Source organism: Giraffa tippelskirchi, chromosome 3, assembly GCF_054371585.1.
Source record: "Giraffa tippelskirchi isolate mGirTip1 chromosome 3, T2T-mGirTip1v1.2.pri, whole genome shotgun sequence".
NCBI lineage: Eukaryota > Metazoa > Chordata > Mammalia > Artiodactyla > Giraffidae > Giraffa > Giraffa tippelskirchi.
Genome location: NC_137277.1, coordinates 164474619 through 164544428, shown reverse-complemented (window position 1 = coordinate 164544428; position 69810 = coordinate 164474619). Strand labels below are relative to the sequence as shown.

Sequence of the window (69810 nt, the reverse complement as noted above, 5' to 3'; positions counted from 1 at the left end):
CCTCATCTCTTTGGTGCTGACATCCTGAGGGTTCACTCCCTGCCATCTCCTTGGCCCATCTTGCAGTCTCCCTACCTCAGAACAGATTGCTTGAGAAGGACAAACACAGGGTCTGGTAGCCCTTGCCTGCTGGGGGTCCCAGGCCCAGAAGCTGATTGCCTCTCCCAGACTTCATAATCCCAAGGTCTCTTGTTTTAGTCAGCTGGGGGTGGGGTGGCTCTAAGTGGCCCTCAGATTAGGTGGGAGTTCATGGATCATTAGCTACAACCCAAACCTAAGACAGGCCGCCCCCTTTGCAGTGACTCAGAGTGTTAAGATCTGACAGGAGGGAGAAAGATGAAGATTACGCTAGACCTGCACCCCCTGCTTGGAGAACCTAGAACTCAGGCCTGGGGTCAGTTGAGTCCCTGTCCTTGATTCCCGGTGTTCTCCATTCCATCCCCCCAGAACTGATGGCGATGCTAAGTCATCCCCAGAGAGAGGGGCTAGCTGTAGGTCAGGGGTGAACAGAAGGCTCCTTGGACAGCAGTAAGGAGCTCCGCAATTTCTCCTAAGGGTGAGGAGGCATCATGAGGAGGGACTGTACCCCTACACATCTAGGCCAAGGCAGCCCCAGCCCCTAGGGAGATGGGAATGAGGGTCAGGAATCGCTGGTCCCTTCCCACTCCAATCTGGAGGTTCCTGGGGGTGCTGGCTTTCCTCCTCTACCTTCCCTCCACTTCACTGCCACCCCTCACCCAACTACCCGCAGGTTCCACAGGATCTGCTGAGTCTTGGCACAGAGAAAGGGAGGGGGAGGGGATGAGATGGCTCTGACAGATCCCAGGCAGGGCTGGGGAGAAGGCAGACTGCAGGCTGGATCTACGTGCAGCAACTCTGGGGCAAGACGGTGGGGGGAGGCCCATGTATGGGTCCCGGGCTGAGTGTGTGCGGCTCCAGTCCCGGCCTCCCTGATCAGGCTTCTCTCCTGGGCCCAGCCCTCTGCTCCTTGCCTGGCACTGATTGATCTGCCTGTCAGGGGCCTGGTCTGGCCCTGGCACATCTTCCCTCTGTCTTTGTGGGCATCCTCTCCCCTCCCCCAATCATGGAAGTGGCTCAGAGCACTGCCCCTCTCCCTGGGATTCCAGGCCCTAGGGCTGCACAACAGAAAGGTCTCCCCTTGGAATGAACCCCCCCCCCCACAACATACAGTGTTTCACCAGTAGACTGGGGTCTGCCCCTGTGACAGAGAGCCACTGACTCTTTCCCTGCTTCCAGGGAGGGGGGACGGTGTCCGTAGACCTCTACCTCCCCATCCCCCCAAGACCCGCATTTCCTGGATGTGGCCGGAATCTGGCCTCTCCTCCCGGTCCCTCCTCCCGTCCACCCAGGGGTGGAGTCTCCAGGCGCCAGGCAGGCCTGCAGGTGCTGGGCTTGGGGAGGGGGGTGCTTAGCAGCTGGTGTTCGAAGCGCAGGGCGGGGGGCACCCCCTCCCCTTCCTGCTCAAAGCCGGAGCCTGCTTCCTGTCATCCCTGTCAGCACCCTGGACGGGGGAGGGGACAGGTAATGGAGGAAGCGGAAAAAAGGAAAGAGCACTTGGAGTGCGGCCGTAGGGGGAACTGGGAAACCGCTGATGGGAAAGGGAGAGGAGAGAAGGATGCACAAGAGATGGGGGAATCCAAGCAGGAGCACCGAGGGACAGACCGTGGGTGCAGCCCAGCGGGTGTGGAAGATTTCAGAGTCCAGAGAGGCTGTATCCACTGCCCCCCACAACCCTAGACTTGTGAAAGTGAGAGCTGGAGAGAGGCCAGAGACACAAAGAGGCAATGTGAGATAACAAGGGATGTACACTCCAGAGAGATGGAGGCATTTGAAGATGTTGGGTCAGAGGTCAGGGTAACCAGGGATGGAAGCTACTGTGTGTGTGGAGGAAGAAGAGCTATATGAAAACAGCCTCCATTCCAAGCCGCGTCATCGGGATGGGGAGATGCTACCCACAGCAAAAGAGAAAGAGTATGGCTTCTCCCTGAGCTACAACTGTGATCCAGGGCTGGGAGGGGAGGTGACACTCCTATCTCGGGGACATTGTATTGCCCCAATAAAGGGCAGAAGATGAAGAAAGGCAAAGCTCAGGCCACAGTGAGGAGTGAGGGGTGTTGTTCTGACTTCATCTCTCCCCCTTTCTCTCTTGGCCACCGCTGGACGACAGCTGCAGCAGCTGCCCCGGCCTCACTGCTCACGTGTGGATTCTGCCCAGCTTTGGAACTTCTGGGAGGTGTGGAGGCCGCTCAGGGTCTGTGTGAAGTGTGGGGACCCAGGAGTGGAAGCACTGGGTGTGTGGGGGGGGGTCTTGTACACAAGCGCTAATCCCCATGATCGGCCAAGGTAGAACCAGAGCCTCACTGACCTTCTCAGAGATTAGTCCCCATGACAACAGTGGCAACTCGCCCCCTCATTCTGGCTAGGCCAGGTGTGTGTGTAAAGGGTGGGGAATGGGGGCAGGCAGAGGCTGGGGGAGGAGGGAAGGGAGTCTTCCTGAGGTATCACAGGATCACAGGAGTAAGGGTTGGGCAGCCCCTCCAGGATCAGCAGTTAACTTAGTTTTCAGGTACAAAACTGTGGCCCCAAAAGGGGGCGTGGCCTGCCCAAGACCACATATAGAGCCAGGAAAAGCGCCTGGGACCACAAGTCAGGTCTCCGGTTCCATCTGGAGAGCAGAGGACTGAGCAAAACAAACGAAATAGGGACACCCTCCCGCCCTCCCCACACTGAGCTCATCATTAGAGTGGCTCTAACGGGGTGAAGCAAGAAGTCTCCCCATTCTGAGAGACAGGCTGCCTTCCACAGGGCATGTATGGGATGGGGGGACATATATGGGATGGGGAGGGGGGATGCAGCTAGGCTTGCTGCCCTGACTCCTCCCCACAGCCCAGCCCACCCCCAGGTGCAGGGGGCATGGAAGGGGAGTAACAGGACAGCAAAGCCGGTTATAACCACAGCCACCACAACAGTAACAGTGAACATTTATTTGATACGAGTCAGTGCTGGGTTTTACATGTATTTAAGTCTTCACAACAGTTTTAAAGGGAAAATTTGAGAAGTACAAGTTCATCCAGCTTATTAGCAGGGGAGCTTGGATTTGAACCCAGGACACAGGCCACACTCTAAACCCTTCAGTGTCTGTATGATCGTGACTGGGTGACTCTGATGACCATGGAGTGGGTGGCGTGCACAATGAAGGTCCACGAGGCAGCCAGCACAGTAGCTGAAACACAGTACATTTGACTAAATATTTAAAGAATAAAGGAGAGAACAAATGTCTGCCCGTAAATGAGCATGACTGTTGAAGTGTTTGTTGAGCCTAGGAGACCGTTCACATAGGACGCATGTGGGATCTGTCTGTGTGAATGTGTGCACGTGTGTGCCCTCTCCCTGCAAGGTTCTGCTTCTGGGTGAGTGGGTGGTGGTGAAAGCTGCTTCCCACCTCTCTGGATGGGGCCAGTTCTTCCATCCCTCTGAGGGGCAGAGAAGAGGTGCTCTGCTGATAGAGGGACAGGATGAGGAGTCTGTGTGGGCGGGGCTCTCACCCCTTCCGGACCCACCTCTCTCAGGCCCAGCTGTCAGACCCAGCCTGAGCTGTGCTAGTCTCTCACCCGTGTTATCTCTGTCTCCCAGGAGACTAGCCCTCACAGCCCCGGGGAAGGTGCTCACTGCCTGTTCCCTGCTCCCTCCCGATCTTGGGTGGGGGTGGAGAGTGGAGGAGCAGGGCTGCAAAGGAGGGGCTGGCTACAGGACAGGGTGGGGGAAGACACCATTCACAGTATTTGCATCTGCAGTCACCAAAGCCCTGGCTGATTTGCCAGTGAAATGAAGGAAAGGGGTGGGAGCAAGCCGACTCCAGGAAGCTGGCCACCGGGCAGGGGCCCTCTAAGCTGCCCAGCAGTATTGTGAAGTCAGACTGTTCAAGGGATGGGGCCCTACATGAGGAGGGTGTCACTTCTCCGGGGATTCTCAGCTCCTTTACCTGGGATGGAGACCTCAGTGAGAGTCCAGGGTTGCATTTGAGGGTTTCTTTGTCAGATCTACATTTCCCCGTATGGGATGGGCATCTGAGTGGGATCCAGGGCCTCACTGATGATACAGGACTGAGTCTTAGGGCTTCTCTGTGGGCTCTTAGGGTGCTTCTGAGATGAGTGCTTTAGTAGAATCATGGAGAGGAGGAATCCTGAGGATTTCTCTGTGGGGCCAAAAGTCCCTATATGAGATGAAGGACTGGATAGGGTGGCAAGTTCTCTTTGGGTAACGATATTGCGATGAGATCTTGAGGTCTCTTGGATGTGTAGACCTGAGGACACTTTTATTCTTTCTTTCTTTTTTTGGTCTACCTAACTCCCTCCCCCACCCCTTCCCCTTGAGAGGCTGTGGATGTGGAGGAGGTAGGGGTGACAGTGCTGAGCTGGCAAACAAAGCCACCTGTGCATCCATCCTTCAGGAAGCCCTGAGCACAACTGATCTGGGAAAACAAACAGGACCAGCTGCTGGGGGGGCAGAAGGGGGCTAGGAGGGGAGTGGGTGGGGGAGGCTTGGAAGGCTGGAGGTGGATCAGCTGGTGGAGAAAGGAAGCAGGAAGGGGGTCCCCAGTACTGGAAAGGGACAGGGATCCCAGAGCCCCATTCTAGCACACTGGGCAGGGCTGCCTGACAACCCCTTTTCCTCAGGGGCTCATTCTTCCCTTTCTTGATGACTATGAGGACCAGAACCAGAGAGGGGTCTGGAGGGACGTGAGGAGCCTGAGAGAGGTCTAGAGATCCAGGCAAATGGCTATGGGTGATGTTGGTAGCTGTTCCCATTTCTGAGAAAACTGGTAAGACAGGTAGAACTAAAAGCCATTGACTATAGTGTATCGGTGGTGGGACCTACACATCATTTTCCTGATGAGAGAACTGAGGCAGAGGAGGGAAGAGGCCAGCTAGTGCCTCACAGCCACGTAGTGCAGAGCCAAGGTTAGATTTTAGGACTAGGAGAGAAGCCGTGACTATTTTCACACACGGGTCTCCATCTCAAATTCCAGCTAGAATTCTAACTTGGATCTCAATTGTGTTATCGCCCCCCAAGCCTTTGAAAAAACACACACATACACACATTTGAAAACACACACGCACACACACCTATCTCCTGTGGAATATGGTGATCCCAACTTGGATCTCAACTGTGTTATCTCCCCCCAAGCCTTTGAAAACACACAGACACACACACACCACACACACCCATCTCCTGTGGAATATGGTGATCCCACCAACACCTGGATGGACTGGAAATTGCTTGGATCTCAACGGTGTTATCTTCCCCCAAGCCTTTGAAAGCACACACACACACACCACCCATCTCCTCTGGAATATGGCGATCCCATCAACACCTGGACTGGAAATTGCCCTCCCAACCCCAGCTCCTGAACACACAGTGACTGGCCTCGGACAAACACCCCCGCACCCTCGGAACTATCACTCACCCTCCGCGTCACTGACCAGCGCAGACGCGCAGCCTGACGCACTCGCCTCCCGCGCTTGCTGCGCCTCCAGACCTCAGCCTCCCATCAACTCCCACTTCCATTGCCCGCGCTGCTCCCGCCTTTGCGCGGGCGTTCCACCCAGCGCGGCCCGCGCGCCCCCCCTGGTGGCCGAGTCCAGACTTGCTGGATAGAGACCGGGGAGGAACAGAGAATGTAGAAGAGAGATTCTTTCGATCCCTCAAGTGTCACCGCTGCGACAGCCCCACTTGTGAAACAGAGACCAAGTGCTTGGACACAAAGAGTCTAGGACTGTTTCTTGCTTCCTTCGATATTTTGCGTTTCCCCTTTTCTTGGCTTGGGAAAATATACCCTATTTGACCACACCCCCTCTAGCACAGGGAGTCAGGGGACTGGGCGTGGTTCTGACCCCACCTGCAATCAAATTGGGGCTGTCCCTGCTCTGATTCCAAAATTTCCAAACTGGACTTTACTCCCTGTGTTTTAGGGCCTCGTACTTTTGGCCTTCACCTTCACACACATCAGGATCCTGGACAGCAATTTCTCAACAGTGAAAAGAGAGACTCAAGGGAGACCTAATACCCCCGGCCCTACTGTCAGCATGCCAGAATTTCAAGGCTGGGGAGGTTGGCAGGATGGGCCAACCGTCACCCCGTATTCACGAGAGCATTTCCTCTACACAGCTTTCCCCAGGGACCTTTGGCCCAACCTGACTACCCTGTCCACTCACTCATTTGAGAAGTTTTATTGAGCAACTTCTATGTGTCCTGCACTGTGCTAGGATGGAAGATAACAACTGAAAACAAGACTGACACAGCCCCTGCCCCTTTAAATGGAGCTTACACTCTAGTACAAAAGGAAACATTCCATATAGCCATACACAAAAGATGAAAAAGACAACTTTACAGAATAATAAATGCTATAAAGAAAATAGGGTGATGTGAAGGACAGTAAATGTCAGGAACAGCATCACCCAGGTGATGAAAAAGGAGCCAGCATGACAAGACCTTGTGACTAAGACACTCCAGGTAACAGGAACCCCCAATACAGAGGCTCTGAGGCTAGAGTGAGGTTGGCAGTTTTGAGAAAGCATGGAAGACAGCATGGTTAGACTTCTGGATCTGTAGCATCGGCATCTGGCCTGAGAGCCCCTTTAGTCACCAGAAGTTGGGTGGCAAAGCACTCTAGTCTAATCATGCTCTGACACTGGCTAGCTGTGTAGATTTGGAAAAGGCCCTGTACCTCTGGGAGCCTCTTCCACACTTCCACATGGTAAGTTCATCCAAACTTACCATTTTGGACTGTTGAGCCTATAAGGGAAGCACTTGGTTCATGAGGAAAACGAAGTATTAATTCCCTTCTTTCTCACCCCTACACTTCTTCTGGCATACCCCCTTCATTAAGGAAAGCACAATTTTGCCAGAAACTTTTGTGGCTCATCAATAGCCATGATGGTTAGGAAATTCTGCTGCAAGTTGCAAGGAAATTTCTTTCCTGGAACTTGCCTTGGGGCTCCAAGCCTTTCCCCTTAAATTTCTCCCTCCCCAGACCCTACCTTTCCCCTTCCTCCCCGCCACAATGCAGTGGGTTTGGGGTTAAGAGCCTAGGAGGCAAAGGCGTGCCTACTCCCTCGAGGCGGACTCTGTGACCCCTCAGACTATAGCCCGTCAGTTTCCTCTGTCCATGGGATTCTCCAGGCAAGAATACTGGAGCGAGTTGCTATTTCCTACTCCAGGCGATCTTCCCCTCTTAGGGATCCTACCGCCTCTCTTGTGTCTCCTGCACTGGCGGGTGGATTCTTTACCACTGTGCCACATGGGAAACCAAGAGCTTAGGATCTATAGTCAAAACATAAACCCCAGGTTCACACCTCAGCTGGGCCACTTCTCAGTTGTGACAGCTCCTGGACTGCGTCCCGGTGTTACCCTCTGGGCCGCAGGATCTTCTGTGAAACGCCAGGCAACAGCAGCGTCTGCCTCAACAGATCGGTGCGAGAATTAGTTGAGATCACGCAGGTAAAAGCTCTGAGCGGAGGGTGTGACCCGACCTAGGCGCTCAATAATCAGCTGCTAGCTCTCAGGCTGAAGTTGGGACCGGGGGTCCCAGACCCAGGAGCTCTGCTTGGTGGCCGGCCACGTCGCAGTTCCAGCCGCGCATCAGCCGAAAGCGTTTTTACCTACCTACTGCAGCGCATCACTAAGCAGGAAGCATCACTAGGAACAAAGCTAGTGGGGGTGATGGAATTCCAGCTGAGCTATTTCAAATCCTAAAAGATGATGCTGTTAAAGTGCTGCACTCAATATGCCAGCAAATTTGGAAAACCCAACAGTGGCCACAGGACTGGAAAATGTCATTTTGCATTCCAATCCCAAAGAAAGGTAATACCAAAGAATGTTCAAACGACCGCCACTCCCTAAACGCTTTGTAAATCCGTGCCTTCCCCCCGCGCCCTACATTCCCTGCGCTCAGCGCCGTCTTGCGGCGAGTCTTGGTCATCGCCTCTCCTTGGTCATCGCATCTTCCCGCAAGAAAACTCTGGGAGCTCTGGTGCGGAATCTGGGAACTCGAGCTTGGGAGGAGCCGGGCCGCGATGGCCCACCTTCCAGGGAAAAGGGGGCTGAGCGTCGTAGGAAGGTCGCTTGTGGGGAGCCTTGTCTATTTCCTCCCTAGCGTCGCCCCAAAGAGAAGCCTCGACCTAGGGCTGAAGAAAAGGTGGAGTTTAGACGCTGGGAAGAGCTTCAGCATCTCGAGTCGGGATAGTGCGGTTTTAGCGGCCTGGCACCTCTATCCCTGAGGGTCTGGGCCAGTGAGGGTGCGCCTTGCCTGGCTCAGGCCCCCCAGAAAGAAAAAGCGGAGTCAGCCTCGGCTGTGGCGGGCGCCGGACGTGTGTCTCAGCACTTTCTATTGTCATCCCCGAGGGCTGGGGCCAGGTCAGCGGCTGCGGGAAAGGCCTCGGCCCCACCCCCACCCCGGGGACACCAGAGCTGACCGCAGCCTGCCCGCTGACTCAGCTCCCCCCACCCAGGCGAGACACGGTACGGGGAGGGGGCGAGGCCTGGTATAAAGCCCCGCACGCCCAGCCCGCGCGCAGCCTCTCCATTTCCGTCGGTACCGCGCTCACCCACCCACCTGGTGAATATTCGGAGCTGGGGCGTGGTCTCTTCGGGCGGGGAGGGCGAGACGGGAAAGAGCTGTTAACAGCCCGGGTCTAACCCGCGGGTCCTTCACCTCCCACCAGGATCGGGCGGGTCTGGGCCGGGAAGGGGCTCTGGGGATGCTGAGCGCCTGGTCCTGTCCTTGTCCACAGCGCCATGAGCAGCGCCCCCGCGCAGGGTCCCGCGCCCGCCAGCCTCACGCTCTGGGATGAAGAGGACTTTCAGGGCCGCCGCTGCCGGCTGCTCAGTGACTGCGCCAACATCGGCGAGCGCGGAGGCCTGCGCCGGGTGCGCTCGGTCAAGGTGGAAAATGGCGTGTGAGTGATGCCCCCGGCATGACTGGGCTGGGTTGAGAGGCGCCAGGCTCCCCTGGCCCAAGCTCCGAAACTGGGACCTTGGCTCCCAGTTGCTCCCCAGACTGTAGAGAAACCCTGCGTGAGAGAGACCTACCAAGATGGAAAAACCCTAGGTGTCCTCAAAACTCCCCACCAGCCCCAAGACAAATTATGAGAGAGATTGTATCCTCGTGCGAGCCAAAGGGATAAAGGCAAGAAGAGACCCTTGGCAGGACTCCTTGAGGCCAGCTTGAGTCCTGAAGGGGTTAGTTCACAGCATAGTTTTGTCCTCTCCAAAGTTAGATGGCTCTAAGCTTCTTTTAACAACAAACAAAAAGCCAAGTCCCTTCCACTCCCCCAACCCTGGCCTTCTAGAGACTGGGGCTCTCGGGAAAGCTGAGGCCCCAGAGCTATTGCTGCTTGTCGCTATCACAGGTTGCTACCGCAGGTTAGGGAGTTTCATACACCTACCTTTGCAGGGACCTATCCTTGAGGTAGAAGTGCTTGTTCGGGTGATTCTCATAGACTGGAAAATTCTTTCCAGCCTGGGAGCCCTGAGCTGGGAGCCTGGACCCCTCAAACCCCAGATAGCAGCCGGCTTTGGGTTTCTAGCCTCTAGAGGGACTGGGTTGCCTGGGGATGAGAGTGTCAGGAGAAGGGCCTGGGGTGGAGGAAAAGATCGGTTTTCCTAGCAAGCAAGGGGGATGTGAGGCTGCGGGGGGTGGGGTGGGGGGAGAGGAATGAATGAGGCTGGGGCAGAGGCCTCCCAGCTTCCCTTATCTTGCCCCAGTTGGGTGGCCTTCGAGTACCCTGACTTCCAAGGACAGCAGTTCATTCTGGAGAAGGGTGACTATCCTCGCTGGAGTGCCTGGAGCGGCAGTGCTGGCCACCACAGCGACCAGCTGCTCTCCTTCCGGCCAGTGCTCTGTGCGGTAAGCACAGCCCTCCCCCTCTTCCCCTGCAGTCTAGCTCCTAGCTCCAGGCCCTGGCCCCACCACGGCACCTGGGAAAGACTGTCCACTCACTGTACGGGGGTGTGTAAACACAACTCCTAGGTGGGTAGTAGTGGCATTACTTCTCAGAACCAGAGAATTCTCCAAAAGTTTAGCCTGTGGGCCTAAACCAGGCGCCAGAAATCAGCACCACGGACAGCGCCACAACCATGCCAGTCTTGAGCTCCATTTCTCACTTCCAGTCGTCCACACCTGTCAGCGAGCGCTTTTGTTTTCACACAGCCCTGTGAGGTCAGGGTAACTGTTGTTAACCTTATACATAGGTGTGGGAATGGGGCTCGAAGGGCAAAGTGGTTTGCCTCTGCTCACAAAACTTAACATGAAGATGAGACTAGAACTCATTCAGGGATCAAGGTTGAGAAAGGGATGGTCTGGGTGTGTATGTTTCGGGGAGGGGGGAAAGGGTTATTAATGAACCAAATATACTGGAGGGGAGGATCTGGAGCTGTGGGGTGGAGGACAGAGAGCAGGTGCTCACTCAGGCCAGGTTCTCCATTCCAGGAGGCCAAGGAGTCCTGCAGGGAGAAGGTCCTGGGACAAGGAGAGCCCAGACTCAACAAACACTGATTATTCTGCCATCACCCTTCGCTGGGTCCTACCCTATGAGTGGCTATGCCCAGGGTCCTGGGCAGGGGAGTGGATAGTCAATGAGACCCTTGGGGAAACTGTCTTGCATAGTGGACCAGATTTCTCTTAGGACCTCTAATTTTCCTCTTGCAAAACAGGTCCATGTCACAAGATTCTTTATTTTTGACCTGGGAGGGTCTCTGGAAATCCCCCTTCTAGTCTCACCACCCCAATCCAAAGCCATAGAAGGCACCAGGCTGGGGACCTCTGAGCACCACAGCTTCCTAGACTGATATGGAGCTGAAGGAGTGAACTCTGGGTGTGCTTATAGACCCTGTCTTCACTGTTTGTGCTGGGCAGGAGGATTGGGGGAGTGGGGCTGAGAATGTATCCATTAGCACCTCTTTGGAGGGTCTGACCTGTCCACTTCCCCTTCTCATTCCTCAGAACCACAGTGACAGCCGTGTGACACTCTTTGAGGGGGAAAACTTCCAGGGCTGCAAGTTTGAACTCAATGATGACTACCCATCCCTGCCTTCCATGGGCTGGGCCAGCAAGGATGTGGGTTCCCTCAAAGTCAGCTCTGGAGCGTGAGTCCCGGGACTGGAACAGAGGAGTAGAGCAGGGAGGCAATGGGGACCAGGGAGGAGGGTGGGGAAAGATGACAGTGCTAAGAGACACAATGAACACACATGTTGGGGGGTGGGGATTGGAGGAGTGAGGTCGTGGGAGACTTAAGAGAAAAGGGGAAGTGAGAAGATGGAGACGATGGGGAGGGAGGGGGACAGGTAATAAGAGAATAGGAGTCAGGGGAGCAACGTGGGGTAGAGGAAGGAATTGAAAACCTGAGTGAGGAGGCAATGGAGGGTGGGAATAGGAGACAAGATGAGGAAGGTGTTAGGAAGACCTGGTGCAGTGGACAGGGCAGGGAGAGACCATGTAGGGAAAACTGAAGCCATGATTTTGGAGCTAGGAATTGGGAGCTGAGAAAGGAGGACCGGCAATGGAGACATCACTGGGGGTGGGGGCAGAGCCTACTTACCACCCTTGGGCCTTCACTTGCCTAGGTGGGTGGCCTACCAGTATCCGGGCTACCGGGGCTACCAGTATGTGTTGGAGCGGGACCGCCACAGCGGGGAGTTCCGTAACTACAGTGAATTCGGCACGCAGGCCCACACCGGGCAGCTGCAGTCCATCCGGAGAGTCCAGCACTAAGTTTCACAGCCCCAGCGCCTCCCCTGAGGACCCTCAATAAAGGCTCCTGAACCTGCCTGCCCCTTTTGCCTCCTTCTCGGTGTCTTGCTCTGTGACCTCCACCCTCATCTTTCTGAGAGTCCTTCTCTGCCAACGTGACCCTTCCCTTGGGCTCCAGGATCCTTGCCTACGGAGCATACACTGGCTTAGGATGTAAGTAGCTGAGATGGGGCTGAGATGAAACTACTGCTAACCATCTTGAGGAACTTGTTAAATGCAGCCAGCCCCACACCTCTCCACGATAGAGGCCTATCAGCTTGGACCAGGGGGTCCTGCTAGCCCAGAGAGCGCCTTTGCCATCCTCTGGTTTGAGTGTACACAATGCCATGGCAGGGCTCATAGCTGAATTTCAACCTTCACACAGCCCCCCTGGGCCAGGCACCATCATACAGGGCAGGATGTCCTTAACTCTGTGCGGGAGCTCCATTGGGCTCCTCTCTAACCCCCACCCATCACAGGCATTTCCAGCCTTTTTCTTCATCCTGGCTCCCTATCCAGCCTGATGGAAACTTTTACCCATTTCCCAGTTATGTAGAATCTCCGCCTGGCAGAGGAGCAGTGGTGTGAGAGGGGTAATTGGTGGGAGGTCCCACTGCTTTCTAGGGGAGACATCCTGTCTCTAAGCTGAGCCCCAGACCCTTTGAATAGTAATCCTTCATGTGGTAGTGAGCTCCAGCATTTTATAAAACATCTTCATACCTTGCCCCTCGGCTATCTCAAACAACTCCCTCCTCATTCTTCCTTCCCACTCTTCAGAAGACCAGTGAGCTGGAGAGACCACCCCTGAGTCACTGACCACAGTGGGCCTGCATTCTGGGGTAGGTGGTAGAAGCCCATAGCCATGGTGGTAGCAGCCATTAGAGTCCATGGCACCAGTATAGCTTCTTCCTAGTTCCCTCTTTGACCCAGTTTATGATCATCTCAGCCCCACATAGGCAGGACATTCAAGACCCTTGGGATGCCCCTCATCCTGTCCCTCAGGCATGTTTGAGTTTTCAAGCCCCTAGTGGATCCAGCCACAGGGAGGGTTGGCCCAGATCATTGCCTCTGTCTGGGGGAGTCAAGGTGATGTTGAAGAAAACTCAGACTTGGACCTGGGCAGTTCCAGGGGCCCAGTTGGGCAAAATTAGGCATCTGCTCCCTTGGGAAGACCCCCAGACCAGAAGTCAGAACACCTGGGACCCAGCCACATAACTTCCCCAAGCCTCAATTCCCTCATTTGGAAACTGGAGCTACAGATTCCTGCCTTGTCTCTCTCACAGGACAAGGATTGTGAGGATTCAAGGAGAACCCCCTGAAAGTGCTTGTGATTCAGAAAAGCACTAGGACAGTTACCATAGGCCCTGCCTTCCCCCATGGATCTCAAGGTTGGGTCAGAGGATCAAGGACAGAGTTCTAGATGGAGTATGAATTCTGCTTTATCCCTGGATAGGTTCGAGAGACCATGGCCCCTGTTGCATTTAATCCTCCTAACAGCTTCCATTCTTCACCAATTTCACCAATGAAGAAACTGGCCTCAGAGAGGGAGAAGCCTTAAATGGATGAGGTTATCCATTTAATTGGTGACAAAGCCAGGACCTGAACACAGGGCTTCTGACACCAAATCCAGGCTGTTAAGTGGAGGCTGATCTGAGCTGTGGTCAAAATCCTCGGGCCTCAGTAGAGCCCCAAACCTCTGTGGCCTCCAGAGGAGTCTGGGGTTCCTGCATGGTCACAGGCTCCTAACTGTCCCCTTGGGGGTTGTTAATAGTAATAGCTACATATATGCAGCTTTATCTCAGCACTCAGCATGTTATATAAGCCTAATAATTCTGTATAGTTGGTATTCTAATCCCTATCTAACAGATGAAGAGACTAAGGTACAGAGGTGATGTAACTTTCTCCAAAACCACACAAATTAGAAAATGGGGGAGTTGAGCCCAGACTCAGGCAAACTGGCCTCAGAACCCAGCAAGTCATCTCCCTACCACCTGCTTTGGGGCAGGAAATAGGCAAAGGGAGATCTGATGTCCTGCATCAGCTGAGCTGCCCTCCTTCCAGGAAGGTCCATGGCTACCAAAAACACCCAGCAAGATGCCTTCGGGAACTTGCAGTGTGATGCTGATCAGGGCACACCCTGTCTCTAGGTCTCAGTGTCCCCACCTGTACAATGAAGGAGCTAATATTTGTTGCAGCCTTTGCCAGCATGGATGGACCTTCTAAGTTTTCTTAGGCCCTGGGGTCCAACTCTGCTCTCCATAGCAGCAACTAAAGAGAAGGAGCCACAGATGCCAGGCTGGGCCTCGGTGTTTTCACCTTGCGTGCTTAGTCACTCAGTCATGTCCAACTCTTGGAGACCCTTTGGACCGCAGCCTGCCAGGCTCCTCTGTCCATGAAATTTTCCAGGCAAGAAGAGTGGAGTGGATTGCCATTTCATTCTCTAGGGATCTTCCTGATCCAAGGATTGAACTTGCATCTCCCAGGGATCCATGTCTCCCGTGTCTCTTGCATTGCAGGCGATTCTTTACGCACAGAGCCATCAGGGAAGCACCTTCCCATCCTCCTATTCTGGGCAGGCTGATGGGGTGTGCAGAACCCTGTGGGACACACACCCAGTCAGATGGGAGGCGATGGTGAAAGCTGCCTGGACCTGCTCATTTGTTGCACTCAGCCAAAGGCCAAAGGGGATGGAGGAAGTCATCTCATTTCTAGGGACACAGCGGAGATCCACATGAGGTCGGAGATCCACATGAGGTCGGGGCTCACCCTCACTCCCTCACAAACTCTTCCGAGAGCCCACCCACGCCTTCAGCCCCTCAGTCCTCAGGGAGGTGAGGCAGAGCCTGAGCTGTTGGTCCTTCACCAGCTCAGAGCTGGGATATCTGGACAGACCCCCACTCTAAGTGCTTCTCCCTTCTGTCAGCCTTCCACTGAGACCATTAAGTGAGTGAAACTTTCTGCCTCCCCACTCTTGCACTGCTGGTCTCCTGCTTCACATTTTCTATCTGGGGAAGTGACAGAAGGCTTGAAGGAGAGGGAGTAGGACCTTGGCTCCACCCTCAAGATGCTCTGCTCCTTCGAAGCCCTGAATTTTGTCCCCAGCCAGCATCCCAACCGCTCATCTTTTCCCCACCGGATTCCACCTCCACATCCTGAAGTCTCCATCCATATCCCTTGAGGATCCTCTAGGGTCCTGGGATCCCCCCATTTCCTCCCACACTCCTCCTTGGCTCCTTCTGATTTTTGTACCCTCCTCCAGGAAGGAGGAACAACCCAGCAGTCACAGCAAGTGAAGAATGCACAGGGTCCCCAACTAGAGCTGGACTTCCCAGTCATTCTCAGTCAGGCATCCCAGGACCAGGGATCTTACAGGTAATCTGCTCACTCCAATTCAAGTGCCCTGAAGTCCAGGCTGCCTGGCTCCTCCAGTTAAGCAGTGGGAAAGAAAGGCTATGAGTTTACCAGTTCTGCCTGGAGTCACCAGGTGCTGTATGGCTGCAGGTGATGCTCTGGGCCCAGAGCCTCATTTTCAGCCAACATCCCTCCAGATGCACTTCTCCAGAGCCAGGAAGCCTCACCTGTACCCAGAGACTCCAGGCCACCACCTGGGAACCACATGCCCACCTTTGTCCCTTTCCCAGAGTGGATTTACCTCCACTTTCCCTGGGTTGGAGGCCTTGTACAGTACACCTGTTTTCACTCCTCTTCTGGTAGAACAAGGTGCTAATTGTAGCCTAGTTCAGGGATAATCAGGAGTAGTTGTTAGGGTAGATGGTTAAGCTGGGATGACAAGAGATGGGGAGAGATAGGAAAGAAGTGTTTGTGGTGGGTGGGAATGGAAGGAAGATCATGAGTCTACCATATACCACAAATTAGTGGGAACAAATCAATGAGAAAAGGAAGGGAAAGAGAAAGACAGGTTGGAGAGGTAGAGAGGAGACAGAAGGGGAGATAGGGGGAGGAGGAGGAGGGACTGGATGAAAGAAGGAGAGACCTAGAAAGGGAGAGGAAGGGCAACCCACTAAAAGTTGTAAGGGAGACACCCCAGTGTGGCCCAGAGGCCTGGGAGCCCTGGAAAGACAGGAAACCCGGGGAAACAAAGGGAGACAGTGAAGGAGATCGGGTCTCTAGGGAAGAGCTGAGAGTGGAGGAGGAGGAGGAGGGAGAAGTAGTGAGGATGGAGGGGGGCAGATAAAGAGAGCAACGGCTGCCGACCCGGAGCGCAGCGACAGGCGAGAGGGAGGGAAGCGGAAATTTAAAAGTGAAGATGCAGATAACGCAGCCTGGAGACGGGAACCCGGGTAGGGGTGGGGGGAGGAAGGGGAGGAGAGTGGAGCAGTGAGGTGGGGGGAATGGATGAGAAGGAGTGAGCCTCCCGCTCCCCGCGTTGTGGCCCCGGGGGTCCGAGGTGGGGCCGGGGTAGTCCACCAGGTTGCTGTTTGCTCAGAGTCAGGGAGGCGGAAAAGAAATGGGCTCCCGACCCCTATCAGAGCGCCAGGCCCAGGCCCATCCCCCGCGCGTCTCCCGGGTTGCGGGGTGCGGGGGGCTGCCTGGTGCGCTTGGCTGCCGAGCGGCACGTTGGAGACTTTATTGCGATGGGGCGATAAGAGGGGCGGGGGCGGGGTCCGGGGGGCCGAGTCGGCAGCTCTTTAATTAAAACGGAAATTGCGGCCCCTGCCCGCGCTGGGGGCCAGAGGGTTCCGAACTGCCTGGTAGCTGGGAGCGTCGCTCCAGGACCCCCCCACCCCCACCCCACATCACCCGCCACACTCGGGCAGCCGCCTCCCGCCAGGCCCTGCTGGACCCAGCGCCGCCTTCTTCTCCCTGTCACCTCGGTCGCCTCGGGCGGGGATCTGTGCCCCGGAGCTCAAAGCCTGACGCGATCCCCCCCTCTCCCATTACCCCCCCACACCTCCCACCACCCAGTCCCTGGCGGCGATGAGACAGAGCGGCGCCTCCCAGCCCCTGCTGATCAACATGTACCTGCCAGGTACCAGGGACCAGCTGGGGGCTGGAGGCACCGGGACCCGGGGCGGGAAATCTGGGTTAGGGCTTGGGACGGGGATGCTGGGGTCCAAGGGAAGGGGGCGCGGTCCAGAGACTCGGATCGCTGGCAGAACTGAGCCAGCTAGGGCATCAGGAAACCTTAAAAGCAGATGGAGCGCTTTGAGGTTTAAGTGTGAGGTCTAGAGCACTTGAAGTGAGCACACTGAGAGCCTGGGAAGCCAGGAGCGCAGGCTCGGGGGCTGAAAGAGCCTGGTAGGGGAGCAGGGCTCTTCAGTGTAGCGAGGGACTGAGTGCGCGTGCAGTGTTGGGAGGCTGTGGTCAGCCGGGCGTGGCCCGAGCGCCCTCGTGGCTCCTCACCTCCGTGCTCCGAGCGTTCCCACCAGCCCAGCCTTCCAGGCGTCCTCTCCTCTCCGGTGGGCTCTGCGCGCTCCAGCTCGGCTGGCGCAAACCCCGCTCGGCTTTATAAGGCTCCCGCCGGCCCGTTCGGAAAGCGGATTTCCTTTTTCCTGGACGCGTTTCCTGACTTGGGTGTTATGGAGGGGCTCCGCGCGGCGCGCGCCGGGGCCAAGCTCCGGGAGGAGGAGCCGGACGAATAGGGCCCCCAGCCTCTCACCCGGGAACCATGGCACCCCCCTCTTCCCCCTTGAGCCTTGGCCTGGGGGCCTTTCGGTCAAGTCGGCAACCTCCGCCTGGATCCGCTTGACTCTTTTCTCTTGCTGCCACAGATCCCGTCGGAGACGGTCTCTTCAAGGAAGGAAAGAGCCCGGGCTGGGGACCGCTGAGCCCCGCGGTACAGAAAGGTGAGCTGGCCGCCGGAGTGGACTGGCAGAATCGAGAATGGGGTCCCGGGGCACCCACCGCATACCGACAGGCGCCACTGTCACCCCAACGGCGGGTGGGAGCGATGTGGAACGTGGGCTTTGGGAAACGGCGGGTCCGGGCCTGATTGTGGGGAGGCTGGGGGGAGTGGTGGGGAACATTCATTTGGCCTTTGGCTCTGGTACCTTCTGAGACCCACTGTTGACCTTGCAGGCCAGGGCAGATTGAGAAGATCCTGCCGCCCCCACCCCACCCCGCCCCGCCCCGCCCCTTTTCAGCTGGGAATGTTTTTCTCCTGCTCTGGTGCTTGGTGTCCTTTCCCTACTGGCAGTAGGAGCACAAGGCTTGGACACCACCCAGCAAGGTGACCCAGGAGAAGTACTCCAGGCTGAGTCACCATTAGCACCAGGGCCAGCGCCCACCTGCCTCACTGGCCTGGCCAGCCGGGCTCTGTGAGCCAAGTCCTTGAGGCCATTTCAGTTGATTTCCAGGTTCCGCCACCCGCCCTTGGCTGGTCACTAAATTACCCTTGGCTTTGCCATGTTGGCAGCAGGACCTGGCTGACCTATCAGGTAAAACCTCCCCACTGGTCCCTGCCCAGTTGGTACCCTGTGCATAGTCACTCAGTCATGTCCGACTCTTTGTGACCCTTTGGACTGTAGCCCGCCAGGCTCATCTGTCCATGGGATTTTCCAGGCAAGAATTAGTGGAGTGGGTTGCCATTTTCTTCTCCAGGGAATCTTCCCGAACCAGAGATTGAACGTGAATCTCCCATGTCTCCGGCATTGCAGGCAGATTCTTTACCAGGGGAAGCCCCACAGTTGGTACCCTAGATCTCATCAAGTGACTGATAATTACCATGACCAAAAAAACAAGGCCAGCGACTGCTTTATCTAAAAGGGAACACAACACCCAACAGGAATGAGTTTCCAAGCCTCTACATCTCTCAGTACCAGATGCACATTTCCCTCACCCCTTGCTGTGCTTCTGACCCTAAAATTCAGTGCTCCTGACCTGGAGCCAGGGAGCCCCTCCCAGAGTTGGTGTGGAAGGATTGGGGTCGAAATTATGGTGGAGGGCAGCATCTGGGTTCTGAGGAAGTCACTGAAAAAAGAAGAGAGGTTCACCAGGCTCAATTTAAAACAATAATCAGACAACTTCGAGGAAAATCCATTTAATTCTAAAAGAGTGTGTGAGGACTGGGGTGGGGGTGGGGTGGGATGGGAATGGGCAGGGGTAGGGGTGGGGGCGTTAATTCTATCAAGATTTTTCTCCATTTGTCTGACTGAGGCTCCAAGACAGAGAAACAGGAGTTCTCACTAACCACTTATCTGGGAAAACCTCCTGGCCCTTTCTAGCAACCCTGAAAATCTGGACAGGGCAGGAGGGCCTGGAGATTGGCCAAAGATGGGTGGAGGCAGGGGGCGAAGCACAGAAGCGTCTGGGTCTCCTCTCCTCAGAGCTGTATATCATGTCCTCAGGAAACTATGACACCTTGGTACCCTGGGAATCCCGCTTGTTCCGGGGGGGGGGGGGAAGGCTGAACTGGAGTAGCCCCAGCACCAGACGCTGGCAAGGGTGGGAGACTTCAGAGGCTGCCGTTCCTCTCACACTTAGGGAGCCACTGTCCCCATCCCAGTTCTGACATGGTATCGCAAGGAGGCCAGACATCACCTCTTCTCCACCTCAGGCAGAGGGTTTAAGTGTATGCCTTGTCCCGTGGGCCGAGTGATTCTGCTGCAGGCCAACTTCTTCCCTCTGGATCCCTGGACGTGGTCCAGCTGGGATGTGGCCAGCTAACCACCTATGTAGGCTACCTGGAGCGGTTGTGCAGGCTCTGCACGGAGTAAGGGCTCTCAGGCCGAGGGGCTGATATCCCGTCTTTGCTTACCTCCAAGAGCCCTGTGCCTTGGAGTACCGCTGCCGCCACATGGAGGAAGAAGTGATGCTCTCCCTTCGCTCCCTAATTCTTACAAAGCTGTGTGCCCGTGGTGTTACGTTTCCATTGTGCGAAAGCGCGGTACTGCCTAGGGACGGCTTTACTGATCATCTCCTCCCTGGCCAGCCGCCCCAGCTGCGCCCAGTTACTCAGCTGAACGTGCCCTTTTCCTCCCTGACATCGGTCCCCACATCCGACTGGGGGTGGGGGGTGGGTTCTCGCACCCCACCTCTTCCCCGCCGCTCGCCTCCAGCATCCCGCCTGTGGCTGACCACCCCCTTTCCCACAGGCAGCGGCCAGATCCAGCTGTGGCAGTTTCTGCTGGAGCTGCTGGCTGACCGCGCCAACGCCGGCTGCATCGCCTGGGAGGGCGGCCACGGCGAGTTCAAACTCACCGACCCAGATGAGGTGGCGCGGCGCTGGGGCGAGCGCAAGAGCAAGCCCAACATGAACTACGACAAGCTGAGCCGCGCGCTGCGCTATTACTACGACAAGAACATCATGAGCAAGGTGCACGGCAAGCGCTACGCCTACCGCTTCGACTTCCAGGGCCTGGCGCAGGCCTGCCAACCGCCCCCCGCGCACGCCCACGCCGCGGCCGCCGCCGCCGCCGCTGCCGCCGCCGCCCAGGACGGCGCGCTCTACAAGCTGCCGGCCGGCCTGGCCCCGCTGCCCTTCCCCGGCCTCTCCAAACTCAACCTCATGGCCGCCTCGGCCGGCGTCGCGCCCGCCGGCTTCTCCTACTGGCCGGGCCCGGGCCCCGCCGCCACGGCCGCTGCCACCGCTGCGCTCTACCCCAGCCCAGGCTTGCAGCCCCCGCCTGGGCCTTTCGGCGCGGTGGCCGCGGCCTCGCATCTGGGGGGCCATTACCACTAGACGGGGCGCCCCGGGGGCCTCTCCCAGCCCCCGGGAGCCTCGTTCAATCCCTCCCACACACGGGAGAGGGGACCGGGGCCTCCCCCTCTGTTCTTTCCAGCTCAGATTTGATTCCACCCTCTGCACCCAGCCCCGGGGGAGGTGGGGGGGAAGGGGCTGACGTCGCCTCAATCTTCCTTTACCACTGGATTTGCCCCCGCCTCGTCCCGCAGCCCCCGAGGGAGGGTGACTGTGCCCCCACTTCTAATCTTCTAGACCCCAGGTCCCTGCGTCTCTCCTGATTTTCCTTCCCTTCCATCTGTGTTTCCCTCTGGATCCTGGAAGCCCCTCCGATATGACCCCTCTCTCAAATTCCAAATCTTTTCTCATTCCCCCCCCCCCCATGCCCGGCTCAGTCCACCTTCTCCTCTCCCGGCACCTCCGGGGGCTTGATAAGGGCTGCTGCCCTCTGTGGTCCCCTCCTCTCCCCTCCCTCCACACACACACACACACACACACACACACACACACTTCTAGGTAGCTTCCAGACCCCCTTTCTCCCCACCCCGAACCCTCCCGCAGGACTGCAGTGTGTTTCTATTCCTTTCTAGACCTATTAAAGCTCCCAAGCTCCCCGCTGCCTCCTCTCTCTGTTCTTAGCTGCCCCAGAAACTTGGGGGGGGGGGTCGGGGGGGGGGCAGGAAGGCAACCAGACGCCCAGCTCAGGCGTGCTCAGAAAGGCCTGTCAAGGAAAAGCTCCAGAGAATGAGGGCAGGCAGGCTTGGGTGCTACTGGAGGGGAGTGCAGAGCTCCTACTGAGTGGGTTCCAGCTGCAGCCCCCGCCTACCTCGCAACTGATCCCTCCTCTGCCTGCCTTGCGCTTGCCCCTTCTCACCGTACCCCATCCTGACTTCTCCCAACGCGTCCTGGCATCCCACCTACCCTCATCGCACCCATCCTTCCACAAGTTCCTTCCCTCATCTCAACCTCCACCCCATCTTATCTTCTCATCTTCATCTTCACATCATCTCAACCATCCCTCAGTCACCATTTCATCCCCTTCCCCACCTCCCCTCTCCTCCCTATCCTACCCTCTCTCAGACTTGTTTTCTCACTCCCACTCACCACCTCCCGCCCCCCCACCCCCCACCCCCCACCCCCCATCTCCAGCGTTCTCTTTTCTCTGGATCTGCGTTCTCCTTTTCAGAGGGGAGCCTCCCCTTCTGCGCCTGCCTCTCCTCTCCGGGCTTGAGGCTGCAACCTCCTTCTCGCGGGTAGCGCGCGCCCTCTGCTGGTCTGAGGAAGATAAGCCAGGGCCGGGTTTTGCCGCTAAGCTGAGGATCCGACGTGCGTGCGTGCTCAGCAGCTTCAGTCGTGTCCGACTCTTTGCGATCCTATGGGCTGTAGACCGCCAGGCTCCTCTGTCCAGGGGATTCTCCAGGCAACAATACTGGAGTGGGTTGCCATGCCCTCCTCCAGGGGACCTTCCCGACCCAGGGATCGAACCCTCGTCCTTTATACCACTGGCGCCACCTGGGAAGCCCTGAGAGCCCGATACTTTAGGCCAAATTTGGCTTTCAGAGAGGAGGGCAAAGGGAGGAACCCTAGCCCTGCATCCCAGGTCCCACCTCGGGAAACCTGAGAAGTGGATCAAGTGGATGGTCCTCCTGGCTGGGCCATTTTCTTTCCTACCTGAGGCTTTTCTGAGTACTGTGCCCACCGGGGGCCACAGCTCTTATGCTTTCTTCAGGCTTTTTACAAAACCTGTTAGCAGGAAAACAGGAGCGCCCTCGCGTTAAACGCCTTAAACGCGTTCCCTTAGACGGAAACAACACAGAGGGCAAGCCCTTCTCCGTGGTCCTAGTGTTTCTTTCCCAGGGGCCATATCCCTCCTGGACCAAAGGTTCCTCACTTGTTGCCTGGAGACTGCCTGGGCTCCCACAAGGCAGTTGAGGAGATTTCCCTGTGCCCTGTGGGCAGGAAATGCAGGGAGAAGGCAGGTCAATTATTAATAAGTGCAGGGAGAGCCTGAATGCCCCTTCCCAAAGGGAATGAAATCATCGAAGTCCATTTAGGGAAAGAGTATTTCTTTTCATCTTCACTTTATTTTTTTCTGGTTTTCTAAAAAACACACTCAGCATAGAAAATTTGAAAAATCGACAACAAGGCCTCCATTAAATACTAGTTGAATGAAATATGTAATGAAACATGGGGAAAAGTCACTTACAGTCTCATTACACAGAGGTCACTGTTTATAACCCTTTGTCATAATCACCTTCCTTTTCTCTACACCCTTTGGAATTAAATGGTGCCTGTTTTAGTCCCTTTCTGGAGAAGGAAATGGCAACTCACTCCAGTATTCTTGCCTGGAGAGTTCCATGGACAGAGGAGCCTAGCAGGCTACAATCCATGGGGTTGCAGAGTCAGACACGACTGAGCAACTAACGACACACTTAGTCCCTTAACATTCTGGCATCAGCATGTTCCATGTTGCTATGCTCTGTAGACCTCAGGAGGTGGATGGGTGGGATCATGTATTTCAGGCAGCAGATGGCCAGGGGAGGAGTCTAGCCTGGTGAGAAACTCAGTGACTCCGAGGGAGAGGCAGAGGGCCTCTCTGCAGAGGGTAGAAGCTGGGGGGAGAAAAGAATACGCAGGGGAGACAGAACCAGGTTCCAGAAAGATCTGGGCTGCTAAGAATTGTGGGTTGAAGGTAAAAAGGTGAAATTTCCTGGCAAGGAGTGCGAGGTCCTCTACTTAGATCTCTAAAGGCCAGAGTGTGATATGAAAGGGTGGGGCTCGGTAGAGCCTATGTGTAAATGAGCGGTGTCTTAGTTACAATGTTACATGGGAGACTGTAAGCTAAATACAGAAAAACCATTGTGATCTGAGGATGCATTGATGCAGCTATGGACACCCTAGGATGAAGGAAATGATCCACTTCCTGTAATGATTGTGCTCCCAGGACTTCCCTGATGTTCCAGTGGTTAAGAATCCACCTGCCAATGCAAGGGACATGGGTTCCATCCCTGGTCCAGGAAGATTCCACATGCCGAGGAGCAACTAAGACCCTGCATCACAACTACTGAACCTGTGCTCTAGAGCTCACAAGCCACAACTAGTGAAGCCCACATGCTACAGAGCCTGTGCTCCACAACAAGAGAAACCACTGCAACGAGCAGCTCATACACCACAACTAGAGAGTAGCCCTTGCGCGCTGCAACTAGAAAAGCCCACACGCAGCAACTAAGATTCAGCGCAGTCAAAAAATAAATTAAAAAAATGATTGTGCCCCCAGCATGTTGTACATGATGTTATTAATAGATAACACTTTCAGGAGAAGACCAAATGGAGAACAGACAGAGTAGAGGACCCACCAAGTGAAGAAGGAAGAATGCTGGAAAACCAATCATGGGAAACATGGTCTGGGAAGTCACAGTAGGGAATGAAGCACAGAAGATGTCCTCAATTATTCAGAGAGCTTTCTTGTGGCATATCACCCGGATGCGTGTACTGGGACACGTGGTAGAAAGTTACAGTGAGGCAGATTTGTCAAGTTGATCTAAGGAAGAACCTTCTGCCATGGACCTTGACAAGGAGTGCTTTGTCACTGGTCTACTAACCTTCCTTGGAAGGCTGAGAGGGGAAGTGGGTTAGCTGACTTTGAGATTCAAAGTCCTGTGAGTGAGTTGGTAAAGAAGGGATTTGGGCATCATTGGGAAGCCAGGGGAAGTGTTAGATTAGATGGTTTTCTTACCTATGGGCTTCCCTGGTGGCTCTGATGGTAAAGAATCCGCCTGCAGCGTGAGAGACCTGGGTTTGATGCCTGGATGGGAAGATCCCCTGGAGAAGGAATGGCAACCCACTCCAGTGTTCTGGCCTGGAGAATCCCATGGACAGAGGAGCCTGGTGGGCTACAGTCCTTGAGGTCGCAAAGAGTTTGACACAACTGAGTGCCTTTCACTTTCACTTTTTCTTACCTATAACATCACGTCCTTAGAGCTCACCCTGCCCCTCTCTTCTTTCCTTCACACAAGCCAATCTGGGAAGCTTATAGGATCGGGCATTAGAAAACCTGGGTTCTGGTCCTAGATTGGCAACTGAATTACTATTTAACCCTCAGATAATTCTTCTGGGATTCCATTTACTGTGGTCTTGGATTGACTCCATTCCGCCCAAGCCCTGATGGAGCCACACTCTTACCACACTCAGCTTCCTGATGACCCAGGCCTGTCCTTACTGACCCTTAACCCCTTGGTCTTTGGCTCTCCAAGGTATTGATCCCACCATTGCTTCTCTCTTTCAGTCCAGGGTGCAGCCCCTCTTTCATTCCCTGAAGGTCCAAGCCTTTTCTCTCTCTTCACTTATGTCACTGGTGAAAATATGGCTCACTCACCACCCCACCCCCTGCCATGTGCTTGAACAACAGAGTTTACAAAGCACCTTCACATCCATTGATTTATTGATCCTGTCCAGGGTCAGGGAGGAAGACAGGGGGGCAGGGATGGCTTTATCCGCTCAGAGGATAAGTAAACCGAAGCCCAAGATGTTACGAAACTTGGCCAAAGTTTCAGGGCTTGTCCCAGGACCTGGTTCCTCACCAGGCCTTCTCCCAGTGCTCTGAGTGGTTTCTTCATTGTCCCAGGTGGCCTTGGTCACCGTGTTTATAGGCTTACTCCCCCATCCTCCCAGGATTACACAGACCCGTGTCTTCTCCACTAACATGTGCTCCTTGTGACCAAGCTCCACTTGCCTTCACTTGCAGATGGAATCAGAAGTCCAACTTGCATGCCAACTAGCATGTGTGAGGACATCCATAGCCACATGCTCTAGACCTGCACAGCACAGAGAAGTGATGCCACCCAGGGCTCTGAGGCTTACAGAGCACCTTCTCACACCTCAGCCCATGGGACCACAGGCAGACACCAAAATGGTTTGCTGTTATGTACTTTTCTGGCCTTCATTCCTTCATATTCCCTTTAAAGTATCTTTTAAATGCACTTCACTTCAGCCTGTTCCTTAACCTTTTCTATAATTCACAGCAAGTAGAACTGCTGATAATAAAATATGGGCCTGCCATTCATTGAACCTGACTCTGTGCCGTGCTCTGCCCCATGCTAATACTTTACCTGCAGTCTTTCCTTTGCCCTGGCCACACCTTGCCAGGAGGGGATGGTTATTTCCACTTTCAGGTGAGGAAACTGAGGCTTTGAGAAGTTGAGTGACTGGCTCAACCTGTGACACCGTAGCTCAAGTCCTCACCCATCACACCAGCTCCCCTCCCACTGGGCCTTCCTGGAAAGCCTCTTCCTTGTGTGGAGGTGACCTGCAGCCTGCCCAGATCAGGTGTACTCCATCCAATTATCAATTCATAGCAGGTGACTTCCCAGGAGGCTTCCCAGTGGGCACTAATGGTAAAGAACCCGCCTGCCAATGCAGGAGACACAAGAGATGAGGGTTCGATCCCTGGGTCAGGAAGATCCCCTGGAGAAGGGCATGGCAACCCACTCCAGTATTCTTGCCTGGAAAACCTCATGGACAGAGGAACCTGGCAGGCTACAGTCCATAGGATCACAAAGAGTCGGACACGACTGAAGCAATCAGAAGATGATTGGTTATAATGGACAAGTTGATGACTTGTCTTATGAATGTCTTTGGTTAGTGAGGGCCTCGGTCTGATTAAAAAAACAAATCAGACTGCTTGGTTGCCCCACTGTCTTTTGTAAGCCTTCACTTTCTTGTGTTTCTACAACCTTTGAATAGATCACTGTACTGTGGGGTGGGGCTAGGGTCTGACTACAACTTGACTTTGGTGGCAATTCCTACATCCGTTTGTCAGTTAAATTTCCCCTGACACTCCTCTGTCCTGGGATGGCAGATTGAGAGGCCAATGGCCCAATGTCCCACTGACTGAGATTTTTCTCTATTTCTAAGACTTCTCTCCCACTGCATTTTCTTTGCTATCTCCTCTTTTCCTTTCTTTGTAAACAAAAGGCGACATAGCACAATAGTTAAGTGGCAAGGGCTCTGAGGCTGGGCTTCCTAGGTTCAAGTGCCGGCTCTGTCACTTACCAGCTGTGTTACTTACTTCTTTGTGCCTCAACTACTCTATCTGCAAAATGAATATGAAAATAACAGGCCCTCCCTCATAGGGTTGAAAGAATAAATGATCATGTAAGAAACCTCGTACACATATCAGTGTCTTCAAACAAAACAATTCCAAACAAAGAAAGCACTGCCTCTTCCTCTCCAGTCCCCATCAGATGCCCTCCACATACCCTGGGAAGGAACTTGAGTGGCTTACACCTACTTCTGTAGGCCAGTCACCCACCTGGTGAGCTTCACCAAGAACCCATCTCTTGAATGGTTATGTGGCCATAACCATCACAGGGGTCAGCCTTCTACACTCAGTGCCTCCTCCATTTCTTTGTGGGGCAACTGGACAATGTACTGAACTTAAGATGACAGGGTCTCAGCTAGTTCCCAGGTGTGTGACTTTGGGAATAGATCCACACCATTCAGAGACTTAGCTTTCTCCTTTAAAATGTGGATAATAGTAATGCTTATTTCCCATGGTTAGTATGTGGATGAAATAAAAATAATATTAACAATAGCACTTAACATATTTCTTGCACTTAATAACACATTTGATAATATCCTAATAGTTCTCTCAATGTGGCAGACACAGGTAGCTCTACCCCTCCCTGCAACCTAAGTTGCATGCTCCTCACTTCCGGTAGTGGAGCTGTCACTGAAAAGTGATTGCCCAACCAGGGACTAATTTTCCAGCCCTCCTTGCATCTTGGTGGGAGCTACATGCATTGTTTTTGCCAACAGAATATGAATGAAAATGACAGTGTATCTCGTGCCCAGGCCAAGGCATTTAGAAGTGGGTGTGCCTTCTCCATGTTCTCTTACTCCCTTTGTACCACCTGGATCTAGAGGACCACTAGTTCCTCAGAGATGGCAGAACTCCATTATGAAGGGATCCTGGCCCCTTAAACATCACATGGAGAGAAATCACTCATATATTGGACTGTTACATTTAATTTGGAGGTTTTCTTGTTACAGCAACTAACATTACCATAACTAATATTTAAATCACATTTAATCCTTACAACAATCCTCTGAAAGAGATATGATGATTTCCCCCATTTTATGATATGAAAACTGAGGCACAGAGTATGTGTGTGTTAGTCACTCAGTCATGTCCAACTCTTTGCCACTGCATAGACTGTGGCCCGCCAGGCTCCTCTGTCCATGGAATTCTCCAGGCAAGAATACCGGAGTGGGTAGCCATTTCCTTCTCCAGGGGATCTTCCTGACCCAGGGATTGAACTCGAGTCTCTTGCAATGCAGGCAGATTCTTTGCTGTCTGAGCCACCAGGGAAGCCCACTGAGGGGTTAAGTCTGAAGTCACATGGTGAGAAAGGGCAGAGCAGAATCTGAACCCAGTCGGATTTCAGAGGCTGTGAGTTCTCTTAACCACTAGGGATGTGAAAGAGGTTTATATGCTAAGGTGTCCTAGAAGTAATAATAATAAAGGCTAATACTTATTGAATGTTTATGTGTCAGGCATTATTTAAAGAGCTTTACATTCATTCAGTCCTCACAACCCTTTGGGGCTGGGTTTAGTATTATTCCCATTCTATAGATGAGGAAAACTCAAGACACAAAAATATCAGATAAATTGCTTGCAGTCACAGTGCTGCTAAAATGGTAGCAAGATGATTCAAACCCAAGCAGCCCAGTTTTCACTTCCTTCCCCATCCCTTATTCCCCTGATCCTCTCTCATGGAAAAATGAGCAGATTCTGAGATTCTGAGAAGCTCAGGAAGTGGCAGGACAATTTCCCCAAATCTCAGCCCAATCCTAGGCTAGGTTCCCAATTTCAGTACTCCAGACAAATTACAGAGTGAGAAATACATTTTATTTTTGTTTTATTTTTTAACACCAAAAACATTTTGTATTGGGGTATAGTCGAATAACAATGTTGTGATAGTTTCAGGTGAACAGTGAAGGGACTCAGCCATACATATACCCGTATCCATTCTCCCCTAAATCCCCCCCTCATTCAGGCTGGCACAGAACATTGAGCAGGGTTCCATGTGCTATTAAGTTCCATGTGCTAGTAAGTTTTTGTTGGTAACCCATTTTAAAAATAGTCGTGTATACGTGACCTTGCCAAAGTCCTTAACTATCCCTTCCCCCCAGGAACCATGAGTTCATTTTCTAAGTCTGTGGGTCTCTGGGGAATACATTTTAGAAATCTGTGGCCAATGTGACCCTTGCATTTATCTCAAATGACATGATGGAGTAGAGGGAGTCCAGAAGGACATGGATTCAGATGCAACCTTTGCCTATCCCCTGTGGGAAAGAGAGGGCTACTTACTCTCTCTGAGCCTCAGTGTCCTCATCTGTAAAATGGAAACACTGGTTATATCCACCTTGTTGGTTTGCTGCCATGGGCAGAGCATATGCCTAATCCCAGCACTGAGGACCATTCGATAACTGTCATCCCCCAGCGCAGACCAGCTCAGAACAGCCCCCTGTTCTGGGGACTCACACCACCTCCCCCAGTCTAATCCCCCCAACACTGCACCTAACTTCTTCCATGAGTCAGAAAAGCTTCTTCTGTGAGGTTGGGGGAGGAGGAATTAGCTAAGGGAGGCTGTAAGGCCAGATTCTAGGTTCCTTTTTCTGGAAGAGGAGGCCAGGTTGCTTAGCAACACAGCAGGAAGTTGTCAGGGAGGCTCCAGGCAGGGCTATCTTTTTCTATTCTGCAACATACAGAATCTGGGGCGACATTAAACGGGGAGATGAATGGGGAAAGCAGGGAAGGGTCCCAGGCTCTGATAACCCCTGGGCTTCATTCTCCTTTTCTATGATCACCTTTCCAGTTCTTCAGTTCATCCCCCTTGGTTTTCTACCATTGACAAGTAGAGACAGAGAGGCAAGTTCTAGGGTCCATCCTGTATACATGTCTGTCCACTGGCCATGTCTGTAACCATGTGCCAGAAGGGCTAGATTCAGGACCACTTTATGTGTGTACTATGCTTTACAGTTAACAAAGCACATCCATATATATGATTTTACCAGATACAATAGCCTCTTCAATTCCCATATGACAGATGAGGAGAAAAAGTCTGAAGGTCCCCCCGTGAGGAATCAGCATGGCCCAGATTTGCTGCAAATCTCAGCACATTTCCACTACACATCGCAGCACGGATGTTAGTACAGACATTGGCACACTGTTGTGCCTGCTATTCCGTGTCCTCACAGTTTGAGGATTCTTCATGCCAAGTGTCCCGAGGTGCCCCCAGTGAGCATCTTTCCCCACCCTTCATCACAAAGCAGGTGAGAGGAGGAGGCAGGCCCAGCTGTTCTTCCCTACTGGGGCAGGGAGCATCCTTGGAGTGTAGAGTCCTGCGAGAGGCCTGGTTTCCTGGCCCAAATGCCTAGACTCAGGAATGCTGCTGGGCTGGGCCAGGCTGGCACAGGCATCTACACACCAGCAGCTGTAGCAAGTTCCCTGGCTGGCATTTTGGAGAGAGGCACGTGGGTCACACTGGGGCCGAGGCCTGGCAGCAAGGAGTAAACACATATCACCCAGGTCACAGATTGCTCATGGGAGGCCCAGGCCTCTACGGCTCCCTACTGCCTCGGGGGCCAGCAGAGCTGGTCAGAGCAGCCCAGGGTCCCCTTCTGGACCCTGTCTTGGCCCCTTGATCCCTCTGTCAAAATGTATTAATAGTGCTGACTACCATAGCAATGGTTGTTACTCCAAAACCAGTAATATTGTCATTCTTATTATAGCCATTTGATAAGACATCACAAATCTGAGTTTCTTGTTTCCATCTGATAGATGAGAAAACTGACATTCAGAGAGGTTGAATAACTGTCTTAGATCAACTTTTAGTAAATGTAGGGTAGGCACTCAAACCTCTGGCTCCTAGTCTTTTGTTCTGTGCATCATATAACACTGCTTTCAAATGTCAGGAGGGAAAAAGGAGTCCCAGAAGAGCATTCAGCCACTTTATCTCTGTTTCCAACTTGTATCGGCCCAGGATCATGGCTCAGTTGGTGTTCCACAAGTAACAGGCAATTTGAAAAATTATTTTAATTAAAGCTTTATCAACTTCCAAAAAATTATTTGAGTAGACTTACTAGATAGTAGTATACACAAAACTAGAATATTAAGTTTTAAAAGACAAAAAAGCAATTGGTGAGATATGAGAAACATTCCCATAAGTCAGGGACAAGGCAGTGGTGTCTTTTTCACCCCTTCAAACCTTATCATCGTTGCTACTACTGAACATTCTACTGGAAGTCTTAGGCAACACAATAAGACAAGAAAAGTTATCTGCTATATGCAAATCTTAGATAGGAAGATTTCAAAATGTCCTAGTTTGCAGACAGTATGATTGCTTCCCTAGAAAATCTAAGAGACTCAACTGGAAATCAATTAGAACCAATGAAAATAGTATATCCAGTAAGATACAAGGTTAGTACACAAAAACTTCTGCTTTTTCCATACTGTGTAGAAATAAGGAAAAGAATTGGGAATGATAGATTTACAAGAGCAATAAAAATACATTTGCAGGTGAACCTAGTGAAATACATGGGAAATATCTAAATGGAAAAATAAAACTATAAATCTTCACTGAGGAATATAAAAGAAGACCTGAATACATAGAATACTTAGCATGTTCATGGGTGGAATGACTCATTATTGCAAAATGTCAGATCTGTCCAAATTCATCTCTAAACTGTTAAGTCTCAATCGAAGTCCCAAGATATTTTTTCCAAAGGGATTTTATGGAAACTGACAGGCTTGGCTCTAAAGTTCTTCTGGATGATGTGTTTGGGGGACTATCCTGCTGGTCCAGTAGTTAAGAATCTGCCTTCAAATGCAGGGAATGTGGGTTCAACCCCTGGTTGGGGAACTATGATCCCACATTCTTCAGGTTAAGTAGGCCTGCATGCTGTAGCTACTGAGCCCAGTGCTTCAACTAGAAAGCCCACGAGACACAGTTAGAAAGAAACCTGCATGATGCAATGAGGACCTGACACAGCCAAAAATAAATAAATATTTAAAAAAAAGAAGAGCCAAGACAGTTTTAGCAAAAGAACAAGGAGAATACCACAAAACTACTATTTTATTAGAGGTGTGGTTTGGCACAGCAGTAGTCATATAGATGAGTGGAATCCAGGAGAGCCTTGAAAACAAACCCATGGACATGTGAAAATTTCATAAAAGATAGAGATGGAATACACTGGAGGAAAAGGAAGACTGTTCAAAAGTTGGTGAAACCTGTTATTCATTTGGGGAAAACAGTTCTCTCTCTCCTTCTCACTACATACAAAAATAAATTCTGAAATAAATTAATGAAATAAAGACACTATAAAACATACTATAAAAATACCAGGATAAAATTCAAAAACAGAACAAATCCTAATCTCCAAATCCAGCATAAAACAAGAACATTCAAAAAGAGAAGAGGAATATTAAACATCTGGGAGGAGTTAGCTACCACAGTTGTGTCCTAAAGATATATATTTAATTGTATACTTGTTGACAACCAAAGCAAAACATGGAAACTGTCACTATTTTGGTTCGTTTACCCATTTCCCATTTATTGAGATCTACTGTCAGTTCATTTCAGTTCAGTCGCTCAGTTGTGTCTGACTCTGCAACTCCATGGACTGCAGCCCACCAGTCTTCCCTGCCTATCACCAACTCCCGCAGCTTCTCAGACTCATATCCATCGAATCGGTGGTGCCATCCAACCACTGCATCCTCTGTCATCCCCTTCTCCTCCCGCCTTCGATCTTTCTCAGCATCAGGGTCTTTTCCAATGAGTCAGTTCTTCTCATGAGGTGGCCAAAGCACTGGAGCTTCAGCTTCAGCATCAGTCCTTCCAATGAATATTCAGGACTGATTTCCTTTAGGATTGACTGGTTTGATCTCCTTGCTGTCCAAGGGACTCTCAAGAGTCTTCTCCAACTTCACAATTCAAAAGCATCAATTCTTCGGCGCTCAGCTTTCTTTATGGTCCAACTCTCACACCTATACATGACTACTGGAAAAACCATAGCTTGGACTAGACGGACGGACCTTTGTTGGCAAAATAATGTCTCTGCTTTTTAATATGCTGTCTAGGTTGGTCGTGGCTTTTCTTCCAAGGAGCAAGTGTCTTTTAATTTCATGGTTTCAGTTACCATCTGGAGTAATTTGGGAGCCCAAGAAAATTAAGCCTGTCACTGTTTCCATTGTTTCCCCATCTATTTGCCATGAATGATGGGACCAGATGCCATGATCTTAGTTTTCTGAATGTTGAGTTTTAAGCCAACTTTTTCACTCTCCTCCTTTGTTTTCATCAAGAGGCTCTTTAGTTCCTCTTCACTTTCTACCATAAGGGTGGTGTCATCTGCATATCTGAGGTTATTGATATTTCTCCCGGCAATGTTGATTCCAGCTTGTGTTTCATCCAGTCCAACATTTCACATGATGTATTCTGCATATAAGTTAAATAAGCAGGGTGACAGTATACAGCTTTGAGGTACTCCTTTCCCATTTTGGAACCAGTCCGTTTTCCATGTCTGGTTCTAACTGTTGCTTCTTGACCTGCATACAGATTTCTCAGGAGACAGGTCAGGTGGTCTGGTATTCCCATCTCTTGAAGAATTTTCCACACTTTGTTGTGATCCACACAGTCAAACGCTTTAGCGTAGTCAATGAAGCAGAATTAGACGTTTTTCTGGAATTCTCTTGCTTTTTCTATGATCCAACAGATCATTGATCTCTGGTTCCTCTGCCTTTCTGAATCCAGCTTGAACATCTGGAAGTTCTCGGTTCATGCACTGTTGAAGCCTGGTGTGGAGAATTTTGAGCATTACTTTGCTAGCGTGTGAAATGATCTACTGTCAGGTGCTGCGCTAATTCCCATTGTTTAAAGGAAAGATATGAAGAAGCTAATGTGAAGAGGAATATTTTTCCTAGCTTTATTGTTTGTATAAGTAACAACGGGTGTTCCTCAGCACTTATGTGAAAGATAGAGAAATGTTCTTTAAATGGCCTTGGATGGATCCTTGTAAGAGTGTGTATGTGTGCATGTCCACGCTCTCTGTGTGTGCTTGTACTACACATGTGTTGTGCATGTACACACACCCATGCCTGCTGGGATAGATGGGGATCTCACTTCTCTTGTCCAGCAAGGGACATTCTTAAACCCTAGAGATCTGAAAATAACTTGAAGAGGAGGAAGGGAGTGAAGTGACTTTGGAGACATGTGAAAGAGGAGGAGAGCAGGGCTGTAGATGTGTGTTTCTCCTTTTCCAGACACTGGAAAAGGAGTGTCACTTTTTCCCATTTCCTTCCTTCCTTTAATTTATCTTCTATCTCTTTTTCTTTATAATTTTTCTTCTTCTTTTTTAGGTAATAACAATAGTTTAGCTTGTTGTAATTAACTAAAAAGCTCAGAAAAGTATAAAGAAGAAAGTAAAACTGGTCTTTTAAAATCCTCCCACTTAGTGTGAACAACTATTAAAATTTTAGACTTCCCCGATGGCTCAGTGAGTAAAGAATCCGCCTGTAATGTAGGAGACACAGGTTCAATCCCTGGGTCAAGAAGATCCCCTGGAGGAGGAAATGGCAACCCACTTCAATATTCCTGCCCGGAGAATCCCATGGACAGGGTCGCAAAGAGTCGGACACAACTGAGTAACTAAACAGACAAAAACAATCTAAAACTCGGTGTTGCTGCACATACACATACACACAGATTCAGTATATGTCTGTTGATTGAGGGCAGGAAGAGAAGGGGGCAACAGAGGATGAGATGGTTGAGTGGCATCACCGACTCAATGGACATGAGTTTCAGCAAACTCCACGAGATGGTGATGGACAGGGAAGCCTGGCATGCTGCAGTCCACAGGGTTGCAAAGAGTCAGACACGACTGAGAGACTGAACAATAACAATTGATTGCCTACTGCCAGGTGCCGGGAATCTAGCACTGAACAAGATAGACCATTTATTGACAGAATACAAAATAAGTAACAAAAAATTATCAGGCAGGGAAAAATGTCATGAAGAAATCGATTTGAGGTATGTGATGAAGGGTGACTATGGGGCAGATTGAGATGAATTCATCAGGAAGAGGTAGCTGTTAAGTGGAGGATCTGAAAGACAGGAAAAGGACAGCTATTTAAAGATATCTCTCTCTCTCTTACACAAAAGGGACCACATTATATTGTTTTCAACTCGCTATTTTCACTTTGTTACGGTTAATTTAATATAGATTAATGTACCATTTTTAATGGTTCATAATATCCCAATGAATATTGATTTCTCAGAGTTTACTTCATCTCCTACTGATGCATTCAATTTTTTATTTTTATAAACAATGTTATGATAAGTATCCTTGTATCATGTCTTTTTCCACTTATCACCTTAGGGCAAATTTCTGGAAATGCAGTAGTTGGGACAATAAGTATACTGCCTTTCACATTTTGATCCACAGCCAAGTAGCTCTCCAAAAATACTGGACTAATGTATATAGTGACAATAGTGCAGTTCAGTTCAGTTCAGTTCAGTCGCTCAGTCGTGTCTCTGACTCTTTGTGACCCCATGAATCGCAGCACGCCAGGCCTCCCTGTCCATCATCAACTCCCTGAGTTTACCCAAACCCATGTCCATCGAGTCAGTGATGCCATCCAACCATCTCATCCTCTGTCGTCCCCTTCTCCTCCTGCCCCCAATCTTTCCCAGCATTAGGGTCTTTTCCAGTGAGTCAACTCTTTGCATGAGGTGGCCAAAGTATTGGAGTTTCAGCTTCAACATCAGTCCTTCCAATGAACACCCAGGACTGATCTTCTTTAGAATGGACTGGTTGGATCTTCTTGCAGTCCAAGGGACTCTCAAGAGTCTTCTCCAACACCACAGTTCAAAAGCATCAAGTCTTCAGCGCTCAGCTTTCTTCACCGTCCAACTCTCACATCCATATATGACCACTGGAAAAACCATAGCCTTGACTAGACGGACCTTTGTTGGCAAAGTAATGTCTCTGCTTTTAAATATGCTATCTAGGTTGGTCATAACCTTCCTTCCAAGGAGTAAGTGTCTTTTAATTTCATGGCTTCAATCACCATCTGCAGTGATTTTGGAGCCCAAAAAAATAAAGTCTGACACTGTTTCCACTGTTTCCCCATCTACTTCCCATGAAATGATGGGACCAGATGCTGTGATCTTAGTTTTCACAAGGAAGTGCATATTTCCCCATTTTTTTTAATCATGCTTGGGATTTTCTATTTTTATGATCTTTGTCAGTGATGCAATATCCCACTACTGTTTTGACTTGAGTTTCTTTAGTTAATAGTGAAGTCAAGTATCTTTTTTTGCACTTACTGATTATCTATATTTTGTGTGAATTACCTCTTCACAGTTTTAACTATTTTTCTATTGAAAATATATTGTGTTGCAATTGTGTTCTCTCAGATTGTCACTTGTTTTTCCATCTTGTTTATGGCCGTTCTTTTTCCTCTGTATCTCTAACATTCAACTTAAATGGAATCAATCTTTTTCTTTAAGATTTCTCCATGTCTAAAAAGATGTTCTCCACCCAACCCAATCATGAGAAACGCTGGGCTGGAAGAAGCACAAGCTGGAAACAAGATTGCCAGGAGAAATATCAATAACCTCAGATATGTACATGACACCATCCTTATGGCAGAAAGTGAAGAAGAACTAAAGAGCCTTTTGATGAAAGTGAAAGAGGAGAGTGAAAAAGTTGGCTTAAAACTCAACAATCAGAAAACTAAGATCATGGCATCTGGTCCCATCACTTCATGGCAAATAGATGGGGAAACAGCAGAAACAGTGGCTGATTTTATTTTTTTGAGCTCCAAAATCACTGCAGATGGTGATTGCAGCCATGAAATTAAGACGCTTACTCCTTGGAAGGAAAGTTATGACCAAGCTAGACAGCATATTAAAAAGCAGAGACATTACTTTGTCAACAAAGGTCCATCTGGTCAAGACTATGGTTTTCCCAATAGTCATGTATGGATGTTAGAGTTGGACTATAACGAAAGCTGAGCACCAAAGAATGATGCTTTTGAACTGTGGTGTTGGAGAAGACTCTTGAGAGTCCCTTGGACTGCAAGGAGATCCAACCAGTCCATCCTAAAGGAGATCAGTCCTGGGTGTTCATTGGAAGGACTGATGTTGAAGCTGAAACTCCAATACTTCGGCCACCTCATGCAAAGAGCTGAAAAGACCCTGATGCTGGGAAAGATTGAGGGTAGGAGGAAAAGGGGATGACAGAGGATGAGATGGTTGGATAGCATCACTGACTCGATTGACATGGGTTTGGGTAAACTCAGGGAGTTGGTGATGGACAGGGAGGCCTGGCGTGTTGCGGTTCATGGGGTTGCAAAGTCGGACACGACTGAGCAACTGAACTAAACTGAACTGACCCAACCCAAGATGCAATAATAATAATTATAAACACATGTTTTATTCAAATATTTTATTTAATATTAGATTACCATCACATATTAATTAATATTTTCTAATTATGCAAATAATATACTAATACATTGTTATTGCAAAAATTAAACTCCATAGAGAAGGCAAAAGTCCCCTAGACAACATCAATCCCAGTTCCTTCCCAGAAGTCACTTAATAAGAGTGATCTGTATCTTTCTTAAGCTTCTATTATACACACACACAGAAATTACAGTTTGATTTGTTTTGCTTTTGCATAAATGATATGGTACTATGTATATTGCTATGCAACTTTTAATGACGCTACGTATTTTGGAGATCTTTCACATTGGTATGTCCAGTCCAGTCCATCCTTTTAAACTGAATATTATATCAAAGCAGTTTTAATTTCTAACCTACTGGTGGATATTTAGGTTGAGTTCAATTTCTCTCTCTCTAAACAGTAATACAATAAACAAATCTTTATCATGTCTCTTTGTACATTTAAGTATTTCTCTAGGGTCAATACTAGAAATTGGAATTCCAGGGTAGAAAATATATGCATTTGAATTTCTAATAGATACCTTCAAATTGTTCCCTCTTCTAAGGTTTTTATAATTTTTTTTTTCATTTTTTCATCAATTTGGAACCTATTTGGGGGCTAAGAATGAGGAAGGATTGATCTTTTTTCTTCATATAAATGGCTATCCAGTTGTACCAAGAGCATTTACTGACTAATCTATCCTTTTCCCCAACGGATCTGAAATGGTGCCTTTATCATCTATTAAATTCCACCTATGCTGGAGTTTAGTTTGGGGTTATCTATTCTGTTCTATTGATACATCTGTTCCTACATCAGTGCCTTGTTTTTTAGCTACCTTAGCTCTTTAGTAAATTTTAGTATATAGTAGGGCAAGCCTTCCATCATTAGTTTTATTTCTTATGCTTTTCTTGATGTCCTGTGTTTTTCTGGGATAATATGTAAATTTTTTAAAAAGGAGTAAAATGTAGAAAGTTTATAAAGAAATATCCCTTTTCATATTTACATTGTTTATCATCACCCCTCCTTCCTTTTAGATTGTCTTTATATAAAAATGCATGCAGAGAGATTAATTTTATGATGTATGGTCTTGAAGCCAAATATCAGTCACAGGAGACTATGATCAAAGGGAGGTGAAGAATTGGGGCAGGGGAAAGTTGTAAAAGGGGAGTAAGTATGGTGGGCAATGTCGCCAAGTAGAGAGAGATCTCAGGAGTATATATATATATATATATATATATGTATATGTATATGTATATAATTCATTATTTGACTGTGCCGGGTCTTAGTTGTGGCATGTGGGATCTAGTTCCCTGACCAGGGATGGAACCCTGGGCCAGCTGCCCTGGGAGCTTGGAATCTTAGCCACTGGACCACCAGGAAAGTCCTGGTAATGGTCTTAATAAAGGTCTTTAAAGTTTAACCTCTGTTGTCTTCAGGCCACTCATGGCAAGTGCTGTTCATGGTGTATAAAGGGGTCAGCAGTTGTGCTTAAAGTGGGGCACATGAAGAAGAAATCTTCTGGAGATGCTCATCTGAGTGCCCACGGTAGAGTCCCAGAGGGTAGAAGCCACAGGATGTCCCCTTGCATACTGCCAGATGCTCTGGTTGCTGGGCACCCTGCCTGGCAGGCAAAGCAGTTACCATGACAACCACCCCCACACACACACACAGACACACATCTGTGATTTTTTTGTGTTTCTCCTTTCCCATTAAGTACCAAGGTATTCCAGGGACAGGCAAGCATAGCTCTCGGAACAGAACGTCCTCTGCTCCAGGAAGCATTGCAGGGAAGGAAAGTGGAGATGTGCACATGTTATGATTGAATGAGACTTCATCGGTTTAAATGCCTGTGTACCTGCTTCTGTGTTCAAATGTGTTGTATATCAATGTATGTATCAGCATGTATCATGCAAATGGTCAGATCACAATTTATCTGCCCATTTGCTTCCTACTCCCCTCCCCTCTCTGTTGCCCCTGTGGTGTAAGAATCACACTGCCCTCCAACCTTTGCTGAGCAGAAGTGCTGAGTCACGGCTGCAGCTGGGTTTCTGTCTCCTATCCTCCATCTCCATTCTTTCCTCAGCCCACCCCTCCCTCATTCCTGCTGGACTCTCTAGACCTCTGGGCCCTCTTCACCACCTCTGTCCTAAGCCTGGACTCATTTTTCCCAGAAGTTCACTTCTGGGCAATCGAGAGAAGGCACGTCACTCTGTTTCTGCATTTACTCCCTTCTCACTTTGCCTTCTCAAAATACTGCTCCGAGTCCTTCTCCCTGAGACCGCCTTCTCCCTGAGAAAACAGGAATCTGACCAAGTTTGACCCAGGAGGCTAATTCTTTCATGTATTCGTGCTGATCCTCCTCCAGTCCCTCACCACTTAATCGGATTATGGCAATGTCTCACGCCTGGGGCGTGGCAAGGAAAGTGAGATTTAATTTGCCACCAGGCACTGAGGCTTTTTTCTCTTTCTAGGTCTCCAAATGCCAGACCACAGGTTCTTGGAGGCAAGCACGCTTTAGCCCACCTGTATGGGTGTGTGTCCGAGTGCGCATAGGAGTGTAGTAATAGAAAGGTGCTGTGTCTCTGCGTTCAGGGACAGAATCTAGAAGCCCCTCCCCAAGGATGTTTGAGGGTCTCTATAGGCTCCCCAGTATTCTTGCCTGGAGAATCCCGGGGACGACGGAGCCTGGTGGGCTGCCGTCTATGGGGTCGCACAGAGTCGGACACGACTGAAGCGACTTAGCTGCAGCAGCATAGGCTCTCGAGTCTCTTTCCCATCCCCGTTGGGCTCTTCTAACAGAAATCTCAATCAAATAGTCTCGATAACTAGTTCCAAATAAGAGGGATCAGGATTGTTCTCTGCAACCTCCCCGCCAGAGGTGAGAGAGTGGAAAGGGCACCCTCCTCCTCCGCCCCGCCCCACCGCTCCTGTTCAGTCTGGTTACTATGGCGACAGCCGCGGGGTGACCCAAGTGCTCCTCCCTCTCTCCTTCCATACCTAGAGAGATGACGGCACCGCGCTGACTGCGCCAAATTCCAGCCAATGGGCGACTGCTCCCGCCTTCCCTTCCACCAGCTCTCCCCACCTCCCCCCGGGAACTCGATTCACAAATCTGGACTGGGGATTTCCGGCTACTGGCCGGTTGAGAGGGCGCTGGGCAGAGTCCGGAGGAGAGTTGAGATCTGTCTTCCCAGGAGGACAGTCTTCCTGGGTTCTTGGGCCAGACTCCTGTAACTTACCACCAGAAAGGATCACACCTACTCCCAAATTATCCGGAAAACCTAACTGAGGCTGTCTGCAGCTCCTCCTACTCCTGCATGCCCTCCCTCACCCTTTTCGAGTGTGCCCCGTCAGTACCACGGACAGCGAACCAGGGCCTTTCTAGGTGGGCTTCTCCCTCTTCTCTCTCCGAACGCTCCGGAGGTCTCCGTGGAGACCAGGGTCACAGACGCCAGCGCTCCACTGCAGCCAGGGCCTCCTCGGGCCAATGAAAAACTGAATGGGGCGCTTAGCTAAGTGGTTAAGAAGGCAATGGGGACCAAAGAGGAATCTCAGGCTAAATAGCTTACTTTTCTTCCTTCAACCCCAAAGAATGGCTCCTGTCTTCCAGGCTGCCTGTGTACTAGCCTCCCTGGCGATTAAGGACTGGGTCTGAATCTCAGGCAGGGATGGACCTCCCAAAGCTGCACTGGGTAGGCATGTGGCTGAAACAGCCTTGAAGCAGCCCTATGAGTAGGGGAAAGGGAATGGGGCTAAGTGTGGCATTCAGGCCCCACCTGAGAGTGGTGAAGACAGACTTAGTCAGACCTAACTGAACTCTTGACAGAATGAATGGCAGGGAGAGGTGGAGGAAAGAGAGAAAACAGCAACAATAACTAGCTGATGCTGCCTCAATGAGCCACTCTGTAAAAGGGGAAAAACTTCTGCTGTCCTCATCACTTATCCCCTAAATGGCCTGGGCGTTAATGCGCAGGTGATCAGAAAAAATGAAGACGGGGGCGGGGGGACGGGGCGGGGGCAGGAATTCAGCCTTACCAGGCCTCATCCTTTGGCTCCCTCACTTTGCTCTCTGTAAGATGGAAGTCAATGGGGGGAGGGGTGACAGAAACAGTAGCCGTTCTCAGGGACTCAACCCTCCCCACTAGGCCCATGGGGGTCCCGAGTGCCCTGCCTGTGATAGTTCCACTCCCGCTCCCTCCCTCCCAAGGCCCAAAAAAAGGCTGGCGCAAAAACATCTGCAGGCGCTTCCAGCGCTTTATAGTTCTCTCCCGGACAGACGGACAGACAGACAATGCGGCCCGCACCGTCGGCCCGCACCATTGGCACCTTGGACACGGCACCAGGCCCAACCCAGTCCCTGGTACCCTCCCAGGAAAATTCTGGTCCGGCCTCAGATCAGCACCTCAGACAGTTCCGGGCCCACCCCACCCCTCCCCCCTCCCTCCGGAAACAACCAAATAAATTAAAAGTGTGGTGGGGGGGGACAAAAACACCTAAGGGCAAGGAAGAGGGGTGCTCCTCCCTCTGAGTAAGAAGAGTATTCTGTCTCCTCCCACCCTTCTGCTGAGGCGCCGCCGCCACCGCCGGGGTGACCTCCTAGGTTGATTTTTGCTCCCAAACCTCAGCCTCCTGAAGCTGGCATCCCCCTCCCCCCAACTTCCGGCATGCAACACGTTGGAAAAGGTGGGGAGAGGTGGTGGGATGGGGCGGAGGACCATCCTGGTGGTTGTCTGGGCTCCCGGGGCTGCAGTTTCTGCTGTACCTCAGCCGATCCCAATCAAGAACTCATGTTCCCTTCGGTCTGGGGAGGAGAATACAGGGTCGCAGTCGGAGGGAGAAATGCAAGCTAACATAGGCGGAGAGGGGGGAAGGCAGACGAGAGCGGGAAAATGGTGACACATGCCAGGAGCGAGGAAAAGAGAAAAGGGGGGAATGGGGACAGAGGTGCAGAAAGAGAAACGGGGCAATGAGAGAGAGAGTCAGGTAGTGGGTAAGATGGAGACGGAAATACACACCCAAGGAATGGAAAGTGGAACTGCAAGGAGGAAGGTGGGAAGGCAAAAGATAAAGGAAGGAGGGAAGGTGAAGATACAGGAAGGAGATGAAGAAATGGACAAGTCCGAGGGAGACGACTTACACAGCGAAGGGAAGGGGGAGACCCGGGCAGAACTGGAGAGATGAGGGCGCAGACAGAAAGGGTGAGGTTGGGGGTTCCTCTCCCGCGCTCATCCCCCACCCTCACCCTGCGCCCAGCAAATCCAAACGCCGAGGCCTCTGGCATCCTGGCCTCCACCTTCCCCTGCGGGGCAGGGGCGGCTTCTCCTCCGGCCACGGCGCGGAGCGGCGGTAACAGCGGCGGCGGCTTGATGGTCCCGGGAGCTCCGAGTGTGTGTTAGGGGCTGGGGCGGGGGGCGGGCGCGGCCCTGGGTTATCCCTAGCGGTCCAGGTTCATAGTCCAGTGCTTGGCTCCAGTCGCGCAGCTGTCCCTGGCGGCCGAGGAGGAGGAGGAGGTGGAGGGGGCCGCGGGCGCGCCCCCGTTGGGTGGACCCCCGGCGCAGGCGGAGACCTCGCCCTCGTTCTTGAGGTCTTGGAAGACCTGCGTGAAGAAGTGGGGGTCGGCGTTGAGCCGCAGCATCTGCGGGCTGAGCCGCTGGATGAGGCGCAGGCAGCGTTGCCAGAAGCGCTCCTTGTCGGGCTCCACGAGGAAGGGCTTGAGCGGGTAGGAGATCTCGTTGCCCATGTAGGAGTAGGCGAGGTAGAGGCAGGTGAGGAAGGCGGCCTGCAGCTCGGCGGCCGACGCCAGCTCGTCCCCGCGCAGCGACTCGCGGCACAGCAGGTACACGAACACTAGGTTGGCGGGCGTAATGAAGGCCTGGTCTTGCCAGCCCTGCAGCAGCAGCGAGCGGTCCACTCCGCGGAACCAGCCCACCAGCTCGCCTGGGCTCAGCTCCTTGAGACGGTAGCAGCGCCGGCACACGAAGTCGCCCAGGCAGCGCAGCAGCTCGCCGGTAGAAGCCTGCACGATGACCCGCCGCGGCGAGCCGCCAGGGACCGGCGGCGCCGCCTGCGGGGCTGGGGGCGGCGGCGGCGGCTTCCCTCCGCCGGAGCCTGGCGGCGGAGCGCCGGCGCTGCCCCCCGACGGCGGCTCGCAGGTGGCGGAGACCGCGGGCACGGTGGGCACGGGCACTGCCAGGGGCTTGGCGGCGCCGCCTCCGTCGGGGGGATCCCGACCTTTGCGGAGAAGATTCTCGCGGTTGCGTTGCTGGACCAGAGGGTCGGGGCAGGTGGACGCCGGCTTGGGCGTCACCTTCTTGCTGCCTTTCTTCTTCTTGGCGGACGCGGCCACAAGGCGCTTCCAGGTGAGCGCGGAGATGAGCACGGACGGTCGTTTGAGCCGGCTCTCGCCTTTGCCGCCCTTGCCCGCTGGCGGCGCCCCGTAGCCCCCCAGCGCCTCGTCTCCCGCGGGCGGCGCCTTCTTCTTCTCCTCGGGAAGCCCGCCGGGCCTCCGGCCCTTGGCCGAGGAGGCAGGGGAAAGAGACAGAACCGTGCCCATCCTGCAGAGCGGGGCCGGCGCCCGGGCCCCGGCGGGAACCGCGGGCGGCGCCCCTGCCCGCCGCCGCCGCCTCTGCTGCAGCCCCCGGGGACCCGGCGGTGGGGGCCCAGCCCCGGCCCGGGCGCGGGAACGGGCAGTAGAACGCGGCTGCTTTGGCTGTTCTGCGCCGGCTGCTCGGGGTCTGAGCTGCGCCAGCTGCAGCGTCAGCCCCACCCCTTGGGCCCAGTCTTCTCCGCGCCACGCCCCGCCTCACGCAGCCAATCCTTGCCCAAGCTGTCCTCCTAACCGGCAGCTTCGCTGACCAATAGAATCTCTCATTCCAATCTCAAGTTCCGCCCATCCCCATGCCTTGGTCTCTGGTCCAGTCCCTTCATCAGAAACGCGAAAGGAGAAGGAGATGGCTGGTTCGAGGACCTCGTCAGGGTCAGAGCCGGTGGGTGGGTGGGTGGTGGGAGGCTGCTCCCACCTACCCCTACAGGTCCTAGGGCCCTGAGTCAACTTGTTTTGATGCACTGGATCGCGATAGCAGAGATGCCACGGAAACAGCCTCCCTCCCCTTTTGATTATTGGGGGGGGGGGGCAGCGTGGGCAGCTGCTTCATCAAGGCGCCCAGGCCCTAGCTGGGTCGCACTGCACCAGCTCCTCCAACCTAGCTGTCAGTGGATTCCCTCTTAACTCTCCTCCCCTCCCTTCCCCCATGTGGCCACCAGGGAAGACTGCAGCAGGTGTATTCTTGCTTTGCCTGTGATGAGGTGTTGGCTGGGCCCTGGTCTGCCTGAAGGTCGCAACCGGCCTCCTTAGAGGCCTTTACTCGGGGGTGGTAAGACGCTCAGATTTGTCGCCAAGGCCACCGTTTGTGGACCTGATTCTCTGCTGCTGAGTCTGTGATAAGAGGCCCTGAGCTCTGGTCCCTGAGCGACTGCTCTTGTGCTCTTCGCCCCTCTCCCCTCCAATCCCCTGATTTCACACTTGGGTGGATGATGGGTGATTGGTCCCTGGGGAAAGTCTGGAAATTGGTCTGCCCAGCGTCAGGTAGCAGACCGGCCTTCTGTGCAGAGGGAGGCCCAGGAGGGTTGGTCCCACCCATGGCCAGTCCTGGTCCAAGCTGAGATGGGTTTTCATTGTCGCATGCTCCCTGCCATTCAGGTCCTAGCTGACCCCATTCCCAGCTCCAGGCTATTAGGCTGGGTCCTGCCCATTTCTCTCTGGGTCTGTCTGTTCTCTCCTCGGCATCCATAAGGCCTTTGTCCTGGATTTGGTATTCTCTAGGCCTTACCTGCAGGTCTGGAGCCCAGCTGGTTTTGGGCTGTTCTATCTGCCTTGAAGGACTGTGTCCACCCTTCTCCTGGCCTGCTCTCTGGCTCCCCAGCACAGGAGTCTTCTGGCTTCCTTAGTGGACTTTGGAGGTAGGTATGGGTTTCATGGAGGAGAGAAGCCTTCACCTATCCCTGGTAGGTCAGATGGTAAAGAATATGCCTGCAATGCAGGAGACCTGGGTTTGATCCCTGGGTCAGTAAGACCCCCTGGAGAAGGAAATGTCTACCTACTCCAGTATTCTTGCCTGGAGAATCCCATGGACAGAGGAGCCTGGTGGGCTACAGTTGATGGGGGTGCAAAGAGTCTGACACAACTGAACGACTAACATACACATGGATTCAGCAGAATTCTCAGACTTGGTCCCGGAGTCACCTCTATGCTCCTCAGAGACCACGAACCCAGCTCCAAGGATCCACTGCAGTCAGGGCTTGTGTGTATGCACATGTGTACCTAGTTCATTCCAGAGAGGCTATTGCAGAATCCCCTTGGGCTGCCAACAGAGGCACCAGCTTTTCTCAGCTGTCCCACGGGCTGGCCCCCACCCCACCCCTGTGGGGGCCTGTGGTCTAGCTGTATTGATTTCCTACCATACACCACCTTACACAGGCCAACTTGTACCCTTTCCTGACTCAGCACTCAGTTGTACTTTCTCAGTGGGGTCTCTCCTGTTCCCTTAGATCTGATCTTTGTTCTCTCACAGCTCAAGCTGACCTGCCCAACCTCTCATTCTCCCCATAGTTACCGAAAAATGTTCCCTCTTTTCAGTTTTTGTAATTGGTCCTACTTCCTCCTGCAAGGCTTTCTGAGTCAGCCTTTATCTGACACCCAAGGAACAGTCAGTTCACCAGTAGTTAAGGACAGGCCCCATAGAGACTGAGTTGCACTGACAGAAACACCAGGCACGTGGATTTGAATGGCACATGGATTTGAATGGCACGTGGGTCCTCTGCTCCCAGGAGTCCCTCACTGACATAAGGCCTACTTGCTGGTGTCATTCAAGACAAGAGTCTATGGAGCCCCTACAGATGTCACCACTATGGGATCCCCATTCCAAGCCCAGCAGTGACCTGTTGTTCTTTTAGAATTGAGAGTTCCCTCCTCTGCTTCAGGTGCCTTAAAAGATCTTATTTCCCCTTCTCATCTTCATCTTGCCCTGCCTCAGACCCCCTCTCTTGGGCTCACATGCTCACCACCCTCCTACTCTGGTCATCCCTCTTGAATCTCTGAGCTCCTATCACTGGGCCAGGACCTTCCCTCAGACCACCAGTCTGCCTTTGTCAAGCTCTTGAAATTCCATCTCCTCCAAGAAGCTTTTATGGACTGACTGGGAGGGACCTGACGCCCTTCCTAACATCAATCTTTCTAACCTCTTCCCCTGCCAGCAGCAGCTGCTACATAACAACTCAGTTAAGGGCTGGGCTCTGAGTTCTCAGTCCAAGATGTGCGAGAAGAATATGGATGGAATTTTAAAGGACAAGAAGACAAAATAATAAAAACAAATCTATAAAGAGTGACGGCATTTCTGTTACCAAAAAAGCTTGCAGTATTAAAGGAGGAGAGAGGGAGTTTATGTTTCTACAGGGTGGAGGCCAAGGAGGATAAGTACAGTGAAACTGGAAAGGCATCCTGAGAAGGTGGGCTTTATGGAAGGACAGAGGACCACCAGGGAATTCCCCAAATGAGCCCCATCTTTAAGGGAACATCCAAAGGCAATGCTTCTCAAACTCTTCTGCCCTTTGGCTGCTTTTTATCTTTTTATCTGGTAAGTCATAGTCTAGGAGGCAGAGTTTTCAGTTCAGTTCAGCTCAGTTGCTCAATCAGGTCCAACTCTGTGACTCTACTGACTGCACACCAGGCTTCCCTGTCAATCACCAACTCCTGGAGCTTGCTCAAACTCATGTCCATCAGGTTGGTGATGCCATCCAACCATCTCATCCTCTGTCAGGAGTTTTAGTCCACAGCTTATTAATTGTATGACTTGGGGAAGTCATTTCAGCTCTCCCTTCACACTACAATGCAGGAATTCTACATATTTTTATTATCAGGCAAAAAAAAAAATACCAAAGGAGGAAGATAATATCTTGGAATTGGACTTAAAAATGGTTCTTAAAGCCTCTTCTAGCTCTATGAATCTGTTTCTAAATAAAACCTGCCCTGTGAATCTGTTTTACTTTCTAGCTCCAGTCCTGTCTGGTTCTCCCTGTTTCTGCCTGATGGGCTCAGGCTTGTGTGCACAGCATCTGTGTGAGGCCTGCCCTTCTGCAGTTCTACCCAGGAGATGAAGGGGAGGGGTACTCAGGCTCTCAGCAATGTAAACGTTCCTAGGTCCCTCCAAGCTTTAGGGGAGGGAAGGTGAAAGATGGTGCAACAAAGGACAAGGTGCCGAGATGGCCAAGTTCCAGGGTCTCCCCAGTAAACATAAAGGTGGGAGGCCCTGGAACTCAAGGTCATTGCATCCCATGTCTCCAAGAGGGCCCTACAAAGGGGCTGATGACAATGTAGGTTCTTGAAAAAGCCAGAGAAGAGACTCAGCCTGGGCATCTGAATTCCTGGATCCAGCTGCCCCCCTACCCTGAGTACTCCCACCCAAAGGCCTCGGCTCCTGAGGTATGCAAAGGGAGAGCATATGCACCAGCCCTCCCTCCCTCTCCAGAGGACCTTACCCCAGGGGAGCTGGGGTGCGGAGGCAGTGGAGGGAGTAGAAACCCCGCCTTCCCCCAGGCAACAATGGTGAGTGTAGAAAGAGACAGAGCAGAGAGAAGAGATGGACTTGACAAAAGAGGTGCTGCTAGCTACCAAGAGGGAAACCCCATGTTCTCATGCCTTTCACTTTCCAGCAGACCCCTTGCTAGGAGGACTTAATTGAGGAGCCCAAATAAAGGATTTATAGAAAAGAAAATAGGGTTGATAAGCACAGTTGCGGAAGTGGTGCTCCGGGACAGGGAGAGAAGAGACCAAGGCTGAGAGGCTGGAAGGCCCAGGATTAAGGGTAAGGGGAGGACAAGGGCGAGGCTGGGGCTCCTTTTCCTTGCCCTAAACTCTGCTCCCTTAATAAAGCCCTGGTCTGCCCTCTAGGTTACTGATGCTAGCCCTCCCACATCCTTATACTTCTTCATACTTGGACCTTCTCTCTTCGGCTCTCTGGCTCCTGCTTTCATCTCCCTTTGTCGCCCCCTAAAAACAGTTCTCTCTACCCAATCCTCCCAGCAATATATATATACATATATATATGTATATATATATGTATATATATACTCTCCAATAGCTTTATTTCTCAGTTCATCTTCTCCTGCCTCCACCAAGCCCATTTTTTGTCTCCTCTCTTTCACCCCTCAACCCCAGCCACAAGCATCTCTGTCTCCTCCCTGCCCTGCTGGAGCCCAGCATAGCACTCCAGATGCAGGAGCAGATCAAGAAGGGTGGGGGTGGTGGCTGTTGCTTTTCTGGGATATTCTTAGCCTGTCTGGGGGCTGGAGCTGGAATCAGCGTTTCCTCTCAACCAGGCAGGTGGCTGCAGGAAAGCTGCTGCTGTGACTGGGTCTTCGTGTAGCTGCCTGTCTCCTTCCCTGTCTCTGTCCTCTATCTTGATTCCACTCTGTGAGTCCTGCCTTCCCATCTTGTGCCCCGGGATGGGAGAGGGGTTCTCTCTGCCCCAGCTTGAGCCCAGGGGAGGTTTGAAAACCCTGTCTTGGAGACTCTAGGGGAAAGAAAAGAGGCTTTGAGAACTCTAGCTCAGATATTCCCTGGGTTCCCACACAATCTTTGCCTCTGCCCCGCTTTCAACTGCCCCAACAACCCCTGTTGTTGTTGTTCAGTTGCTCAGTCGTGTCTTACTCTTTGTGGCTACATGGACTGCCAGGCTTCCCTGTCCTTCACTATCTCTCAGAGTTTGCTCAAACTCAAGTCCATTGAGTCTATGATGCCATCTGACCATCTCATCCTCTGTCACCCCCTGCATGGAACTTGATCCCTAAACTCTAGGGATGTTCAGATCCCTAAACTCATGATCATGAGAGCCTTTCTAATCTTGACTTTAATTCAACCTGGAGTTTGGGGGCTGCCTCCTGAGAGAGGCTGAGCCCTGGGTTACAGTCCTTCTTTGGGACTGAACAAGGAGCTCACTGTCCCAGACTCCTTTGTTAGCAGAGGGAGGGGCCAGGAAGAGATCTGATTCATTCACAAATAGCACTGAAAGTATTTGTCACCTTAAAAAAAAAAAAAAAGACAGTGTGGGGGTTCATACATGAGTTCTAGAGTCATGCAGGTCTGGATTCAAGCCTAGCCGCTCCACTTATAAGTTGAGGGACCTTGGGCAAGTTTCTTAATTCATCTGAGGCCTGTAAAGGTGGACCATCATAGGGTTGCTGTAAGATTTTATTTAATCTCACAATGCTCCACAATGCTTGTATATTATATGTGCATGGTGCTTGGTGTTACAAAATGTGAGTTATTACAAAATTATACTGTCATTATTTTTACAGGGCAGGAACAGTTTGTCTGACCTGTACCATTAGCATTTTTTTTTCTCTCATTAGAACATTCTTCATTAAAGGGTAGGGGTTGTACAATCATTTCTTTTTGTTTGGCTTTTGAGACCTGAATTTAGAGCTATCCTTTCTTCTGGGCCATTGTGCTGGCAGCTATTGCTATTCAGATTGTTCCTGGGTGGGGGGTTGTTTGATTTGATTCCTGAGGTCACAAAGACCTGCCAGCATATCAGGCACTGGCCCCCTTCTCCAGTCCACTGTGGGCCTCATTAATTTTGTGAAGCTGTATGTACCTGCCATGTGCCTGGCACCACGCTGGCCCTGCATTCTGACTGCACTTTTCAGAGGGCATTCTCTGGCTACTCATCTCACACCCTGCTGTCTCTACAAAGCTCCAGAGACTCCATGGAGGGTCAGATCTTCTTTTCAAGAGTTTTGAGAAAATGTTCTGCAAAATTATAAAATCCATGATAGCAAATACTATTTGAGAAACTGTCAGCTAGAAAGTACTGGGTTAGGGGCTGGGAATAGGAAATGGAATTGGGGCAGGGGTGACCTCTGGGCTTCAAAGAATATACAACAGAAATTACAGAGAGATGAAAAATAATAATAAATAGTAGTAAGTTGATCCGTGTCCTCTGGTGAGTTACAGAGAGTGGGACTGGACCACTTGACCAATCCTGCCCATCCCCCTCCACCTTCTACCTTTGCAGCTAATCTAACTTCAGCTTATCCTGAAGTCTCGCAGCTAAGCAACCACTGGCAGGGGGGTAAAATCAATTTTTAACTGAGGTCCTGTTCCTCCATCTGGTATTGTGTCCTCTCCAGTCCACGGCCTTTCCTCTCCCCCCTCAAGCTGTGATAATGCTAAGCACCTTTCCCAAGGCAGAGCCAGGCCTCAGCCACCACCTGCTCACTACCCTCTGAGCAATGAGGGTTAGTGAGTAACTGCTTGTGGGAGGAGCCCTGGTGGACCTGCTTATGGCCCAACACTGGAGAGGAGCCACTTCTGTTTACCTCCTATTTGTCCAGGATTAGGGGCTGATGGGGGATGGGGTTTGTAACAGATTTGTTAATTTACGCTTTCATCTCTGTGGTCTCAAAATATAAGATCAATCCTTTATTTGTGTCTCCTTTAAGTAAAAAAGCAATCCTGATTTTATCACCTAGAACCACACACATACTCACTTTTTAAAAAATAATTTTTTATTTTTGGTTGCACTGGGGTTTTGTTGCTGCACATGGGCTTTCTCTAGTTGCAGGGAGTGGGGGTTGTTCTCTAGTTGCAGTGTGCAGGCTTTTCATTGTGGTGGCTCGAGGGCTCCAGACAGCGGGCTCAGTAGTTGTGGTGCAAGGATATAGATGATCCATGGCATGTGGAATCTCCCTGGACCAGGGATTGGATCTGTGTCCCCTGCATTGGTAGGTGGATTCTTATCCACTGTACCACCAGGGAAGTCCCTTACTCACTTTTGATTTGGGGTAGGGAGTGGAAAATGGCAACCCACTCCAGAATTCTTGCCTGGAGAATCCCATGGACAGAGGAGCCTGGTGGGCTACAGTCCATGAGGTCGCTGAGTCGGACATGACTGAGCAATTGAACAACAATAAGGCAGCGGAGAAGTGTAAGGAGGTTGTCTGCTAGGTTAGTTGGTAGCTTCTAAACTACTCTGCCTAGCAGAGTCACCTGAAGGAACTTTGTAAAAACACAATTTCTGGGACCTACCTCAGACCCCTGGAATCATAATTTCTTTGAGTGGTCTTAAGAAAAAGAGGAAAACTTGGGGAGATGGCTAGGTCCTACCTGTTTCTTCTGTTAAGCACCACTGCTCTTGCTGCCAGAAGAGCATCCAGCCTCCCTGCAGTAAGAATACCCTAACTTGCTTTTGGGAAATCACTTCTCCCATACTCTCAATTCATGTGGTTTACATGGGGCAGTAGGCACGTCTTTTCCATGTACCTGATGGCCAGACTCAGGACCATCTGTACTGAATACTGTGCTTTAAAGCTTACAAAGTACATCCTTAGACAAGATTTCATCTGATACTTCCAACAGCCTCGTTAATAGTTATGTACCTGACCATCTACCTCTCCAGTCACAATGGATCAGAGATGGGCTGACAATCAAAGCCAATCTCAACAAGGTGCAGTTCTCAGAGTTTTACTAGAACTACTGAGAATGAGATGATTCCATTCTTGGAGTTTTACTAGAACTATTGAGAATGAGATATTTTTCTTCCTCTGAGGCTGCTAAGCATTGAGATGTTGGTGACTCTCTTGCCCTCACATGAAGAGAGGTCATCTGAACTAATACCCATGAAAACAGAGGCAACATATGGAGGTACAGATTCCTCATGTAATTTTAGCCCCTGGATCCAGCTGGACCTAATGCAAGCCTATGACCCAATAAATACCCCTCCTTCCCACTTTTTCTCTAACCTTAAAGTAATTTGAGTAGCAAATTTAATATTTACAGAGGAAAAAAGTTCCAATAAATAGAACTTCCTGCCTGGAAATTTTCCTTCAGGACATTTGTTGCTAACTTCAGAGAAGTACGTGTTGGGTCTTGATGACTGAAGGGGGTGGTCTCTCGCATCTGGTTGTCAGTGAAGGACTGAATCTGGATGAAACACTGTAGACCACAACCTGGCTCCTGACCCCAAGGCTTATTTCCTGCTGAATTTTTCAAACCTCCTCCTGCAAACTGTAGCTGGTGATTGGTGTTCTTCACTGAATCCCAGTAACCCTCAAAGTAAAAGCCTTGGGGTAAGAAAGCCATTTCCCCACAGCCTGCACAATTGTCAAGTCTTCTTTCTGGGCAGCTGCCAGGTTGCATTCCTTGGATATCAGCTTCCTGCTAAATAGGAAACTTGATGCTTCACCCTCCATCATGCTTCTGAATCAAGTTTGCCCCCAACCAGTGTAAGAGGCAGCTGTGGCCACACAGAACCATTTGTTATCATTAGGGCCATTAGCACAATGTCTCTGAGGAGCAGGGTAGGGGTAGGTTTGAGCTTTAAGCTGCCCCAGGGTTCTCTTCCAGGACTTCTGTCTGGCCTGCCCTTGGGGAGCTCTCTCTCAAGAGAGTGGCCGGGGCCCCAACAAAACCACAATTTTGGGTTACAGCATGGTTCATCTCTCTCTCTTAACTCTGAGGCTGCTTACTTTCAAGTAGCTTCTGGATTATTCTGCAATAGGACAATATTTTCCTATCCTATGCTATGATCCAAATACACAATCTTGATAGTGATTTTGTGACTACCTCAGTATCCATTCAGAATTCATCTTTCCATTCATTCACTCAACACAAATTGATGAGCAAGACATTTTCTTTCTTTGTTTTTTCCTTTGTAGGGGAGATGTTAAATTAAATCTGACTCCTAGTCTGATTCTATTGGGGTGGAGGGAAATTCAATCTCAGTTGTTATGGGGACTCCATCCTCCTCCCAAAGGTTGCACAATATGTCCAGAAAACAGAAGAAGGTCTCTAGCACAGACTGGTGGGAGAACTCATTGTCCAAGCCCAAAGAGCCCCTCAAAGTCTAGCACCTCTACTGTTTCTAGGCTATGATTGAGGACTGGGAATCTTTAAAACTGCTATGCAATATGTGAAAAATACAAAAAGTTATAAAAAGTAAAACAATATGTGTGCTATGTCACTTCAGTCTTGTCTGACTCTTTGTGGCCCTATGGACTATAGCCTGCCATGCTCCTCTGTCCATGGGATTTTCCAGGCAAGAATACTGGAGTCGGGATGCCATGGAACCAGGAGATCTTCCCGATCCATGGATCGAACCCATGCCTCCAGCAGCTCCTGCAATGCAGGCAGATTCTTTACTGCTGAGTCACCAAGAAGCCAAAACAACATACCTGGTTTAAATAATAAAATATTGCCTACAGTTTCCTCATCTTCTACCCAATAGCCTTCTCTTCTCTATCACTAACTGCCCAACGAAATAACCAGTGTTCCATATCTGGTGTTTATCTTTTCATATATTTATTCTCCTACTATGTATGTGAAAGTGAAAGTGAAGTCGCTCAGTTGTGTCCGACTCTTTGCGACCCCACGGGCTGTAGCCTACTAGGCTCCTCCATCCATGGGATTTTCCAGGCAAGAGAACTGGAGTGGATTGCCATTTCCTTCTCCAGGGGATCTTCCCAACCCAGGGATCGTACCCGGGTCTCCCGCACTGCAGACAGATGCTTTTACCATCTGAGCCACCAGATATAGATATACCTGGTGTATATATATATATACACACATATATATGTATGTATGTATGTATATATATAGATATACATCTACATATATAGATCCCAATTAAGCAAGTGTATTGTGATCATTTTATATTCTATTTCCCCTCTAAAGTGAGCTTCTTGAAGGCAAGGACCATTTCTCATTTGTCTTTACACCCCAATGCCTAGAACATTGGCTGGCCCAGTAAATCATAAAATGGCTAATGTGTATTGAGTACTTACCGTGGAGTATGTACTGTTCTATGTGTGTTACATGTATTATGCAACTTATATGTATCGTGTCACTTAACCAGGTTAATAACCCTATGAGGTAAATATTGTTTTTATCATTTATATTTTACAGAGGAAGAACTTGGGGCACAGAAAGTTTAAGTAACTTGTTTGAAGTCAACAGCCAGGTAGTTCTGAACTAGAATTTGAACCCAGGCCATCTGGCTCTAGTGCTTGGCTTTATAACACTACACTGTGCCTCCCACACAGAGGTAGCAATCCTGTAAAACTTATCATTTGTAAGCTTCAGGGACTCTCACTTGGCCAGACCCCTTCCAATGTCCTGGGAGGGGCCCTATTCATGTATTCAGAGTTTTGTGATTTTTCCAAAATTTGAATGATTGGTATATTAACTAAAATTGGTTAAGATGCTGTTTCCATTCCAACTCCCCCTTTGTTACCTGTTTCCTTATGCAGAGGGTGTTGAAATGCTATGACAGTTCCTGGGGTCAAGATAAAATTAAGATAATATTTCATTTGGACTTAGTGGCTGTATTAGTTTTCTGGGGTCACTGTAACAAATTACCACGAACGTAGTGGCTTGAAACAAATAAGAATTTCTCTCATAGTCCAGAATCCAGGTGTTGGCAGGTTTTGTTCCTTTTGAAGGCTCTGAAGCAGAATCCATCCCATGCCTCTCTCTAAGCTTCTGATGACTCTGTCAATCCTTGGAGTTCCGTCACTTGTAGACATATCACTCCAATCTCTGCCTCTATCTTCACATCACCTTCTCCTCTGTGTCTCTCAAGTCTGCCTATAATGCAGGAGCTGCTGCCTTTCTCTTAGAAGGACAACACCTGCCATTGGATTTAGGGCCCTTTCAAAACACAGGATGATTTCATCTTGAGGCCCTTTTATCAAATAAGGTCATATTTGTAGGTTCTACAGGTTAGAACATGGATATAACTTTGCGGAGGGGGAGGCAGAGGTGGGGAGCCATTCAACCCATATAGTGGGCTGTAGTTTTGTAATCTGCAGGCATTTTTATGTATAGCTGTAGCATTCATTCTAGTTGTACCTCTTTTCGTATTTATAACTTCTTTCTCTAACAGTAAGAAACCTGGTTCCCATTTTTCTCAGGGTATTTCCTGACTGCATTCAACCCTTTGTATGTTATCAATCTCCTATAACCTCTATTTCTCTTCCTCTGCAAATCTTCCATAAATATCTTTCCACCTAAACTAGGGTTCTGATACCCTGTGCCAGGCCATCCCTTATGTAAAAGCTCTCCTTAGCCTTCTGGAGTCTAATACCTCTCACCACATGTGCACCTTTGCCTCCTCATACTGGGGCACCAACACATCACACCAGGCTGCCTAACATGCCCTCCTTAGTCTTCCTGGGCTCTGAAGCCCCGTACTGTACCACCCTTCTACTGAAAGGTCCTTCTCATCCCATTCAGGCTCCAATGCCCCAGGCCAGGTCATTCTCCTTATGGAGATGTCCTCCTCAAAGGATCACACACCTGTGCAGGGCCCCCACCACATCAGATATTATAATTACTAGTGAAATACTAAAAGATTTCCTCCTGATACTAAGACCAAGATAAGAATGTCTCTATTATTACTTCTATTCAACATTATACTGGAGATCTGAGAAAGGAATAAAAGGTATAAAGATGGAAAGAAAACTATCTTATTTAGAGACTACAAGATTGTACATGAAGAAAAAAAAGAATGTATGAAACTAACAAAAGAGTTCATCAAGGTCACCAGATATAAGGGTCAATGTTTTAAAATCAATTGGATTTCTATATATAAGCAATAACAATTAGAATTGAAATTTTTAAAGTGATGTCATTTATCATACATCAAAAAAGCATCAAATACCAAGAAATAAATCTAATGAAAAAATATTCAAGATTCTACATGCAAAACTAGGAAACAGTAGTAAAAATAATTAAAGAAAACCTAAATAAACAGAAAAAAATATACTAATGGATGGTAAAACTCAATAGTGTGTCTACTTCCCCCAGATTTGTCAAAAGATTAAATGCAATCCCAATCAAATCCCCAGTAGATGTTTCAATGGAAATTGATAGGCTGACTCTAAAATTTATATGGAAATCAAAGAGCCAAAAGAGTGAAGACAGTATTGAAGAAAAAGAAGTTGGAAGGCTTATCTACCCAATAGCCAGATATCCAAACTTATCTATAATATCTAAAAGTGCATGATATTGGATAGACAAATGGAGCAAACTCCATGAACAGACCCCTAAATTTATGGTCACTTGATTTATGATAAAGTTCTAATACCCTGGGGAAAGGATGATTTTTTTCCCCAATAAAAGATGCCAGACAATTAATCTCTACCACACCATGCACAAAAATCAATTCATAGACTGAATACAGCTTCTTGATGATAACTTAAGAAAATATTTCCATGACTTGGAGTAGGCCAAGATTTTGTAAACTGGACATAAAATTTAGAATAACTAACCAAATGAAAAAGATTGATAAACTGGACTACACTAAAACTGAGAACTTCTATTTATCAAAAGTCATCATTGAGAGAATAAAAAAGGAAACCCAGAGAATGGGTGAAGAATACTGGGTTAGCCAAAAAGTTTGTTTGGGTTTTCCATAATATCCATAGTATCTATTGGAAACCCAAACAAACTTTTTGGCGAAACCAATATATATCTGACAAAGGACTGGTTATAGAAATATAAGATGAATCTCAGAATCATAAAAAAGAATAAATCAATCAGGAAAAGGCAGACAACTCAATTTTTTAAATGGGTAAAAGACTTGAACAAGTGTTTTATAAATGGGAACTCTAAACGGCCATTAAGCTTTTGAAAAAGTGCTAAACCTCATTAGACACCAGGAAAAATGTAAATTAAAACCACAGTGAGATTTCACTACAGTCCATCAAGATGGCTAAAATGAAAACAGACAGAAAAGAGCAAGTGTGGGTAAGAATATGAGCAACAAGAACTCTTGCACACTGGCAATGAGTATATATTGATAGGCTGTTGTTGCTTAGTTGCTAAGTCATGTCTGACTCTTTGACCCCGTGGATTGTAGCCCACCAGGTTCCTCTGTTCACAGGAATTCCCAGGCAAGAATACTGGAGTAGTTGCCGTTTCCTTCTCCAGGGGATCTTCCCGACGCAGAGATTGAATCCATGTCTCCTGCTTAGCAGGTGAATTGGTTATCACTGAACCACCAGGGAAGCCCCCAAATTGATAGAAGCACTGTGGAAAACACTTTTACAGTACCTACTAAAGCTGAACATATGTATATCCTGTGACCCAGAATTTTAACTCCTAGGTTTATAACCTACAGAAATATATATAGTATATATATTCACCATAAGGCATATACTAGGATGTGCTCAGTGTGTGTGTGTATGTGTGTGTGTGTGTATGTGTGTGTGTGTGTGAGCTCAGTTGTATCTGACTCTGGATCAGAGTGAGTCTCCTAAGTTCACAGAGTTCCCTTTTCTGCTATTCTCATGTAGTAATAAAAAATGTGGCGGCACGCTTTCTAAGGTTTCTTGGCTCTGCTCCCCTCCCCATTCTTGTCTGAGCCTTGTCTTGTCTTTATCTTTGTTGTACCTATCCTGCCCAGTTTTGATTCTTCTCCAAGTACTTTCTTCTTAGCGTGGGCTCCTGTCCTGGCAGAGAGCCCTGATGGCCAGCCATCTTGAGTTCACTAGGGCTAGAGTGCTCATTTATATCAAACCTTCCTGGAGACTGCTTGCACTCACTCACTGCTGGATTAGGTAAAACCCCTCCCAGTTTCTGCCACGTTCTCAAATTGACCCACCAGCACCTATCAGTTATCTTTATGTCCCTCCTATTCTTGGTTTCATCAAAAGCTCACTGCTTCCTTCCACTTGCTTCTGCCAATCTGGGTCTTGGTGCCTTGCCCTCACCCACTTGTATTTTGGGTTTCATGGGGGATATCTTGCCATCTAATTTTGTTGTAAATGTTATCCATGGGATTGTAGTTTTGCTGATTGTTATGTCTGTTTTTATGTAGGGATTTAGAGTGAAACACTAGGCCTCTGACACAGCTACCTTCACGGAATTCCAATGTTTTATATCTTCTTGTGGATGGTGGTTGAATGTGCTCATTCTGAGCAAAATCAGTGATCTGTGCCCCTCATAGTTGTGTGCTTGCTGTATGTATATTATAAATTGATAGAAAGTTTACCCTTTATTAGTCAGAGTTCTTCAGAGAAAACTAATATGGTGTGTAGATAGATAGATAGACAGTTCAGAGGGGGGATTTATCTTAAGGGATTGGTGCATTTATCTTAAGGAAAGATTTATTATGGAGGCTGGCAAGTCCAAAGTCTCTGGGGGGTAAGACAGCAGGCTGCAGACCCAGGGAAGAGCTGATGTTGCAATTCAAGTCTGAAACCCACTTTAAAATTAACCATACAGCCTCTACCCTACAGAGAACCTCAATTTGTATTTATAGATGAGACTCAGAGATACTAAGTAACTTGCCCAATGTCACAGCGACAAAAGGAGTAGATCCAGGAGCAGAACCTAACCATCCCTGAAGGCAGAGTCGATGCTCTTTAAACTACACCAGGTGAAAGGTTTATTACTTGGTTATAGTTAAAACAGGTTAGAAATTTATCAACATGTCACATATAGTCTGAGTTTAACAGCCTGGGGCTGTTATGGATGCTCCATGATGATGGGGATCTAGTTTCTCTCTGTCTTGCTGCTTTGCCATCCTCAGCATATGGCTTCTATCTCACGGTCTAGGTCTAGGTCTAGCAAGAAGATTTCAGCTGATGAGAAGGAAATAGGAGGAAATGGAAGCCTGTCCTTTGCTCACAACCCACTGATCAGAAGTTGGTCACATGGGCAAATCCATATGCAAGTGAGTATGTAAAGTTATCTTTTAACTGGGTAGCCAAAACTCTAGGATTTAAACACTAAAAGAACAGAGGGGGAAATGGATATTGAAGAACACCCAACACTCTATAGCACAAATGGTATTCCTTGGCTCTTACAAAAATACATGTCTCTTGGTTTTCCTTTCCAGGCTTTAGTCTCACCTCCCAGCAACCCCCACCCCACCTCCGCCCTCTAACCAAACCAGCCTTCTTCCAATTCTTTGAGTGTTCTATTCTACCTACTGGAGAAGGCAATGGCACCCCACTCCAGTACTCTTGCCTGGAAAATCCCATGGACGAAGGAGCCTGGTAGGCTACAGTCCATGGGGTCGCTAAGAGTCGGACACGACTGAGCGACTTCACTTTCACTTTTCCCTTTCATGCACTGGAGAAGGAAATGGCAACCCACTCCAGTATTCTTGTCTGGAGAATCCTAGAGATGGCGGAGTCTGATGAGCTGCCGTCTATGGGGTTGCACAGAGTCGGACACGACTGAAACGACTTAGCAGCATTCTACCTACAACCCCAGGGCCTTGCAGGAACTATTCCTTCTGCTGGAACACTTTTCTCCCACATCACCTAATTAACTCACTCATTCTTCAGATGTCAGCCCAAGTATCATTTCCTCAGGTAGGCCTTTCCTGATCCTATTCAAATACAGGTATCTTTCTTAACCACTCTTATCCACCATGAATACTTCCTTTACCATACTTTGCTCAGTTATCATTGTATACCTATTGGATAATATTCAACTAATGGCCATCTCCTCCTCCAGACAGGAAGTCAATAAAGGCAAGGCCAGTTCAGTTCTGCTCACTGTTGTATCTCTAGCACCTAACAGAGTGCAGGGGACAAATAATTTTCTTGAAAGAATAGATAAGTGAGTGACAGTGAGTCCTCGAAATTGTCTGAATGACACTGACAGGACAATTTCAGCTGTGTGGACAAGTTCTCAGACCACATGGCTTGATCCAGAGACTTCTCAGCTCTACAGTCACTGTGGCAAGGCAGGATTATCTGGATCCTTCGGCAGGCAAAATGGTTGGATGGTACCACCGACTCAATGGACATGAGTTTGAGTAAACTCCGGGAGTTGGGATGGACAGGGAGGCCTGGTGTGCTGTAGTCCATGGGATCACAAAGAGCCAGACACGACTGAGCAACTGAACTGAACTGAAATGAACTCTGCAGGCTTGTCTGAATTCCACATTATAAGGTTTAATTTTAGCATCCAGTGCACTGCCCTCTTGCCCCTGACTGCACACACGTTCTTTCAGGCTTTTAGCATTTTTGTTTTGATGAGGTTGTCTTTTAAAAAGAGGCAGGTTGAATTCTGCCAGATTGCATCTCTGCACAGAAGCCCAACACCTGCATCATGTGAAGAACTGGCTGCTCTGAGATCCAGAGCTCAGCATACCCAGAGGGAGAAAGCACTTGGGGACGCCCATTGGAGTTAAAATGGAGTCAACTGGAGAATTTCTGCAAATCAAAGATTTCACTCTTCTGCATTATTCCTGGTCCAAACATAAAGATCTCTGCAGACCTCAGAGTAGTAAAGGGATGCTTTTGGCTACAAGTCACAGAAGACTCCTTCTCAGCTGACCTTTCTTGTTACATATCACAAGGAGCCTGGAGGCAGGGCAGCCCAGGGTTCTTTGTTGGAACATTCCATGGAAGACTTGAATTCTCTCCATCCCCAATTTATACAAATGGTCTGCTTTTTGCTCTTCTTCCTTCAACAATGTATCATTCCAAACAAGACTATAAAGAACTACCTTATGCTTTGTTTTTTTTTTTTTTTAATCTGACTAGTAACCCATCTTAAAGAGACACCGTTCTTTATTTAACCAATCCCCTCTTGATGAACATTTAATTTGTATCCAGTCTTTTGCTTTAGTAAACAATAATGCTTATTTAACTTATATGCAGAGTACATCATGAGAAACGCTGGGCTGGATGAAGCACAAGCTGGAATCAAGATTGCCGGGAGAAATATCAATAACCTCAGATATGCAGATGACACCACCCTTATGGCAGAAAGTGAAGAAGAACTAAAGAGCCTCTTGATGAAAGTGAAAGAGGAGAGTGAAAAAGTGGGCTTAAAACTCAACATTCAGAAAACTAAGATCAAGGCATCTGGTCCCATCACTTCATGGCAAATCGATGGGGAAACAATGGAAACAGTGACAGACTTTATTTTGGGGGGCTCCAAAATCACTGAAGATGGTGACTGCAGTCATGAAATTAAAAGATGCTTGCTCCTTGGAAGAAAAGTTATGACAAAGCTAGACAGCATATTAAAAAGCAGAGACATTACTTTGCCAACAAAGGTCCATCTAGTCAAAGCTATGGTTTTTCCAATAGTCATGTATGGATGTGAGAGCTGGACTATAAAGAAAGCTGAGCGCCAAAGAATCGATGCTTTTGAACTGTGGTGTTGGAGAAGACTCTTGAGAGTCCCTTGGACTGCAAGGAGATCCAACCAGTCCATCCTAAAGGAAATCAGTCCTGAATATTCATTGGAAGGACTAATGCTGAAGCTGAAACTCCCAATACTTTGGCCACCCGCTGCAAAGAACTGACTCATTTAAAAGACCCTGATGCTGGGAAGGATTGAAGGCAGGAGAAGAAGATGGTTGGATGGCATCACTGACTCAATGGACATGAATTTGAGTAAGCTCCGGGAGTTGGTGATGGACAGGGAAGCCTGGTGTGCTGCAGTCCATGGGGTCACAGAGAGTCAGACACGACTGAGCAGCTGAACTGAACTGAACTGAAACAACAATGTGTTGAATACCTGTACATAAGTTATTCCATGTGTGAGTGAGTGCATCTGAAGATATATTCCTAGAAGTGAAACTGCTTGGTCATAAGATATATACACCATTTGTAATTTTACAGATAGTACAAATCTGCTTTTCATGTGGGCCATACCAATTTACACTGCCCTCCCCAAATATGAATGGCAGCGCTTTAAGTGTTTTTGATTCTTCAACTTAAACACAGAGTGGAGAAACTATGATGGATGCCTGAATGGTTTCTGCATAGAGAAACAGTCAGTGGGTTGCTTATCAACTCAGTCATTTAACAAGCCTCAATCCTCCTTTCAATAAATCGTTAACCCTGTGGACTAACCCATCCCACCATTGTCTAAGGGATCCAGGCTGTCCACGTGCAGGCCATGTTTCAGAACTCAGCACCAGTCCCTTTGTCACTCTATCCACCAACGACTCCTCCCTAGATGTCTTTTCTCTCCATCTGGCCATCTCCTATCCTCCCTTGGACTCAGTTAACATGTCCTTTCTTCCGTTAAACATTAGCTGACACCCTCAGGCAGGATTAGTCACTCTTTTCTGCTCCTACGGAATTCTGTTCATACCCCAGTCGTAGCACAAATCATCTGTAATATAATTATCCACTTACCTGTCTTTCTCCCACACTGTGCTTCTCAAGGAGAGAAACCTCATCTTCTTCATCTTTGGGCCAGTGCCTCTACACATGGTGCCTGGCACATTAATGGTTCACAGTAAAGCCTTGCTGAAATGAAATTAGGCAAGGACACAATTTAGTAGCACCAGTAGCAAATGTAATAGTCTTTTTCTTTTTTCCTTTTCTGGTGGCATTGATCAGAGGGTTAAAAATACAGATGCTTCTGAATATTTCTTTATATGTTTCTCAATTTTCCTCTTCTCCTTGAGCCTGTTCTGTTCTCTGCTATGTTCTCAGTGCCTAAAACAATACCTGGGAGACAAGAGGCACTTCATAAATAAATTTTGAATAAATGGATATCTCTGGGAGAAGAGACATCTACAGTACAGCTAGAATTTTATTTATGTATTTATTTTGCCTGTTTGATGTGGCTAGAGGGGTACTTCTAACTCTTTCAAAAGCCTCAAGCTTGGTCCCTCGTGTGCCAGTTCTGTGTATTTGGGTTTTATTTCACCTCAAATTAATGCATGTAAAGTGCTTAGCACTGGGCCAGGTACTTAGTGCACACGCAGTAAATGCTATCTTTTTTTCCTTTGGCAGTGTTGGTTGTAGGATCTTAGTTCCCTGACCAGGGATTGAACCCAGGCCCTTCGAAGTGAAAGTGCAGAGTCTAAATACTGGGCCACCAGGGAATTCCCCTAATTGTATTATTATTGCCACAAGCCCAAGCATGCTCCCATCAGCTCACCACCTGTGCTAGTCTCTTCATCTCTCTCCCAGCAGATAATGTGGCCCTGATCCCTGGAAAACATGTGAAGCAATTTACCAGCTGTGTGATGCTGGGCCAGTTTTTTAATTAAGAAACTCTCAGAGGCTCAATCTCTTCATTTGGACAACAAGCATTATATTAATATCTACCTCTCTGGATTGTTATGAAGATTAAATGAGACAATTGTGGACACTGCTTAGCACCATGTGGGTCTCACAGTAAGCATTCAGTTACCATCATTACCATCAACATCATCTCTTCTTTTTGAGGGGCTCATTCCCACAGCCCTTTTGGTTGACTATAAATCTTTAGCTGGTTCTGGTGTTTGAAGCATCACCAGAAAGCATGTCTTGACCATGTGTTAATGAAGTTCCTGCTCTTCCCTTGATGTCCTCCTGTCTGCATTATGTGAAGATATTTATTTCACTCTCACAAAAATGTTTTGCTCTGAACCATTCCCAGGAGTTGGAAGTAGGCCACAGGAACTTCAAATCACAAAATACTCAGCCACCCACTCTTCCTGATCACATCCCTGCCTGATGTCCTGTATTTGGCTGACACTTCACTCTGCCATGGAGGCCAATTTTGATGAGTCCTATTTCCCAGAGACTCACTTGCGCTTTGGCCTTGTTAGTTTTCAGGGAATGTGAGGTTACCTCTGATCCAGAGACCATCATTTCACCTTCTCCTGGGGGCTTGCATATAAAAAGGAACTGTACACTGACCTTATTAAACTAGTTTTGTGTATGTTACTGTTTTATGAAGCTAAACAACGTATGGTAGAGGAATGCTGAGGTATTAGGAATTGTAAGGATAATTATAGAGACTAGAAGATAAGTCACATAGAAGTCAGGCAGAGGTTGTCTCTGTGGAGGAGGGAGGGGGATATAATTGTGGAAGAGCCCACAGGGAGCATTATGGAACCCTCATAATGTATTGTTTCTTAAACTAAATAGTGCGTTTATGACAGTTCATTGGATGATTAATCTTTAAACTATACATATTCATGTAATATATTTAAGTGATCAATATATTTCTTAATTTCTTAATAATATGATGTACTTTTTAATTCCTTGAAAAATGAAAAACATTTTGAAAGAGGAAGGAAGGGAGGAAGGGAGGAAAGCAGAGAGGGAGGAACAGAGTAGGGAGGAAGGCAGGAAGCTAAATCTGTTAATAGGAAAGAACATGCCAATGTTAAATTCCCATTTTTGGCTGCTATTATTCCAGGAGGATCAATTCAACAGTTACTATGTGGATCAGTTTATTAAAATTTTTGAACTGTGCAGTTAATCCATGTTCAAAATCAAACATTCTAAGCTTCTTTCCTCAGACGGTCTTCCAGATCAAGATGTCTTTTGTGGTTTTAGGGCACAGAATTTCTTAGGGAATCTTAACCTTAAAAGTGCTCCTACAGCAAAGATGAGACAACTATTCATCAGGCCAGAATATGAATCAACTCTTCAGTTTCACATTAAATGACCTCTGCTTCCCATCCCCCAAATTAACTCCGTCACCTTCAGTACTCATATCTCAAAAGACACTTTCATCCACTAGTTATATAAAATACCACTCTCTCACCACGAGGGTTCTGAATTTGGGCTGGTCACCCCTCCTTAGGCAACCTGTTGATCTGCACTCCTGGGACGTCACCATATTGATGCCAAACTTAGTGCAGACACCTGATTAGCATAGCACACTACAGCCCAGAACTCCTGGCCTTAAACGATCCTCCAACCTCAGCCTCCCGAGTAGCTAGGACTATAGGCAAATGCCACCACACCTGGCACCAGGGGTCTTAATTTTGAATTACTTTCAATGATTTCTGCCAAAAGTCTTGCTGGAACTTGTCTCTTAAACTGGTCAAGGCTTAGAATGCTTGGTATAACCACAACTCCTTCCTAAGACAGTTTCTTAAATATATTGGTAGATCTCCATGCTGTTACCACTTTATGATCTCGTCCTCCACTCTACTCCAACCACAGCTATTAACCTAGGATTGGGCACATACTTTATGATAAACTACCTGAATGTGAACCAATGCCCTTTGCATATTTGTTAAATAGGCAAATAAATGAATGATGACCATGATGTGACCTGGCACAAGAGCATTGCCAAGATAATTGACCATGCCTAAATGAATCAATCAGATTCACTCTCTTGCAGAGCTGAAACTCAGATGCAGAAGTTGGAAGCTGATAATAGGTTGTGAAATTGAGTGAACACAAAAAAGAGAGGGCAGGTTGCAGAGGTTTTGAGGCCACAAAGAAGCAGAAGCCATGAGTAAGCAAAATCAATGAACAAACAAATTATATTCAGAGAAGAGATTGAAGGGGTTGACTGCTAGCAGGAAGAGTAGGAGAATCAAGGAAAGAAACAAGCTGAGTCCCCATGATGGCAGGGAACTGAAGTACTTCTGATGTTGTGGGCATGATAACATGACCCAGTCACAAATTTTACTTAAGGTCCTAAATCACCTAGTTCTTAAGTTATGTCCCAGGTTACCTAAGGATTAGCTGTTCTTGGTTTCTTATAAAATACTGACCTTCTTGCCACATGTAGATGGTGATATTACAGTTTGTAGTATACATCTTAAAAGAAGGCAAGAAAAAGATAGATAAAAAGAAATAAAAAACAGTCTGTGATTCATTTTTGTTTTTTAAGCTTTTTATTTTCATTTATTCATTCATTTTTGGCTGTACTGGGTCTTCATTGCTGCTCTCAGTCTTTCTCTAGTTGCAGAGAGCAGGGGCTACTCTAGTTGTGGTCTGCCAGCTTCTTGTTGCAGCGGCTTCTCTTGTTGTGGAGCACAGGCTCTAGGCACATGGGCTTCAGTAGTTGTGGCATGCAGGCTTAGTTGCCCCAAGGCATGTGGGATCTTCCCAGAGCTGGGATTGAACCCATGCCCCCTGCATTGGCAGGCAGATTCTTAACCACTGAACCACCAGGGAAGTCCTTGTGATTCATTTTGAATTAATTTTTGTGAAGGTGAAAGTTTTAGAAGTTTTTTTATAAATCTAGAAAGAAGTCCTTTATCCTTTATGTGTGTGTGTGTGTGTGTGTGTGTGTGTGTTAGTTGCTCAGTTGTGTCCAACTCTTTGCGACCCCATGGACTGTAACTCGACAGTCTCCTCTATCTATGGGATTTTGCAAGCAAGAATACTGGAGTGGGTTGCCATTCCCTTCTCCAGGGAATCTTCCTGACCCAGGGATCGAACCTGGGTCTCCTGCATTGTAGGCATATTCTTTATTGTCTGAGCTACCAGGAAAGCCCCTTCTATCCTTTATACATTTTGCAAACATTTTCTCCTCTGCTCAGGTGGTCTTTTCCCTTTCTTTATAGTGTTCTTTGAAGCATGAAAGTTTTTACTTTTGATGAAGTCCAATTTATCTATTTTTTCTTTTGTTGCAGTGTTTTTGGTGTTTTATCTGCTGCTGCTGCTGGTAAGTCGCTTCAGTCGTGTCTGACTCTGTGCGACCCCATAGACGGCAGCCCACCAGGCTCCCCCATCCCTGGGATTCTCCAGGCAAGAACACTGGAGTGGGTTGCCATTTCCTTCTCCAATGCGTGAAAGTGAAAAGTAAAAGTGAAGTCGCTCTGTCATGTCCGAGCCTTAGCGACCCCATGGACTGCAGCCTACCAGGCTCCTCCGTCCATGGGATTTTCCAGGCAAGAGTACTGGAGTGGGGTGCCATTGCCTTCTCCATGGGTGTTTTATCTAGTGCCCTTCTATCTTGACCTAGCTCAAATGTTCCTCCCACAAGGAAGACAGCATTCCTCTGATGTATGCTCTCACAAAACCATTTTTGTAATTACAGATTTATTGGAGAGATTTATTCAATTGTCTTTCTCTCTAGATGATAAACTCCAGAAGAGTTTATCCATTGTGTCCTCAGCAGAGTGCCTGTTATGTAGTAGGTGCTCAGAGTTGTTAAATGGATAAATGTGGACTTGACTCTATGGACCATTCCCTGTGTGAAACACTCTTCGTGTGGTCTTGATAACGTCCACTCTCCTGCTTCTCTTTACTTACAGGCTGCTCCTCGGGCTGTTCTGCTAGTTCCTCTTCCTTTACTTATCCTGTGGTCATAGGCCCTTTTCTCTTCTCACTCTCCACACTCTCTTTGCCTCTGTTGCCAAGACTTTAATTGCATACTTAAAGCTAATCACACTCAACTCTGCTTCCTACCTAGATGGTTCTCCTCAACTGTAGACCACTGAAAAAACTGTGTATGTTTTTTGTTAAGTGGAATGTTCTATAAATGGCAATTAGGTCAAGTTGGTTGATAGTCTTGTTCTTACCTTCTGTGTTCTTATGAATTTCTGCCAACACGTTCTGTAAATTATTGACAAAGGAATATTGAAATCTGAATATAATTTTTGATTACTCCTTGCAGTTCTATCAGTTTTTGCATTGTGAATCTTGGAGCTCTGTTTAAACACTTCGGATTATTATGCTCCTTTGATGAACTGACCTTTTTATCATTATAAATTATCTTCTTTATCGTTGGAAAACGTGCAAAACCTTTGTATCAGGAAATGCGCATGGCCCACTGGAGAAGTAAAAGATCAGTGGAATGAATCTGGAGAGATCTGGGTCTGACCATGCTGGCTGGAGATTTGAGTATTAATTCTAAAAGCAAAGGGGAGCCACTGAAAGATTTCAAGTAGAGGTGGATAGGACTTACATTTGAAAAGGGCATTGGTAGCAAAGGAGAGTCAGTTAGGATTAGGAGAGAAAAGTTAAATTTAGCAACAAAGAAGTTAAGTAACCTTGGATAAAACCAGTTCAGGTGAAAAGACAGGATGACTAACTTGGAGAACTGGAAAGGAAGTGGAGTTGGCAAAATTATACTCCACTTAGTAAAGCTTCTCCCTATTCCAGTCTCCAGGGAAACAGATCAAAAATATACTTGGCTTGAGAAACAATAAAAGACATGTTTGCATGCATATTCACTCACAGCCGGTTTACCAGCTTCTGTTTCTGTTCAAGGATTCCACACTTACCCTGACACAGAGGGAGCACCCATGGCTGCAGTTCTGATGGTTCTCTTTCACCACATGCTGGCCTTCTTTCATTGCTGGGAAGGGTGGAGGGAGGAGGCTGCCACCATCCGAGATTTAGAGGCACTTCAGAAACACAACTGTTTCCCTTTTATCTTTACTGAGCCTCTCATCGGGCCTCTGTACAACCCAGAACCCAAAGGCAGCCCAAGTAGACACAATCAAGCCCTAGTCAAGAGAAGACCTACCTAAAAATGCCCCAAGATGCTCTGGCTACTTCAGTGCTCCCAGACCGGAAAGTCCCAGTGGAAAGAGGCAGTTGTCTTAACAGATGTGGGTTAAAATACTGATATCGGCAGTTTTGCTAAGTTTATAAAAACATGATCGCGTGAACACGTTGCTAAGATCCATACCATGGCCACAAACGGGACCTGGGCAAGTGGCTCTCCAGAAGGTGAAGTTTGGTTAGTGTCAGAGCAAACCACCTCCGCGGTCACAAAGGCTCCTTAAAAGGTTGAGCCAAAGGGAGGGAACTTTAGGCTTGGAGGTTGGTACGGAGCGGACAGAGCTAAGCTCTGGGGAGGCAAGGAAGGGGGCTTCGACACAGTGGCTCACAGCGCGTGGCAAGCCCTGGTAGCTGCCCAATGAATGAAGCTGAGACAGCTCCCGGCCTAACCCCACATCGAGGTCTCCGCTGATCCAGCTGCCCACTCCTGCGTTGCTCGACCGATTCGCAGAAGGGACAGCGACCTCCAGCCCACACGCCCCTTCCTCAGGTTTCAAAAGGAGCGCGCCCCCTCGAGCCCGCCCTCCATTTCCGGCCTGGAAACTCGTTGGGTCCCGTCAGGTCTCGCGATATTGCATCTTCTAGCCTGCGGAGCGGAGTGGGGTAGTCGCACTCTGGAATCTGCAGGAGGTAACCCTTTGGGGTGTCGTTTGGCACCCAGGCTCTTTGCCCGACCCGTTTTCTACCACCGCCAACGGGGCTATAAAGGCTCACCTGCTCACTTAAGTCCACCAGGCCCAAATAGTTTAGATCAGGAGCTGAGCGGCAGGGACACGCCTTCCACTCCGTACCCATGCCTGACTGTGGCCCTGGTCGAGTTTTGCAAAAATATTAATGACTGCCTGTTCTAGGCGTTCACTGGAACGTGTTTTTTTTTTGTTTTTTTTTTTTTACCCTCATTACACAGATAGGGAAACTGAGGCTCAAAAATGAAGGAACCTGCTGAAGGTCACAGAAAAAGGGTGAGACCAAAATTCGAACCCAGACAGCCTGACTCCAGCTCTAAAGCCTCTTTACCGTTATTGCGATGGAACGATTTGTGAACAATCCACCTCCCCCTAGACTCCCATAGGAGAGTGTAGCTCAGTGAAAAGTTTTGGGTTCACGCAGACTCATGAAAATCTAGACACTGTCTTGTTGTATGACACTGAGCAATTTGCTTAACCTTTCTGAGACTCTTTCACTAATAGATGTGGATGATACTACATGGGATTGTTGTGAGTTGTCTATATTCAGACCCTACTCCAAATAAGCTGCTTAATAGGTGGAAGCTACTGCTATTACCACGCTACAGTTTTCAATGTTTAGGGGATACTTAATAAAGCGAAAGAGTGAATGAATGGAGGGAGAAATGAAATATATCTGGGCCGATACCAGGAGGTCCTTGCCTCCACCTCACAAATCTTTCATCCCCTCACCTGATGTGACTACACTTCAAAAGGCCTGAAGTGTGAAATGACTGGTTATCTTCCACAGAGGGAGGGGTGTGTGTGCATGTGTGTGTGTGAACTTGTTATTGAAATAAGATACAGAAAAGCACACAGATCATAAGTGTACTCAAGTATTATAAAATGAACACACTGCTGTAACCAGCCCCTTGATGACGAAGCAAAAC

At 49.2% G+C, this 69810-nt stretch overlaps 3 protein-coding genes and 1 long non-coding RNA gene across 4 annotated transcripts in view; 2 read left to right on the top strand and 2 right to left on the bottom strand.

The window, feature by feature from the left end:
• The window catches only part of CRYBA2 (crystallin beta A2), a 12324-nt gene extending 482 nt beyond the window's left edge, over positions 1-11842 (top strand). Inside the window, exons 1-5 of the mRNA XM_081578240.1 lie at positions 1-1542; positions 8814-8978; positions 9787-9928; positions 11024-11166; positions 11644-11842. The exon at positions 1-1542 is cut by the window's left edge and continues 482 nt beyond it. Coding sequence (XP_081434366.1) covers positions 8818-8978; positions 9787-9928; positions 11024-11166; positions 11644-11791 — 594 coding nt within the window. The 5' untranslated portion in view covers positions 1-1542; positions 8814-8817 and the 3' untranslated portion in view covers positions 11792-11842. The remainder of the gene's footprint in view (positions 1543-8813; positions 8979-9786; positions 9929-11023; positions 11167-11643) is intronic.
• Positions 11843-16580: 4738 nt separating this feature from the next.
• On the top strand, positions 16581-20450 carry FEV (FEV transcription factor, ETS family member). The gene is made up of 3 exons (XM_081575821.1): positions 16581-16799; positions 17542-17616; positions 19864-20450. Exons 1-3 carry the CDS (start codon positions 16748-16750, stop codon positions 20448-20450), a joined length of 714 nt encoding a protein of 237 aa, XP_081431947.1. The 5' UTR covers positions 16581-16747.
• Positions 20451-42393: 21943 nt separating this feature from the next.
• On the bottom strand, positions 42394-43512 carry CDK5R2 (cyclin dependent kinase 5 regulatory subunit 2). The gene has a single exon (XM_081578239.1). It carries the CDS (start codon positions 43510-43512, stop codon positions 42394-42396), a length of 1119 nt encoding a protein of 372 aa, XP_081434365.1.
• Positions 43513-54319: 10807 nt separating this feature from the next.
• LOC145541559 (uncharacterized) lies at positions 54320-68741 on the bottom strand. The gene is made up of 4 exons (XR_014079112.1): positions 68158-68741; positions 67913-67986; positions 62130-62447; positions 54320-54640 (listed from the first exon to the last, which is right to left on the bottom strand). It is a non-coding gene; the product is annotated as an uncharacterized LOC145541559 (long non-coding RNA).
• Between the last annotated feature and the right edge of the window lie 1069 nt (positions 68742-69810).

Coding starts and splice junctions, on each gene's coding strand:
- FEV (XM_081575821.1), top strand. CDS start 16,748: ATGAGACAGAGCGGCGCCTCCCAGCCCCTGCTGATCAACATGTACCTG. Junction 16,800..17,541: donor GATCAACATGTACCTGCCAG/GTACCAGGGACC, acceptor TTGCTGCCACAG/ATCCCGTCGGAGACGGTCTC. Junction 17,617..19,863: donor GAGCCCCGCGGTACAGAAAG/GTGAGCTGGCCG, acceptor CCTTTCCCACAG/GCAGCGGCCAGATCCAGCTG.
- CDK5R2 (XM_081578239.1), bottom strand. CDS start 43,512: ATGGGCACGGTTCTGTCTCTTTCCCCTGCCTCCTCGGCCAAGGGCCGG.